Genomic DNA, 71,750 nt, shown 5'->3' on the forward strand with positions numbered 1-71,750 from the left:
ACACATCGGACTCAGAGTGGGTACTCCCTCTTTATATGCTAGTGATTTAACCAATTGAGTTAGCCATGGTAGGTATAATTAAGCTCTACAATGGTAAATTTTCTTTAATATAAAATTGTTGCATTTGATGTATATAAATGCACCGATAAAACTTAGTGAAAGTCAAAAGAACTAAGTTGTTGAGAATTTTCTTTTGGCTTGTAGAAGAGCTAGACACGGGATATCTGTAAATTAATTTCCTAATAACAAGCTTATTGAAGATGTTAATACGTACATAAATTTAATATTTCTTTGCCTAGCCATTCTAGAAAACTTTAAAGAAAAATAATCCTTTAAGTGATGGAAAAATACAAATGTACAATGCAAGAAAGCATCTACATTTTGTTTTGTTGAAAATTCACTTGACTTTGGCTGCTTTGCCTCACTCTTCTTAACCTGAAATTCAAAGAGTTAGTTAGAAAATGAAATTTGGTCATGTGGGAATTGGTATTCTAAGTCATTTAAAGGTTAAGCACATGGCAAATGTTTCTCTTTTATTAATTATTATATATGAAATAAGTTTGTATATGGGGCAAAAACTGTGAATTTTATGTCCATCCTGAAGTTTCTTTCAGGTTACATGTGCATAAACAAATTAAAGGTGTAATAATAAGTTTGTTTCGTTCTTTTATTTACCCTTTAAGGATATATATAAAAGAATTAATGGAAACTTGAAGTAAATAGAAATTGAGCAAATATATGAAAATTTAAGGATTTTCCAAAGTAATTTTAGAGAAATGTGGATTAAACATAAGAAAGATAATAACAACCGAAAGCAAACTTAGAAAGCTTTAAAGTAATTAATGAACTAAAATTACAATTTATATTGGTTTTCCAATATGAAAGGGGGAAACCATTAATAGTAAAATTCGAAAAAACTATATATTGCATAAGGTGTAGAGGCCTATGCTACATTATTGGTAATTGGTGAACCAAAAGTCTATGCTTATACATTTAGTCAGCTCAATTATATAATGTTGTTCACCAAGACATGTACCATGAAGACAAATATCACCTTGCCAAACTTGGGAAGAGGAAAAATTCATAGTTGATTTTAGGTTGTCCTACTAAAGACAGAAAAAGAAGAAACAAGATTTCCATCTAACAACATTGAAATCATACATGCACATAAATATGCTCAATTATTGGCAATTTAATTACTGATTTTGTTAAAGAGTATTATTACAAGATGAATCTAATTAAGCACCCAACTACTCCAGAGCTTTTAGAGATTTTATTTTTATTTTCCATATATTAAAGTTGAAGCCATGCTGGGCTATTTCTATGCATATTTAATTAATTTATACTCTTGCTGTCTAAAAGAATAGTATTTTTCTTTCTTTTTGGTCCGTCTTATAGTCCATTTTTATTTTTTAATTATCGATTTAATATGTAATTATTAAAATTATTTTTTATTAATTAACATTAACATTGTCATATATAATTAGTTTTTAGATTTTAAAATAATAGCTTTTATAAATCCAACAAGAATATTTTTAAAAGATAGTGATTAAAATTAGTTTTTAGTTCACATGTAACATGTAATAAATACTATAGCCATTAAATAATAATAATTATCCTAAAATTAGTTAGTAATTAATTAATGCATATTAATTAGGATTTAATTCTCCTGGAGAGTCTGATAATCTAGTCCTGAATAAACTAAATCGATATGGATGAATGCACACTTTTAAAATCACCAAAGAGAGAAATTCATCAAATACCAATACTTTGAATGAGTGTTAAAACTTAGATATTTATACTTCATAACAATAACAAAAAATCAAAAGTTTCTCCATGTGGGTACATAAGGAAACCTGATATGCAAGGATTGACCAACACTGCTGGAGCATTAGATGAGGAAAAAGAACAGAGAAAAAATTGCATTACAGAATAAAAAGAAAGTACCAAAAAGGAAAATGTTGATCACCTCCTGTTTATAATACAAAAATAACCAGGCTATCCTGTTAGTGCCTTCCAATATCACCACCAACTCCCACCCACCCTTATAAGTTATATAGCAAAACTATGTGCTGATACATCCCATTTTTAGGGCAATAACTATTTCAAATCAAGAATAAACTATGTATTAAAATAATTGAAATTTGGACCACGGGAGATAAACATTGTAATTATTTATTTTTTAATCTATAAAGTATTATAAAGTAAGGAATAAATTATTTTATTTTGAAGAAGGGAGATTTCAAATTTAAAATCTCAATCTCCGACACTAAGTGTCTGATTATCGAACTAAAAAACTTTATGGTTATAAGGTATTATAGAATAAACGCTATATATAATAAAAGGTAGTAATTTCTTATTTATGATATAAAAATAATAATGTATATAATGTTAGAAGAAGAGGAGATTTTTCAAAAATAATGTGGTTTGTTACCGTCTAAACTGGACTTCCAAGTGCCATAGATTTTATTTCTTTTCCAGAAAAGACAATTGTATTCGGATTGAAGTCTTGATTCCGTACTGTTGCAACTCAACATCATGTCTGCGTTTAAAAAAATAAAAACATTAAAAATAAGTAGAAAATCCAACGACCATCTGAAATTTCTTCCAAATTTATGACTACTCATAAGCAAAGCAAAAGAAATGGTTGACTAGTAACTCTCCTCTTACCTTCCTATGTTCAGACTTGCTAGCCTAAATCCACATCAGAAGATCATTAAAATAATAATAATTAAAACAAAAGAAACAGAAATTCACTTATTTCCATAGTCAACTAATCTCTTTTCTGTATTCATATGTATAAGAACACAAAGCCTCCTCCATTCTTGGATGCCATAGAAATATATATACAAAGCTATAAGAACCCTCTTTTCATCCTCGAGTACTTAACAAATCTAATTGCGAGAACAAAGTTATGGGAAAGCTCGCAATTCAATGGTTTTGTTTCACTTTATTCATATTTCTTCTCCTCCTCCATAGCATCTTAACATCATCTCAAGAAGTTGGTAAGGCTTTATTTTTAGCACGTCAAGTATTTGTTTTCTTGTATATTTGGATGTAACAAGCAATTAAACTGTGTAAATCTATTGTCCAGAGGATGAGCATGAGTTCGATTACAGAAACAGTGAAAAGGGGCCAAATAGATGGGGAGAGCTTCATCACGAATGGGGTGCATGCAGCAATGGGTCGATGCAGTCGCCTATCGATCTTTTTAACGAGAGAGTTGAAATTGTTTCTTATTTAGGGAGACTTATCAGAAGCTACAAGCCTTCAAATGCCACCCTTAAGAATAGAGGCCATGATATGATGGTAAGGAAAGAAAGGTTTTCTGCAAAAAGAAAGAAATTTATAAAGAAAAAAAGAATCGAGTTTCTCAAGATCAGTTTGCCCATTTAGCCATGATTTTGATATAGCTATTGCAGTAGTTCAGAAGTGGTGTTTGTTGAGATGTATTAAGTAAACCTAAAAGCAATTCTTTTGCCTTTTTGGTCTACTTGACACATCCACATCAGAAAGTCCTCATTTAAAACAAGATTTTTTTTCGTCCTCTCTCATCTAGATTTCTTATATTCAATTAAGCAAAGAAAATTCTGTCCCTTCATATCTTCTTTTGTTTCTTTTTTTTTTTTTTTCTGACCCTTTCATCTGTTATGGATTGCAGTTGCAGTGGGAAACTGGAGCAGGAACTCTCCGAATTAATGGAACTGAATATATTCTCAAACAATGTCATTGGCACTCCCCTTCTGAACACACCGTAAATGGCAAGAGGTAACCTAATTAACCTTCTAATCTGACTGCAATTTTCTTCTTCTTCTTTTTCTTTATAATTTTCTTCTTCTTCTTTTTTTTCCGGTTTAACTGGGCTTCAGTACCGATCAGTTCAAACTCGTAACCTCAGAGCCCTGAATACACGGAACTCTAATCTCATTGAGCCAAAGTCAATCAAAACAAAGGATTAACCCTTCAATCTCATGTAATTGCAGTTATGCTCTAGAGTTGCACATGGTACATGAAAGCCTAGATGGAAAGATCGCTGTGGTTGGTATTATGTACACAATAGGCAGGCCGGACTCTTTCTTGTCATCTGTAAGTACAAACATGTTATAAAGTTATGAACATCATCATCACCTGTCTTGCTGTCTCTCTGTGTCTACTTAATTAAATTATGATCTTTTGTTTCCATCTTCCATTAGTTGACAGACAGGTTACAGTTGGTGGCTGGCACTAGAGAATATGAGACTGCAGCGGGTACAGTAAACCCGAAGGACATAAAGATAGGAAGTAGAAAGTATTACAGATACATGGGGTCTCTTACAGTTCCTCCATGCACTGAAAATGTTCTTTGGACTATTGTTAGAAAGGTTATTGCCCTAATCGATCTCAACATCAAAATTTTCTGCCTCTTGTTCATGTTAATCTTTTTCTTTTAAACGTTATTAATTAATTAATTAATTAATTAATAAAAACCTTATTTAAATTTCAGGTGAGAACTGTCACTAGAGAACAAGTTAGGCTGCTTCGTGTAGCTGTTCATGATGTAAGTCGCTAACAACTATTAATATAATCGGGTCTGTTTCCTTATTCTTAATTCACAAAAACACATAATTGTATGATGTTAGGTAATTATTTTTAATTAATTTTTCAGGAATCAAATTCAAATGCAAGACCAATACAAGGAATAAATGGACGATCAGTGCAGCTGTATAGACCAGAAGAAGAAGATTAAAATTCTTTAATTTTACTTATTAATTTATCACTATTTCATTTCCTGTGTTCCATGGTGGATATATAAATATATACATATATATATATATATATATATATATATATATATATATATATATAGAATAGAGTAGAAATAAAAGCAGTTCAGATCAGCAGCAGAGAGAGTTGTTTACTCTGCATCTTCCATGTATTTTTGTTCACACATACAGTGTATGGGGCATAAGTTCCTCTTGGCATTACTTCTTTTTACTTAATTATTCATTCTTTTTGGCAATTATATACTAGTGATTTATTTATTTTAATTCTTTTGATTAATCAAATAAAGGGTATAGGTCCCTCTTGCCATTACTATGTTTTATTGTATTCTATTTTATTTTTTATTTGTTATTAGAGGTAACAAATACATATTATATAATTAGTTACCAACTATGATAGGTGGCTGGAGGGGTAAATTGGCAGTGAATCTTTGGATTTAATATCTAATTAGTATTGATATTTTTGATTTTATTCTTTTTAATACCCGTATTTTATCTTATATTTTAATTAAAATATTAATACTAATTGAATATTAAATCTAAAAATTTGACACCAGACTCAATATATTTTTTAAATAGGTAAAATTTAAATTCTAATAGCCAATATTAAAAAATCTTATCATTATTTTAGATTATAGTACATGTTTTGTCTTTTTCCATAAATAAATAAGATAAATTTGCTTTCTTATTACTAGAGAAGCTTCTCGTCCAGCAGCCTCACCCAAATTAATGGCTGAAAGGAATATTCTTGAGCAGGACGAAGCAACAGCTACAACAAACCACCTAATATTATTGCCAAATCTAAGCTGATTATATGTGAATCGTTTTGAGAGAAGCTGATTATAAAATTAAGCACCATCAAGATTAAAGAAATTTAATATATTAATTATATTAAAAATCTAAATCTATATATTAGGTAATTATGAGTCATTTTAAATTCAAGCATAATCTGCTTCTCATGCCTACCGACATTGATCTTAAAAGGTTTAGATAAGGAGATAATCCCTCTAGAGATGGATGAAGGCAGAGGATGGGGAGCCTGACCCCGAAACTTAGATTTTTCTTTTGTTTTTCCCTCTAAAATTATTTAATAATTATCCACTGTACAATTGTTATTATTATATAATTATAAAATTAAAACTATAAATAAAATTTAATAAATATTTAATATTTTTATTATATTTTTAAATAGCAGTAAATTATATTTTAATATTTTTATTATATTTTTAAATAACAGCAAATTATATAATTTTTAATTGCCTTTAACTTTTTTAATATTTTGACATTTTATTGGTATATGCTAATATACAAATTATTTTAGAAATATTTATTAATTAATTGTAGTATTATATAAATTAATATTACATTATTATTTTTAAAAACTAGATATTATTTTATATTAAAAATTAATTTATTAGTGAATATAATATTTAAAAATATTATTTTTAAAATTAAAATTGTTATTTGATTAGAAAACTAATTTATTAGTTAATATAATATTAAAAAATAATTAATATGCTATTTTAAAATATTTATTATCTAATTAGATCGGATTAGAAAATTAATCTATTATTAATATATTATTATTTAGGATTAGAACTAGTGTTTAATTAAAAATGTAACTTATTAATTAGTAAATTAATAGAAAAAATTAAAAAAAATCTATATATATTAATTTATGAGACTTTGAATTCTTTTTGATAGGTGTGCATAATTTTTGACACATAAAGTTTTTATTTTGACATTTATTTTTAATTTTAACACATTTTAAATTCAAGGTCACGTGTAATTTTATAATTATTTTATTAATTATTGATTAATAAGTTACATTTTTAATTGAACACTGACTCTAATCCTAAAAAGATAAGATATTAATCATATTTTAATATTATATTAACTAATAAATAATTTTTTAATTAAATAATTGATAATAATTCTATTCTAAGAAACCAGATATTAATTAAATTTTAATTTTTATATTAACTAATAAATTAATTTTCTAATTAGATAATAATCTTACTTAAAAAATAACATCTTAAATTATATTATTAATATTATTTCAACAATAAATTAATTAATTTATATAATATAAAAAATAATTAATTAATACTTTTAAAATAATTTCTATTTTATTGCACTATTAAAAATTTTAAGTTTTAAAAAATAAAAAAATATTTAAAAAAGGTAGTTTGATATTATTTTTTAAAATTTTATAAATTAATATTAATATTAAAAATTTTATAAGATTACATCTATGAATTTGATTTTTATAATTGAAATAATAATAACGGTCGTGTAACTTACGGGTAAACGACTAATTATATATAAATTTGAATATCATATGTCACAAATTAATACACATATTAAAATAAAGATTTTATATATAAAAAAAAGACACATGTCAAAAAGATTTAAATCTCAAATAAAAGAAAAAGAATATATATATATATATATATATATGGTAACTCAAAAATCACGTTGGCCCTGGAGAAAAGAAAAGTATTAAGCCCTTATAATAATTCAAAATTTGACAATTGACCTCCTCTGAAATTGAATTTAATTTGTGCCCCTCACCCTCTTTTCAAGATATGGCTAAGTTGTTGTTATTTACAGTTAACAATTATATTTGATAAAATTAGTTATAGTTGTTTTTGTTTATTTGTTTAATAATAAAATATTAAATAGAATAATTAAAAGATATATATAATAACAGTTTATTTTAAAATATTTCAGAATTACTTTTTTATATTTTGAAAAATTCTTATGCTAAAAAGAAAGAGAGGAGACATGATTCTTTTAAAAAAATCAGCTTAGGATTTAACAAAAAAAAAAAAATGTAGTTATTATATTTAAATTAATAGAATTATTTATAAAAAAAGTTAACTTTTAGCTGATATAAACTGTAGTTATTAAAATACCTAAAAGCTATCAGTAACTACTAAAATAAATTACCAAATATATTAGCATAGCTGTTTAAAACCGAATAATTACCATCTCCAAAATATATTAGTATAGCTATTTAGAACTAAACAATTATCGGCTCTTTTTCAACAGCTATGTTAAAATCTTAAATTAAAAAATTGCATCATTTTTCTTTTTAATGATGTTTTTACTCCTCAATTGTTGGAGACTCGGTAACTCCAAGATAGAATCCATAAAGGGAAGTTGAAGTCATATCCTGCTACAAAATAATCTGAAGGAATCCCTTGGATGTATGTTTACTTTTGTTTCTGCCCACATACAAACATTAAGCTTTTGATGTAAATTTAACAACGAACAAACTGCAGGAAAAGATAATCTGAAATTTCAGAAATTCTGTACGCAGTTGGGGACGGATCTCTGAAGAAAATGGAGAATCCTCACCCGATTGCCATTCTTATAAAAACCTGTCGTATTCTCAATGGCAATGGCCCAATTTCCGACCAGAAGACAATGGGAAAAGTCTATAATGGTCCACACAATTTCTACAATTTGAAACAAGGTCAAACAAAGTGACATATCGGATTCTGTCATTAGATTTTATTTTGTCAATTACTGATCTTGACAACAATCCTGTATTTTTCCATTTAATATGTTCAAAACTGTCATGTCATTGCGTGGTACGACTGGCTTTCGGATTATTCATTAAGTGATGACCTATGCTTCGAAACGTGTATAATTAAGAACAATGGTTTTATGGTATGCCTCTTCTTCTGCTTCCAAAGTCAGAAATGACATGAGGATATATTTTTTAAAAGTTTCTTGGAATCATTTTTTTCCTTCCATATATTTTAGATTTTCAAAATCTTTATATTAGTTTATCACCAATGGTCATGATTCATGTCAATGGCATGTATATTTAATTATATTAATTTTCAAAAATGCATATATATGTCGAATAGAAAAAAGAAACACCAAGTTTTGCTATGTTTAATCTTTTCATTAACATCATTTAATTTAAATTAATAAATTAGCTTTTTTTACAATATAAATTTTAAATTTTTTTTATTTAATATGGAATATCTTTCTTTTCTTCAAATTACAAACTACATACTGATTAGACACGCAATTAAAATGTGGATGTAGAACTTTAAGGATATTATATTGTAACCATCTAAATGTTTCTTCTAAGGGAAAAAAAAGTCTAATTGTTCTTTTGAGAAAGTGTAGGAGAGGTGGAATTTAATCTTAATTACTTGGAAGTTATAGAGACTTAAATTAAAATTAATTAGTTACTTTGGGCAGAGAGATCAGACAGTTCATGAACCTGATACGCACATTTTCTTTGACAAAAAGCTACTTATATGTTTATTAATATTAGGACTATTTGATGGCAAAATTAACTCAACTGCCACATTTCATAAGGCAAGAATAGGCCAAAAGTATTAGAGGATTGAGTTAGGTCAAAATTAAAAATGAAGAAAAGAGGAAAAACATGGTTATAATAAATATTATATACATACGAAATGTCTTATTATCCCTTTAATTAGTACAAATATAATAATGATAGTCTGTTAATTTCCTTTATTACCAGCAGAAACTACCAACCCCCACCCACTATTACAGCAAAGCAAAATGGGGTTACATTCCATTTTCTAAGGAAATCAGCACATAATTCAAATAAAGAGATTTCATTATTGGATTCAGACTTCAAATTGAGTTTCAGACTTCAAATCTCATAAAAAGAAAAGGAAAAACTTATTGGATTCTAGAACCAAAAAAGATTAACATAGATTAATATAATTATCAAGAGAATCCATGATACCTTTTTTTCCTTCAATTTTTATTCATCTTATGAATTTTTTAATATGAAAATGACTGGATAATTCGTCTTTTAACTATATTTGAGATATGAAATTGAAGGTTCAATACAGCTTAGTATGTCAAAATTGTTACGTGAGAATATTTAGCCATAACAAAAATAAATTATTGAATGTTCTAGATCATCTCATTTTATAGAAACAAAGGTTGAAAAAGAAAAAAGAAGAAGAAGAAGAAGAAGAAGAAAAAATATGTTGTCCAAAGACCACCTGAATTTATTGTTTCAAGATGATATCAGAAAGCAATAGTATTGGTTAGCAAAACTTGACTGTATATATTGTTTTGTCCTTTTGCTTCCTATGTTCAAACTTGTATAGGGAAATGGAAACTTGATACTCATGTGAAAGAAACAAAGACCATGGCCGTTTTACCAGTCAATTAATTCAACATTTTTAGTTTCGTATTCATATTGGAGATGGATGCCTATATATATGAGCAGACACTTTAGCTCTATATTTTCATCATCACTTACATACATTAAAGGAAGAGAGCCTCTCAAAATCCTTAGAATCAAAGTCTAAGTACTGCTGCAAAGATGGGAAAACTAGCAATACAAATCTTGTTTCTCACTTTCTTCTTTGCATTTCTGTTGCATACCCTTCCAACGACATCTCAAGAAGTTGGTAATGCTTCATTTAGCATGGCATTATAAAATAATTCAAATTGAATACCATTTTACCAAATGCATTTGCAATTCTTATTTTGTTATGTTTACAGCTCAATTTTTCACTTACAGTTTTGTATTTTTGATGCTGTGATATTTACTATGTTTAATAGTTTCTGTCAAATTAAATGATAAAGTTTGTTTTTATTATTTTGTTTAGTATTCTCAGTTCTTTTAACCATCTTGAGTTATAGAATTCTATATTTTTGCCTCTTTATATATTTAAGATGGTGCAAGTCATAAGAGGATGTCAGCCTAGCTAAGATGTTTGAATTGATGTGCTAATCATAGCTTTTACCTAAAACCCAAAAAAAGAAAAAAAAAAAAATTATTCACTTAAATTATATAATATATTTGAATTGCTTAATGTGTGTCCTTAATTATCAATTATATCACTCATTCTCAATATATCATTTGCATCTTCATTAGATGCACTCATGAAAAAGGCATTTTACATGCAGTAAATAATAAATGAGTATCCTTTTCTTTAATTTGAAAGAAATCACTTTAATTTATTGTATTAACAATGGTGTTCTTATCGTAGTGTGTATTCCTTTTTTACAGAAAATGAAAGAGAATTTGATTATGAGAAAAATGGCGAAAGAGGGCCAGCTCGATGGGGAGAGCTTCATGAAGAATGGAGAGCATGTAGCAATGGATCAATGCAATCTCCAATCGATATGCTCAATGAAAGGGTTGAAGTAGTTTCTCATTTAGGGAGGCTTAACAGAAGCTACGAGCCCTCCAATGCCACTCTTAAGAATAGGGGTCATGATATGATGGTAAACGAAATAAACCTTCAAGTCTTAGTAACCAGGCTGTTTACCTACCTGAAAAACATAGAGATAAATAAGTTTCTAGGCCATTAAAATGCTTGGAAAAGTGTCAAATTTGTCTAGCTATAGTATTAATTTGGCATTTTTAATTATCAGATTAGCTCCAAACTAATTGACCATTACAAGATTGCACCTCAAAGTGGTGTGTTTGGTGAGATGTGTTTAGTACACCTAAAAGCACTCACTACAAGGATGAAATTAGATAATTGTAAAAAGCTTTTCTTTTGTCCTTTTCCTTTTCTCATCTTGACAATATTTGTTAAACTTCTTCTTCTTCTTCTTCTTCTTCTCCTTCTGCTTCTTCTTCTGCTTCTTCTTCTGCTTCTTACTATTATTATTCTGGTTGCAGTTGGAATGGGAAAACGGCGCTGGAACTATTGAAATAAATGGTACTGAATATATTCTCCGACAATGTCACTGGCACTCACCTTCTGAGCACACCCTCGATGGAAGAAGGTATACCTACTTAGTTAATCTCCTTCTTAATCTCATTTCGGATAAAATCTCAAAACAAGAACAATATAATCGCATTCATGTACAATAATTGATATTTAAATGTAATTACAGGTTTGCTCTGGAATTGCACATGGTTCATGAAAGCCCAGATGGAAAGGTCGCGGTGGTTGGGGTTATGTACACAATAGGAAGACCAGACTCTTTCTTGCTATCTGTAAGTTACCATCTATTTTCTCTGATCTTATGAGTGCTTGCTTCTTCATCACTTAAAATTGGTCTCCGACTAGGGGATTCAACTTGTAACCTACAAGTTCAAGCTCATCAGTTTCTAATATATGGGACCATTGTTCTATTTTTCATTAGCTGACAGACCATTTAAGATCGATTTCCGGCACTGAAGAAGAAGAGAGAGTGGTGGGCATAATTAATCCAAAGGACATAAAGATAGGAAGCAGAAAGTACTACAGATACATGGGATCCCTGACAGTTCCTCCTTGCACTGAGAATGTTATTTGGACTATTGTTAAAAAGGTTTGCAAAACATCTTTTTTTTCTTCTGCTATTGATCTTCTTCTTCTTCCTCTTCTGATTCGTACGTATTTTCTTATTTTCAATTATAATTTCAGGTGAGAACTGTTACTAGAGAACAAGTGAGTCTGCTTCGAGTAGCAGTTCATGATGTAAGTTGCCATAGCTCCAGCAATAGTTAACCCACAACCAAATGCACTCTAAGTTTCATATCTTGACAGCAGTTCTGTAAATTTCTTGCAGGAATCGGATACGAATGCAAGACCATTACAGCAAATAAATGGACGATCAGTGCATCTTTACAGACCAGAAGAAAATAATGATGACTAATTCCTATGCGTTTTAATTTGCATTCAACTGCTCATTTTATTATGAGGGAGATTAATTAGGCTAGAAATAAATAAATGATCTGAGTTAAGATCACCATAGATATTATACATGTACTTGTTCTTGTTGCTATTAGACCTTTCCTTCATTCTTCATTCTTTATTGCTAGCTATGAATAAAATGATCTGAGTTAAGATCACCCTGGTCTTCTTTTTGTTAACTATACAGTTGTCTCAAGAAAACTTGTTCTTTTGTCATTAGAAAAGATTCTAGCTCAAGAGGTCCAAATATATACGTATATATTGTGAAGTAAATGTACGTAATACAATTCTATATGACAAAGCAACGACCAACACTGACAGAAGATATCAACAGATTAAAGAGAAGAGAGAAAGAGAGGCATTAAGAAACCTGGAATCATATCAAAAATGCAAAAAGGCTTTCTAACACATAAAAGGTTCCAAGTGTTAAAATGTCAATCTTACAGGAGCCATGTTTCATTAAGGTCCCCTCCAAAAATTGGGCAAGCAAAACTTCTGATGGAGTTGTTCTATCAGGAAGCATGTATATAAGAGCCTCGTTAACTGTCAGGGCCATTAAAATGCAGCTGAAATTGAAGATTTATAGGACATTCTATGACTTACATCTTCATATCTACTATTAACAAATCTGCTTTAAAGCCTTCAGCTAGTGTCAACGAAAGTCCATCGTATAATTAAAATTAATATATTAAAAATTATTAGAGAATATTTCAACTGAAATAAAATTTAAAATACGCCCGAGTTAAATTAAATAATTGTTAAATTTTAAATTGAATGGTTGCTATTTTTTTAATAGAAAATTCTTATCTAAACTTAACGTGTCATAATACCGTTCAATATGGGTATCTATGACTCAGAGCATTCCATGAATTGCTAAAACATGATAATTGAACAAATAGAAAATATACATGTTTTTATTACAAGATTGACTCAGGCTGACTGCCATATCAGCACATACTAAAGGTGAACCAACATATGTAATTTCCAGTCAGATTTACATAGAGAATGTAACTAAATAATAAGAGGAACTGTTGCCTATATCACCAGTCCAATATATAATGTAATTATTTCAGTTAGTTTTTTTCTTTAAACGGAGTATGAATACTAATCCTGATCCACATGGGTCCATCTTCTTTATTTTTCTTTTGTAAAATATTTTAACATTAATGCTCTACCACTGCCGTTGATTTAAGCTCTATATGATTAATTCTACACCAACAAACCACAAGTCACAACCTATCAAATTATTCCAACAAATAGTTTTGTGAAAGTCTAAATGGTGGGTGTGTCGGGTAAAGCGTATCACCCATCATCAAATTTTGGGTAATTTTTTATTTCTAAACTTTAATTTTAATAATATCGATAAATTTTTTTAATAAATATAAAAATAAATTATATAAATTGTTATTAGATTTAATATTTTATAATAAAATATATTAAAATTCTAATTTTAAAATATGAGCTGTACTGTTTTAGAATGAAATAAAAATTTAGTATTTTTTATTATAAAGTGCAAAATTTGGTCACTGTCTATTAAATTTACTCTCTCAGTGTGTCGAGAATACTCATAAATAGTATTAAAATTAAAATTTAGTAGTTATTTAGTTATAAATTAAAAATTTAGTATTTTTTGCCACAAAACGTAAAATTCAATGAACACCAATATGATTTATTGCACGAATATCCTAGTTCTTGCCCTCTCGTAATGGCTAAACTCAAACTAGGTTTATATATGGATGTGCATATGAAAAAAAAATTTGAAAAACCCGTTAATGAATTGGGCTTTTATATATATATAATTCAGCTTGCAAACATGACTTAGTAGTTAATTTTAAATAAAAAATAATAATATACTGAATAAAGCTCAAATAATGTCAAGTTAAATAAGCTAAAAAAGACTAGGCTTATATACGAGAAATTTACTATAATTATTTGTATTTTTTGATCCTGAGGAAAGGGAGCACTCAACAGCACACAAGGAATCAAAACATAGCAACACCAACTAAATCTTCTGCAACAATCTGACGAACAGCATGAATATTCTACTATAGATTTTTTAAAACCAATCAATAACACTCTATTTGGCCAAAATGAGAATAAAGTAAGTTAAAGTTTTATAAAGTAATAAAAGTATATTTTCAGAGAGGTATGGTAGAGTTATTAATTTTATTTTATTTAAAAAAAATGATAGTAAATAAAGGTTTTAGAAGAGAATATAACATTTTTTAAACTATAATTTTCTCACTCCACCATGTGAAGGGTTTTGGAGATCTTTTAAAACCTTTAAAAACTTTACCTCCTAAATCGTAATTAATCTCAAACAAGATTTTATTATTATAAAATCATTAAAAAAAATCATAAAACTTTGCAAAAAGGGTTCATATAAATAAGCCGTTATTTAGTAGTTAATTTAGATAGAATTAATTTATTAAATAAAGGTCAAATATTTTTATTATACATTTTTTCATAAGCTAAAAAGATTTTTTTTTTCCACCTATATAGTTTGGGAATAAATACACTTAAGTGCATAAATACACTCAACTAAATTTAAGAAAATAGCTTCTTTACTTGTATGGTTTAAGAGCCATAAGTACATAATCCTCATTGTAATAGACATGCTTTAGAGTTCATGGACATGAAAATATTTAAGGCTTAAGCCACTAGCTAGTTATAGTTGTATGGTTTACTATACACTAACTTTTAATGACGAGATTTAATGTCGTTATAGACAAAGTTTCTCTTGTAGTGTAGAATTCTGCAATCAAAAGCATCAAATAAAGCTCTGTAGAACTTTCTCTAATATTATACTTAATATGACTTTAATGTTTTGTTGTTATTTGATATATCTTTGAGATTTTTTCCATTTATATTTGAGTTGCTTTAAGATATATTCGGGTTTAATAGAATTAATCTATAGGCGAAAGAGTTTTGACAGCCGGTTAATGAATTGGGCTTATATAATTCAGCTTGCAAATATTATTTAGTATTTAATTTTAAATAAAAAATAATTTACTAAATAAAGCTTAATGTCAAGTTAAATAAGCTAAAAAAGTCTAGTTTATATACGAAAATTTATTATAGATTTTTTAAAACTCATTAATAACACTGTATTGGGCCAAAATGAGAATAAAGTAAGTTAAAGTTTTATAAAGTAATGAAATTATATTTTTGGAGATAAGGTAGAATTATTAATTTTATTTTATTTAGAAACAATGGATGGTAAATAAAAGTTTAGAAGGGAATATAAAATTTTTTAAACTATAACTTTCTCAATCCATCATTTGAAGGGTTTTGAAGGTCTTTTAAAACCTTTAAAAAATTTATTCATATATAAACTTTTAAACGCAACATGAATTCAATTCGTCTTCTTTACCACATCAAAGAAAAACGTTTCTATTGATTCATAAGTCATTGCGTCTTAGTTAATGGAGAAAATAATCAAAGGATTTAACTTGTAAAATGTTTGTTCAAATTGAAACTAATTTTTAATAATCAGGTTATCTAATGAAAATTACAAAAGATGTTTAATCAATAATCAAGCCTCAGTTCAATTTTCCAATAACTAAAATTTTCTTTAGTTAAAGGGCCTAAAGAAGAAGGAAGGATTCAACAAGAAATTTTAAGAAAGACCTCAAGCATGGAATTTCTATAATTGAAAACGTGGTGAAGAAAATTATCTCATGAAAACTTTCCATCCATGTTTCCAATCACATGTGAATCAAGAAATTAAAAGGGTTCTAGAATTTAACCATTTGAATGCTTCTTCTGATGAAAAAATCTAATTAAAAGAGTGTCTATAATGTTGAAGATTTAATCTTGATTAGGTTGTGAAAAGAATTCCACAAGCAGGTAATGTATATATGATGTAAATTAGAAATTACAAGTATTAAGATTCATGAACTTCTTATATACGCGCATTGTGTTTGACAAGAAAACTCTTTTTATAGACTTATTTACTTGATATAATTAAAAATTTTGCATCATTAACCCAACTTTCTCATCAAGGATTAGAAAGTCAGCCAATTTGTGCTTTCCTTTTTACACAACCCACAAAAGTTAAGAAAACTCCCAACCGCCTTCCATTAGGAAATTAACACAATTTTATGATTCAACTCAATATTTTTCATTCTACAAGTTAAATTAATTAATGGACTTGTCTAATTTATATTATATATATATTTAAAGAATGTATTGAATTCGATGAAATTGAAAAGTTAAAATATATTTAATGATAATTTTAAAACATTCGGCTGGAGGTATTCAATACGAGCTTTTAAAGTTTTTAAAAAATCTAAATAAACAAAAATATTCAATTGCAACTTTTATAAAAGTTATTTAAGTAATTCGATGTTTCAAAAATTATCGACTTTTATATATTCTAAATAACTTCTTATCTAGTAGTGTATATATATATAAAATCTCAAGAAGTTTTTCACCTTTTCTAAAGAATTTAATGGGTTTTTTATTTTAATTCATCAGTCTTCTTTTTAAATTTTTAGATACTATTATAACCATTCTTGTTCACTTACTTTTTATCTTAAAAGAAGAAAAAGAAGAGATTATTGAGATTTATAATCTCAAATTATTCACTTACAATATTTAATCGAACCCAAAAATATAAAACAAATATTTGATCTAAAAGTTTTTAATTTAGTTCTACAGTGAGCCCTAATAAAAGAATTATGAATTTCAAGTTAAGAGTCTAATAGTGATTTTTGAATGATTGTATTGAGCAAAAACGTTATCATAGTGCTCCTAGGTTTTATAAGAAAAACTATTAAGATAATTGATTTTTATTGATAAGACATGATTATTGTTGGTTTAGATACTTTGTGAAATAAGCAGTGTACAATATATAACAAGTGTACAACATGAGCTTGGTTTCTTTCTTTTGAAAAAAATACTAGTTCTAACAAAAGATGATATTCATGTTATAAGGTATTCAATTTGTCTTATAATGAAATGAAGTCTGCTAATTATGTATAGAGTTGTGAACAACATTATGTATAATAATAGTTATGGTTAAAATAAAAATAGACACAACAATCAATTATGTGTAATAATAGTTAAAATAAAAATAGAAAAGAGAAGAAAAAAATGGTAAAAGCATAAAGTTTATTTTTTATGTTTAAATAGTAAAAAAGTAATAATTTTGTGAAAATAAATAAAATTTATAGATGTGTATAAAAAAATTTTAAAATGAAGTCTATAAATTTTTTTTATGAATTTACAAACTCAACAAGAAAAATTCATTATTTAAAAGTCATTTACTTAAAATATTTATTATTAAATATATTTTTATTAATACACTCGCTTTAATGGATTGTAGACTATACAAAATAATAATAATTTTCTTATATTCCTAATATGAAGATGAGGTTAAACTTAGAAACGCCTTATTTTGTTTCGTTCCCCTTCTTCATTTCCTTCTTCTCGAATCCAAGGGGGACTTCTCATATTTAGAATCTTTTTGCGGTGTGCTCTGTTTACTATTCTTTCGCACTTTCTTCATGTCTATAAAAGTTCATTTAATAAGACTTATTTAACTAAACGACCAAGCTCAAAATAGACAAGACTCAGTTTGTTAGCTTGTAAATCAACTCGTTAATATGCTCACTATAATTAATATTAGTGAATAATAAATGAAAAATTTAAACTCAAGATCTCTCTAATCTTTGCAAATAAAAATATTTATTAGATCTTTTTTTATTAACTTAGTAAAGAAAAGCCCGTCCATAATTCAAACTAAGATTTTTCATTCTACAAGTTAAATCAAGTTAATGGATTTTTTTTTGAACAACAAGTCAATACACTTTAAACCCTAAGAAGGTCAATTTTAGTATAATTGAAGGTAAGTTTATTTTCAATCACATTTAATGAGAATTTAAAATTTGAACAATAATCAATATTATTTAATTAGCTTTTTCATTCGAATATCCTAATATAATAATCAATGTGTATTTTTAACTGAATGAACAAAAGGAAAACTAACATCCAAAAACCATTGGGGATATTTTTGAAAAGAAATTCAGGAGTGTCATCATAAAGTACATGACCACAAAAGACACCTGGGAATCTATTTGACTTTGTCCTTAGCTTCCTAGACTCAAACTTGTAATCAAATCATATGAAAGAAACAAAAACCTTTTCGACCAGTCAAATTGAAATTCTTTTTCTTTAAAATAAAAATCTGTTTTCATACTGGTGACTGATGCTATATATAAACAGAAAGCAAAGCTCTTCCTTTGCATGTCCTCTCAGTTCTTATAATCGAAGTCTTATTGAGCTTAAGGGAAGAAAAGAAAAAGAATAAAAGTGTCTAATTCAGCTACAAAATGGAAAAACCAGCAACCCTATTCTTGTTGTTCATTTTCTTGTTTGCATTTCTTTTGCATGCCCTTCCAACAACATCTAAAGAAGTTGGTAAGGCTCCATGCATGTCTCATGGTTTTGTTATTCAATATTGTACAAATACAAATAGGCAACTCTTTACACACAAAATATGAAAAAGAAACTAAGTTAATAATATTTGTTTTCTGTATTACAGAAAGAGACCAATCTCTTTTTTCTTTTGACATGGATGGTCTATGTGCAGGTGATGAGAAAGAGTTTAGTTATGAAAAGAATGACGAAAAGGGGCCAGCTCGATGGGGAGAGCTTACTGAAGAATGGAAAACATGCAGCAGTGGATCCATGCAGTCTCCAATAGATTTGCCGATCAACCAAAGAGTTCAATTGGCTTCCTCTACAGAGGGACTTAACAGAAACTACAGTGCCTCTGATGCCATACTTAAGAATACGGGCCATGATATTGAGGTAACAAGAATTTGTCTTAACTTTAATATTATTATTATTATTATCTGTAAGTCTATTTTCATTCTTAAAATTGTTTTTTTTTTTTTCTTTCTTTTTTGTGGATACAGCTAGAATGGGAGGCTGGAGCAGGAACTATTGAAATAAACGGAACTGAATATACTCTAAAACAATTGCACTGGCACTCACCTTCTGAGCATACCATCAATGGCCGGAGGTATTTATACTCTTAAAGAATAAATATAAAAAAGTAACTGACATTTTTCAATATTTAAGGTTGTTTTAAATAAAAAAATATATATGATTAGAAATCGTGACAAAACAAAGTCTTTCACTATTAAAAAATGTCAATTCACAAATTTAATTATTTTTTCTCCGATCAGCTATCATTATTATATTTTTCGTATCTAATAATATGAATTTTTCTTGAGTTCTCTATTTAGTTCCTTTCAAGCGTTGATCTTGCAACGGCCTTCCAGCACGTCTTCATAGAGCTTAATCAATTTCATCGGATCAGTGACTTTTTAAATGTAATTTAACTATTAAACAACGAAACTAAGAGTTGTTAAACTATAAACTCATGTTATTATACATGAGTAATATGATAATGATAACTGATCAAAATAAAAATGATTGAAATTTTTGTGAATCGATATTTTTAACAGTGAGATATTTTTTTGTCACGATTTATAATCAAAACATCTATTAAAAATTGTGAAACGATAAAATAATATCATACATTTTTTTGTATTTATTCCACTTAATTCTATCCTCATTTTAAACAGTAAACAAAAACATGCAATAGCATTTACTAATCCTTTGAAATGCCATTACAGATTTGCCATAGAGATGCATATGGTTCATGAAAGCAAAGATGGAAAGATTGCTGTGATTGCGTTCTTGTACACAATAGGAAGACCAGACTTTTTCTTGTCACATGTAAGTACTAAAATTACATAATCCACCCCACCAGTCTTTATCTTACATGCTTATATATTTTTCTATTTTTCATCAGCTGACAGACCATATTAGAAAGGTTGCTGGCTCCGAAGGAAAAGAGACAATGGTGGGAACCGTTGATCCAGAGGACTTCAAGATACAGAATATAATGTATTATTATAGATACATGGGATCTCTTACAACTCCGCCATGCCATGAGAGCGTCGTCTGGACTGTTCTGAAAAAGGTTTCTTGTCCTAATTATATAATCAACTAAACAGCATCACAGTCTTCTCCTATAGATGTTTCTTATTTTCATCGTCTCTTAATTAATGCATTCTCTTTTCCTTTAAACAATTTCAGGTGAGGACTGTTAGCATACAACAAGTGAGTTTGCTCCAAGAAGCAGTGGATGGGGTAAGTTTTTTCTAGTTCTAGCAATTGCTAATTTGACCCAAACCAAAACCACATCAATCCAGCTTTTCACATCGATCTTGATAACATGTTTGTATATTTCTGTTCAGGAGCCGGGTTGGAATGCAAGACCAACTCAACAAACAAATGGACGTCCAATTCATCTTTATGTATCAGAAGATAATGGTCATCACTAAATTAATTCTTTATGTTTTATACACTATCTGTACTTATTGTATGGGGATCTTAATAAAGCCTACAAATAAATTATCTGAATTCAGATCACCCCATATATAGAATTGTTCTTCTTGCTTTTTTTCTTTTCCCTTAGTTTTCATTCTTTGTTGTCAGATGCTGTTTTGTTTTGTTAGTTACAATTCGATTTTGTATGCATAAAGCACTTATTATTGCTCACTGATAATGATAGCATATGCCTTTTTCTTTTCTTTTGCTATGAATCTTGAATTTGTTGGTTTTTTTGTTGGAACGATAAGAAATATCCATCTTTCAGGATGTTTGGAATGTGATATATTTCAGGTTACAATACTTTTAATCTATTCCATTTTATTTTATTTTTTCTTTGTCGTTATTTGGTATGATGATAATTTTTCTTTTTCTATGATAATTTTACTTTTTCTAGAACGAAATTCATACCTAATAGGCATTAATAAGTTAATTCTCTAGGAATCTTCGACTCCAGCAACATAAATTTGATTATACGGAATTTTAAATTAATTTTAACTTCATTCAAAAGCACATAAACTTTGAATTTAGAAATTTTTTTATAAATATTATGAATTTTAACCGAACACAACATAAATTATGATAAAATAAAATGCTGAAATATTGTTTAATTTTCTTTCTTGAGTTGAAGATATATGCAATGACAAATGGCTTAAGAATATATATTTTTTTGAAATAATTATATAAATAATGACTGAATTTTGTATTTAATTTTATTTTAATCAAAAAAATTAATTTATTTTTATTTCAATCATCCAACTTTAATCTTGTTTTAATTTAGTTACTTCACAGATAAAAAATCGACATCTGACAAATATAATTTACTATTAACTCCTTCCTAGTACAACAATTGCAAACGAAATCGACGCCGGATTAAATAGTGTTTATAAAAATTGTATTTGCCCATCGTCTGCACTCATTACATTTGTGGAGACCACATCCCTTGACAAAGAAAATTACTATGCAGCCCTCTAAAAGACCAACCGAGCATTTAAAAAAGTTATCCACAATCTTAACTTTTATAGTTACCAATAGACAGATTTCTACAATGGTACAAGACGATTTCTTTTTTCCCTCAAGAATTACCGGTAAAAAGAAATGTATCAGATAATAATCATTTTTATTTAATATTATTTTTTAAAAAATTTCTTATTAATTTTTTATATTTTAAATAAAATTATATAATATTTATAATTAATTTTGTCCCTCATGATGTTCTACTCTAAAAAATAATTTAAAGCATTTCATCGTTGAAGCACATAAATTCTTAGTTAAAGTAGTTACAAGATTCATATTTCTTTTTCTTTTGACAACTTGCTCAAACAGAATATTTGTTTATCTTATTTTATGTGTTACTCTTATTCTGCTAAATAATATAGTATAAAGAAATTGTTGTAAAAGCATTTATATTTCAATAATTTCTGTGAAGGATATTTTTAAAATTGTTTTATATTATTAGTGTTTTATATTTTTAAGTTGAACTATATTTATAATTTATATAATGTTAATAGATTTGATCCGGTGATTTATCTAGTTTAAAAATATTTAGATATATGGGTGATGCATATGTAGTGTCGTTCTTTAAGAAAAAAGAATTGGAAAAGGAAAATGAAAATAAGTGAAACTGAAAAATCCAAATATAAAATTTGGGAAAACAAAATAAATTATATAATTTTACACATGAACTAGACATATGCCATAGATGTACGAATTAGTATTAAATACAATTATAATTAAAATTACAAGAACTGGATAATTATCTTTTCTAATTCTTTTGCAGTCAATCATACCAATCTGACAAGGACTTTTAATATGTTGTCCATAGATGGCCTATGCAAAGGGTCATCTGCAACACATGCCTTTGCTAAAACAGACAAACATAGTGCTTCAGAAAGAGGATAATCCTCCTTCAGACATGGATCAATGAAGCTCTGCAATTGTTCGAAACAGCCACCTTCACTGGCATCACCTCCTAAAAATCCAATGCACTCTTTGGATAATTTTCCATCAGTATCCTCTCTTCCTGACAAAAGCTCAAGCAAAACTACCCCAAATGCAAAAGTGTCTACTTTATCAGAAGCTGAGCCGTAAAGGATGGACTCTGGCACAGTCCATCCTTCAGCATTCTGTGTGTCCTGATTTCCTGTTGTCGATTCAGCAGTAGATTTTATATTTGCAAGCTTTGCCCTCCCATTTGCTGTTACAAAAATATTTCTGCTGTTGACACTCATGTGTGCATAAGAAGGAAATATGCAATAATGCAGGTAGTGAAGACCTGTAGCAATGTCGAAAGCTATCTGTGTTCGCCTATGCCAACGAAGAGAACTAGATGACTTAGACAAGCAATCTCTCAAGCTGCCATTGACGGGTAACTCAAACACAAGGTAAGACCAAGAGAAATCATTGTCTCCATAACACACACCAATTAACTTCACAATATTGATGTGATTTATTTTCGAATGTACATCGATAATTTGGCGAGTCTCTTCGAACTTCAATTGCTTCACCATCATTTCAACATTATTGATCAAGCCCTTGTAAGCTCGATCCCCAATCTTGTTTTCTTTACTGAAATCTTCTGTTGCTTTCCTGAGGTCATCTATGCTATAATTTTTCAAGGAGTATTTAATCCCAACAAGAAGATCAGGGGATATACAAGAAGTTCCAGAGCTTCCTATTTGACCTGATCTAGGAGAGCTTGGAGAGCTTCTAGTATTGAAGGATTGTAACTTATCAATTTTTCTTTTGCGGAAGACCTTTGCATAGCACCCACAAGCAACCAATGATATAATTATTAGACAAAACCCAACAACTGAAACTGAAACATACAAAGTCATCAACTTTGTACTGGTGGTATTTTCTACTGTAATTGTTGGAAGAAAACCAGGAATTGGAGGTGGAGAACTTGGGATATTGAAATTGATGACAGGAGGCTTCTTCAAGGGAACTAAAATTGTGGTGTTTGGATAAACTGTAGGCAAAGGTTCCAAGTGATTAGCTGCCCATAAATCTATAGTAGATATACCAAATTTCTGGCTGAGAACATTTAGTGCATCTCCTTCTAGTAAAGGATATGTGACAAGGTACTGAACTTCACTTCTAGTACTCAACTTATCAGGACATGCACATCTCAAAGGAATATCAAGTTCTGAATCAACCTTAATATCATTGTTTTCAGATGGGTTTTCCTCAATAAGGGTATGCAACTTAACTAAACCTTCAAAAAGAGAACAAGCAATTTCTGATAGAGTTGTTTTGTCAGGAACCTTGTAACTGATACTTACCTGAAAGAAAGTACCTATACAAGAGCAGGTTACAGGAACTAGAACTTCTCTGCCTTGTTCGAGTATTTCTGATGGAAACGAAAGATTATTCAAGCGAAGCAGCTCTTCGGAATCTCTTTGAAACAAGCGAGAAACATTTGAGATAGTATTGAAATGTTGATTGGCTCTGTAGACTAGAAACGTAGAGCATGATTTTGGGTTGGAATTGCAAATATATCTTGAACCTGGATTGTTGGTACCTTCTAAACAGTCTGACTTGTCATAATATTGTTGAGCTTGGATTGAACTGGGGTATACCAAGATCAGAAACCAGAGGAACGACATAGCTAATTTCTGGAATTAGATAACATGCATTTTGCTGGACGATCGAATCATGCTGAATAATTCCCGATCAGGTTCCATGAAGAATGTAACAAAGTGATAGGAGGAATAATCAATCATTTCTTATTAGATTCTAAACTGTTCCATATATCAGCAGCCCAATAAATAATTATTTCTAACTTCTAAAAGAAATAGTCCCCTTGAAAGCAACATCAGGAGCCGGCCGGCTAATGATGTTAGCTGCAACTGAGAATTAAGACATGAAAATGTTGTTTAGTTAAAATAATTTGGAAATTTTCTGTTTGTCTTTTCTCATGGACTAATAACTACTCCAGTCCACATTTGGTCCATTTTCCTTCTTTACCTTGGTTCTTTTGTTACAGATCTTCGACTGTAATGCTTTACAGCTCTTTGGAATTTGGATAACTTCAGCACTATTTAATAAGATACTGGACGACAACCATACAATAATTCAAGATTAGTCATAAAGTATATTCTCAATACGTGCAATCAACAATCCAAAAATGCTTAGATGATGCTTCCTTTTGAAGTAATGTTTTACTACCTATAAAAATCATATTCGACACATAAAAATCATATTCGACACGCTATAAATTAACTCTATATATATAATAAAAAGTAAATTTAAATTTCTTAATTTAATAAATTGATTTTTTAGGTTACTCTCTATTTTACTTTTAAAAGGAATATAAAAGAAGTATTTATAGTTTAATATTTTTCAGTATTGTATTATATATATATATATATATATATATATATATATATATATATATATATATATTTCCTTTTTTTCTATCTGTAATAATAATAATTATATATAAAAGTAGGAAGGAAAGAGAAATTCTCAAATTGACTAGAATACCATTTTAATTAATTAATAATTACTAATTTTATTATATTCTAATTGTATATGTAATTAATTTAATTTTCTAAACCTAATAGAATTAATTAATGATTAATCTCTTAATCCTAATATAATTAATTAGTAATTAATTATTTAATTCTAATAGAATTAATTAATAATTAATTTAATCAAATCTTATTATTATCATAATTTCATACATCTTTCCAATTTTATAAGAAATTAATGAATTACTCATATAACTCAAATTAAAATAACTCAATACAAATTTTTACAAAAATTAAAGATAAAAAGTCAAAAGATAAAAAGATATGATACTTTTAATTTAATTTTATTGATATATTAATTTAAGTGTTCATTATTATTATAATATTTTATTAGCAGAATTATTGCTCTTGAATTACTTCATGTGGTCAATATATTTTTATATATTTTCATTAGTTTTTACTATACAATAAAGAAAAATTCATAAAATAATTAAATATTTGTCATAAATATTATATTATATACTAATTTATCATATATTTTTATATTATGACTTTTATAATAATAATTTATGCATGTAACGCACATGTGAGCAATATTAGTATTTATAAAAGTACGAAAAAGGAAAAAATTTGAACTGAATAAAGCATTGTTATAATTAATCAGTTTTATTAATTTTATTCTTTTTTAATTCTATATGTAATTAATTTATTTATAATCCTAATAGAATTAACTAGTTATTAATTTTCTAACTCTAATAGAATTAATCAGTAATTAATCTCTTAAAATTAATTAATGACTAATTTATTTCAATTTTAATAGTATTATAATTTTATATATATTTCTAATAAAAAAATAATTAATTATAATAATAATATTATTAAAAGTATTATATTATAAAATCAAAAAATAAAAATTAATCTTTTTATATATTTCTTTTTTTACTAATATGAAATTTTTGTAATTATTTTTAATATAATAATTTATGTGCGTGACAAATAATATTAATACATATAATATATATACATATATTTATATAAATTTATATATATATATATATATAATAATGTTAAAGGTGATGATGTGGTCATTATATTATTGACCTGGCACTAACAAGTGTCGTTAATGTCATTTTCACATCAATAATATCAATTTCATGTCTCATAAATCATATATAATCTATAGATAAAAAACCAAACAAAAAAAAATATATATATATATATATATATATATATATAAGTATTTACAAATAAATAAATGAGAGTTATTGAGCGGCAACTACATTTTCACTCTCTTTAATTTTCATCATTTCTCATTATTAAAACCATTATCAACACTTTGTTACAACAAATTAACTTTTTATTTAGTATTTCACATTCAATTAAAGTATAAAATTTATCCAGAAACATAAGGCATGTAAAATTTAAATAAAAATTCTCTAGCTCCAAAGATGCATAACTTATCAAATGACAAATTTCTTGCAATATAATATTCATATATATATATATATATATATATTTATCTATATCGAGTTTTAATCTTTTCTTTTTTATATGTTAAGAATTTTAGCACATAAGTATTATCTTGTCGCATTAATGATTGTGTTTTTTTTTTTTTAATATTTCATTATATTCTTAATACTCATTTATAATCAATATATTAATAAAAGATGTTATAATTAAATGATAATTTTGATTTTAAAATGACATATTAGTTATCTTTATAATTAGTTTATAAATATAAACAATATAATAATTAATATATTAGAAAAATGAAAATGAAAATTCAATTAGATAAGAATCCTAACACATTGGATTTGATTTAATATCATCAATTATACTATTTATTAAATTTGATATATATTTAATTTATTGTTAGTTACAGTTTGTACATATAATTTTTTTGAATAAAATATAATTTTTACTTATAACTTAAAAATGTCTAAGAAACCAAATAATGACAATAACTTTATATCTAGTTTATAATTAGTAAGTCTTATACAGAAAAACCTTTCTATAGTCATACACTTTGGATTCAATAAAATTTATAATTATGAGGCAGTTATAACTTAATGGAGGCTTGAGTATTAATATTTTTTTTTTAGACTTTACATTTAATATTGTTGGTGAAATAGCAGAAACTATAGATAAAATATGTAAATATCTTGTCATACTATATAAATAAGATTTATGAGGCAAAACAATACTACAGTAAGACAAAACATAGCATAATATATATTTCTTAAAGTTATACATATAAATATTACTTTATAAAGAAATATTTTTTAAAGTAAGACTTAGGAAATGCATAATCTATTATTATGACTTAAATTGATATCATAATTTTTTAATCAATATATAGAGATTATTCATATATAGAGTATCTCTATAGAAAAATTTTACTGTATATATAAATATTTTGAAATATCAAAAAAAAAAATTAAAAAAATTAGAATCTATTAATATAATGGCAATAATTTGTTCAATGAGTATGTCTTTTTTTTTTGTATCAATAGATAGATTTTAAATTCCATAAAGGCTAAAACGACCAAAATTACAAGGAAAGTAAGAATTTATCAAATAACTTTTACGAACCAACTCAAAAAGGATAAATTTCCAAATGCGCTTTGTAGGCTAACTAAAAGGCCACCCCATCATAATTTACTATACAATTGAAAGACAAACATAAAACTAAAGCCCAAAGATTATATATAGTCCAAAAGACTATAAGCCCATTTATAGATTAAACAAGAAATTCTAATTTTTTATTTGATTTTTTTTATCTATAATATTTGTATAGCTGATCCAGCTGCCGTCGTCAGTCGTCGCTGTCGCTACTACTTTCAATTGCTAGTATATTTTGAACTTTATACCATATAATTATAGATTTTTTTTTGTCTTTTCAACATTAAAAATGTATTTTTTAGACTTTAAAATTGTCGCTCTTTATTAATTTTTAATAAATCTAAAAAAAATCTAGACTTTTCTTACTAAGTGAAAGGAAAAAAAAAATTACACAGAAAAACTCTTCAAAAAAGTTCATAGTGGCTAGATTAAGAAAAATAATATAATGGAAAGAATACTGCATAAAATAAGAAGAAAAAAAGTTGCCGCCGCCGGCTAGCATACGAGGCATCGGTGGTTATAAGAGAAAGAATTTTTTTTAAAATTTTTTTAGAGAAAAATAATTTTTTAGAAAGAGAAATTTTTAATTTACTAGGCGGATGTAGAATATTAGTTATTATTTAAATAATAATAAAAAACATTATGGTAAAATGTTTTAGGTATGATGTATGGATTGATGATGGGGCTAGATATTCTATTTAGTATCAAACACACTTTTTTCACTCTTGCTCCAAAAAAACAATTCTAATTAAAATATAGATATTTTATTATTATTTTTCATGAACAAAATATTTTACTATTCACTTTAATGTTTTGTTTCTTAAATAACTAAAAGCTGCCGCATATTTTTCACTTTCATAAGAAATTCTCTTTTCTCTAGTATAGAAGGGTTTAATTGTCAAAACGATAAGGATCTATCTGAAAATTATATCAAAGATTGGGTTTAGTAAATTAATTATAACGCCGGAGAAAAATAAAAATGGAGCGAAACAATATAAGCATCAACTTCCCTTACTCCAGGAAACATTTGTTGCAAGGAATCTGACAACACTCTGTTATTTTTGGTGATATCGAAAGTTTTTCCGATCAAATTTTTAGTCTCGTGCCATTTTCATATGTAGGTAATTCACAACTTTCTCGCATTAGCCTACATTTTTCACTATTGGTATGTAATTAATCTAAAAAGCCGTCATTTTTCATAAATTAGGGTTTATTTTATTCTGCATGTGAGCGATTAAGTGAATGTATGTTTATTTGGTGTTATTCTCGGTTACTATTGTTGTTTTTGTGGAGCGAATTAGGGTTTGTTTTGGGGTTTAAGACGTGACAATGTACTAGTGGTTGGAATCTAGTTTCTAACTTTTTCAGAGTTTTGTTTCTTTCACACATTGAATATGTGAAACTTGCTCTCGATTATTTCATGAGATATAATGCGACATTTCTTGTTTTATGGTTTTGTTTTGTCTTCAATTTTTGCATGATTGTAAGGTTGCTGTATAATTAGCATATTATCATGGTGATGTAGGCACAATGCATCAAAAGGGTGCATCTTTTTTGTCAATACTTCATTATTGTTAATACTTTCATTATATTAGTACAATTTTTTGGGGGAGGGCAAAGGATGCTTGGTCTAGTTGCAAACTTATGGATAATAAAATGAATTCTAAAGCGGTTGGTGGCAAACCTTCAACTATTTCAGGTAATCATCATCTACGTCTGGTATGAGAAGGTCAGCTAGGGAAACACCAACAAACAGAAGTATGAGTTCAAACCCTTCAGGCACTCGAAAGTCCGAGCGACTTGAGAAGCGGACTCCAACACCTCTGGTTAAGGGAAAAGATAAGAAGCAGAGTACTCAGAGTCCTTTGAGAAGGTCTGAGCGGGGTAAGAAGCAATTTTCTTCAAGTTCTTCTGGGTCAAAGAAGTCAAATAAAAACATTGGCATATCAGTTATGAAAAAAAAAGTAAAGAAAGAGAAGAGTGTGAAGCAGTTGACTTTTGAAACTGAAGAAGTTAGCAGAAGTAAGACACAGGTGGAAAAAAAGAGATTGAATGCTCGTGATTATAGGGCATTATTCAACCTGCAACGAAAGAAAGTTAGTGTGGCAGGTACATAACTGTTTTTGCTTCTTTTAGTTTGTTTCTATATCCTGAATTTATTTTCTTTCTTCTCCTTTAGAAATGTTACAAGTCTGAGGCATGAGCCAACTGAAAGCAACATCTTGAACTACTGGTCTTTTTGATTTTATTAGACAGGTGCTAGAGATATAATGTACTTGCATTATATCAAATGGATGCTGATCAAGTATTCTCTAATCACTCTATGTTTTTCTTGCTCAAATCTCTAGGTTGTGGCAAGGAACTGAACCTGGAGAATAAGTTATCTCAGGAATGTAGCAGCAGTGATGAAGGTGGTGCTTCCAAGAATGTTGGTAGGGGAAATGAATGTGGCCGAGGGAAGGTGGAGGAATTGAGAAAAATCCACACTGGGAGAGGCTCAGAAAGAACTAAGGAAGAATCCAATTGTAGTCTAAGCAAACCTGCTGATGAGATAGTGGAAAATAACATTGGACTGGACTCTTCCCTCTCAAGCCAAAATCATAAGTTTGTGGAGGGAGCTCATCTGTCTGAAGATGGAACCAGTTTGGAAAATTCTAAAGGTGGTGATTGTGTACTGCTGTCATCCCACAAAACAGTGTCCGGAAAACAAGATGATTGTGATGAGATGGCAAAGAAAATTGTGCAATCTGAGTTGGTAACACCTGCGTCGAGTGGCGGGCTACCAGATAGTGGTGGTGGATTGGATATTGGTTCCAAGGACATACCACCAAAAAGAAAAAGAAATACAGACAACATAGATTCAGATTCTACTGCATTGGCATCAAGTAAAGATGTTTGCCCCCCTCTTGCCAATGCCATCATTTCTTCTCCACATGGGAGCAATTTTGCAGAGTCTTGTGCTACATCTTTCAAGAAGCAAAGGTACTAACTTGGATATATAAATTCAGGATTCATTTTTTTAATGATAGTTTGCTAGATGGTTAAATGATCTATTGCATTCTTCTAATTTGGGCAAAAGAGGGAACGAATTATCAATTAAACTTGATGTAGTTGTAAGATGGTGTTTTCCATTAATTTGTCATCTTCATTTTGTTTGTTCTTGCTTGACTTATTCAAGTCATAGAGCTTGTGAGGTTCCTATATGTACACACAAACATACACATATATAAGAGAGGAGTACAAGGTGCATGATGTTTTTAGTTAACAGTCAGAACTGGCCGAAGCCAAAGTCCATTTGCAAATGTAAAGTAAACAAATTAAAAAGTAAATTAAAGTAAGTGGAGAAGTGACTAAATCAATAAACAGCACGGCATTAGTGGGAATTGAAAAATGGATCATTTTTGCATAGCCTAGCTAATGTTCTTGAGTAGTCCATCTGTGTAATAGAGGCACCCAAATTGCCAAATTAGAGCTGTTTATAGACCAATTGATACCAATATTTTAATATTTTATGCTGGATTTAGTTGAAAGTCTCGCTATATACATTGCAAACACTTAGCCATTTGGAAGTGATGTTTTGACACAGTTTCTATTCTTTTATTTTGTTGCTATGCAGGGTCAATCACGAGTTGCAAAATACAAAGGATATCTGTAATGCCTCTTTACCTAAGGTTGGGCTTACTTTCTTTCATTTTTCCTTATCTTAAATTATTTGATGTGCTTCAATTGCCTCGATGGGTTTAAAGTCTTCTCTTTCGATAGTAGGATGATGTAGAATCCAGTTCATTAATTATTTGGAGACTACGAGTTCCTAACATTTCACTTTAACTAGGCATTTCTTTGGCTTCATTCTCTCAATATGCATGTTGTTCTTGCAACATTTTCTTGTGAATTCTTTTTTTTTTTTCCATGAAACTCTATCTATATTAGGGCCTAATGATTGTTGCACCAGTTTTCTATCTCAAGATTGCCAAACGCCTCATTGTCTAGACTTTCCTACCACATCTATGTTTTGAAGGGACCCAAAACCTATAATGAGATAATATAATGTGAAAATGTTAGATCTCCTTTTCATTGAAGGATAACTTTGTACCCAAAAGTCTATCAGAAGTATCAGAATCTGGGGAGGAAATTAAGTGAAGTACGACATATACAAAGTGTGGAAAGGTGTCTATAACTTCCCCACCAGGGCCTACCCCTAAGCTAGAGTAGCTAGGTGGGGAAGTAAAATTAATCCATGTTCATACATTGGCTTTTCTGGTACGAAATGAGCCACTTCGAATAGGTCCATTGCTCCGGCCCAGAAGACGATTAATCTAGCATGGGCTACATGGGCTCCCAGTAGTTTAACGGATAAATTGATAAGTCAGGCATTCCCAGCCCACCAAGCGAAACCGGTGGTTTCTTGGTCACGACTGGCTCAATTCATTAAAGAGCGTTTCCACGTGGTAGAACCTCCTTAGGGAATATAAGGTTTTCATGAGGCTGATCTTGAGCCGCCATCCAAGCCCGAATACCTTCGTTTAAGAGAATATTTGGTCGCGAACAGTGATTCGGTTGATGATAAAGAAAGATAATTCTTGGTTCAGTTCTCCACCTTAACGAAAGACTAAAGGATTGATCAAATTCTAGTGAGTCTGACTCATAGTTATCATTTATCAAAGGATGACTTTGGTTATCGAGTGATTGAATCATTTATCAAAGCATGACAGGGTGTATTTACGATACGTAGTTGACATTCTAAAAAAGTATTAATGAATTATGAGTTCAATACACCCTGTTTAGCAGAAAGACGAATATTCCTTGCTTATTGTCAGACAACCACTTATTCACAAACCTCGTGTGAGCTGGATGAGAAGAAACTCTCATATCTGGTGCTGTAGTAGAGATGGAATTGAGAAACAACCATCAACGATAACCCAAAAAGAACTCGATTCCATAAACAACATAGAGGAAGAATGAAAGGAATAGCTTTTCGTGGCAGTCGTATTTGTTTCGGCAAATATGCTCTTCAGGCACTTGAACCCACTTAGATTACATCTAGACAAATAGAAGCGGGACGATGGGCAATGACACGAAATGCACGCCGCGGTGGAAAATTATGGGTACGCATATTTCCCGAAAAACCAGTTACTTTAAGACCTATGGAAACACGTATGGGTTCGGGGAAAGGATCTCCTAAATATTGGGTGACTGTTGTTAAACCAGGTAGAATACTTTATGAAATGAGTGGAGTAGCAGAAAATATAGCAAGAAGGGCTATTTCATTAGTAGCATAAAAAATGCCTATACGAACTCAATTCATTCTTTCGGGATAGGAATATAGAACTAAAGGAAAAATACTTTTGTTTTGGCAGATAGTATGCATGATTGGAATTTGTTCATATAGAATAAAAGAACCATCACTTATGTCCCATGTCCTTGTGGTCGTTATTGATGAAATTGCTTTTTTGACACCCTTTATCTAGAGTCACCACTGGTGTTTCTGTCTGTAAATTATTGCCTTTTCAATTTGTGGGCCTGCTGGATTACGCCTAACGTCATTGGTAGATTCTGGGTCGTAGACTGGTTATTGCTATGGGGAAAATAAAAAAACTTGATATGCACATTATGGGCTGAATTTGAAACCTCTTTGGGTTTGGAGCTTGTGAGGAATGAGATATTGGAGCCCTTGGAGTCGGACATTTATTTTGAGAATTAGTCAATAATTATGAGGAGTTTATTTGGCTTGTTTGTGAAAACTCTATTTTATTTTGGTCTTCAGTTCTCTTGTACTTTGTTTCTTTTGTGCTCTTTTGTCTATATGATAGGTCCAATGTGCTTCGTGCTGTTTTGGCCTTCTCTGATAGTCCATATAAAATCCTAGTTCATATGAGTAAATTTGATCAAGGGCAAGTTCAAATGTGTTTAAGCGCTGTTGAAAGGATAGGATCTTTTTGTTTTAGAACAGATGATTTATAGTTAAATGATCCAATCATTTAATTTTCATGAATGATGCTTTATTTGTTTCTGGATCATCAGTTTCTATCTCTCTCTCTCTCTCTCTCTCTCTCTCTCTCTCACACACACACACACTTTTTTCTTTGATTTTCTGTGATATTACTGGTGTTTGTTTATTCATGTGGAGGTGTTTGTTTATACATGCAGAGGAAGAGCAAGTTGTTTGTGAAATTGTGCTGCATCATATATCTTGAAAATGTATAATTTGTGAACATATATCTATTTCTCCCTTAGATGATTCAGTGGCTTGTTAAGGTTATTGTCATTGCTCTGATGTGTTGCATTAGGATAGAGGGGAAATTGGACGTGGTGTTACCACAGGGCTTGCTGAACAATGCATTACCAACTTGGAAAGTAAAAATTCTTCCGGAGATTTTCAACTAGATGGCAACCAAAATATCTGTCTCATCTGCAAGCTTGGTGGGAAGCTATTGTGGGTAACTCTTCTTTCTTATTGCGAGTATCTTTTAATAATAGATGAACATGGGAAGTTAAGTTACAAGTATACTGTGAAATTATGATATGGGATTCCATAATTGACAGTAGAAGGTATAGTTTTATGGTAATAATTGATGCTGTGATTGTGCATTGAATGATGTTCATAAAGAAAGACATACATGTAGGATGTGATGATTTTGTGGAATTTACTCTTGGTTTTAGGCAACCTGTCTCACCACTAAGTTTAATGCTCTTGAGCTATGTATTAATCGTAGATTGTTAGTGAATCTATTTTGGTAAAAATATGGACAGTCACAGGTCAGTTTCATGCTTCATTTGCAGCTTCTTGTGAGTCAGAAACTTAGGAAAGTATGAGATCATTCACGTTAATTAGGGATGCACAATGTTCTCATATTTCAAAGATGTGTCTTTTGTTTATCTTTGCATTGTGGATTATTATGGTGCTTAATTGTGTTTTTTTATTGCTGTGTTGAATGAGAGAAAAATGCTATTCACAAAAAGCTTAGGTGAATTTTAGGTTGCTAAACTAAATGATGCCTACAAACATTAACAAGTCATCAACATCGATAAATTTATGTAAGGCAAAGGAACTGATCTAAAGAAGGTGAATTGATTCATAGAATAGCATTTTCATAAAAAACGTTCCTTAAGACTAGCTTTATTGTTCCGAATGCTTTCTTTTCTGTTCGCTATATAAGTAGACTGCATCAAGCATGTTAGTCTTTGTTTCTGGTTAACTTTCCTATTCTTCCCATTTCAAGACAATCTCTAACCAATGTCTTTTTTTTTTGATTTTATACAAAGGGCGGTCTCTAACTACTTAACATCTTATGTGCTCAACTTGGTAAACCTAAGTTGTCTGAATAATGTGAAATTGGAGGCCAAATTTCTTTCATGGCAGGAATTGTGTACAAATTGGCCATCTCTTCTATAAGTAACAGCCATTCATACAAATCAAGTTAGATTTCTAGAAGGAAAATTAATTTAAACCTGATAAAGAAAGCTCTTATTTATGGGCTTACTAGCTTACTGCTCACTCTTCCATGGTATGGATTATACATTACTCTCCAAATTACGATAATAATTATGTTGTGGTTTTATATGTATTCAGCTATTTATAGGTTTAATTTAACAGCCTTTTCAGTGCATTCCCGAGAAAAGGAAAAATTGCACATTTTGAGAACACTCCCTCTACCCTTGCAATTTTCCTAGCTTCCACTTTTGCTTTTAGTTATATTATGTCCTAATTTTTCTCCTTTCCTTCCAGTGGTCATTTGATTTTTTTGGTTAGGAACCTCTTTTCAACATATATAGTTTATATAATCAATTGTATTTTTCTGTGGAGGGTGCTGGTAATTTTAACTAGTTCTTCTGTTGGAAGTTCAAGAAAAAATTGAAGGGATTTTTTTACTGTTCAGTGGACTCCATGTAGCTGCACTTGCAATTTTCTTAGCTTCTGAATTTAGTTATTTTATCTTTATGTTTTTCCTTTCCTTTTAGTGTGGACATTTGTCTTTTTTGTTTAGAGACCTCTTTCCAACATATATAGTTTACACAATCAGTTATATTTTTGGCGGAGGATGCTGCTAATTATAACTAATTCTTATGTTGGAAGTTCAAGAAAAAAAAACTTTTGAAGGGACTTGTTCTATCATTCATTGGACTTCAAATGTTGTTGATTGTAGTATAATATGCAAATCTTTTGATTAATTATTTGAAGCTCTTATTCCTATGCTTCTAAACTCATACTCTGTATATGTATCTACAATATATCTTATTTGTTTGCCTCTGCATTTCTATATATTTTTTACTGTGTGCAATTTTAGGTGTTGTGAAGGAAGGGGGTGTAAAAGAAGCTATCATCTTTCTTGTTTAGATCCTCTTTTGAAGGATGTTCCTCCTGGAGTTTGGTACTGTCTTGCTTGTGTTAGGAAGAAGATAAAGTTGGGCGTATATTCAGTTTCAGAGGGAATGGAATCAATCTGGGATGTTAAAGAAGTGGAGGTATCAGGTGAGAATGGTAGGCTCAAAATATTGTGTTTTACTTGGGTTCCTTTTCATGATCCAGTTATTAAGTTCATAATTTCCTTCAACTTTACTAGCAATTGTTTGAATTATTATTTGAGATTATTACCTATGCATGATTTCATTGTTCATGATGAAAATTTGGATATAATAATATTTTGTTAGGATTACAAAAGAAGCAATATTTAGTTAAATACAAAGGTCTTGCGCACGTTCACAATCAGTGGGTGCCAGAAAGTCAACTGCTTGTTGAAGCTCCATCACTCATTGCGAAGTTCAACCGAAAAACCCAGGTTCAGAAAGTCAATGATTTTCTTTTGGTATCCCCTTCCTTCTGTTGTATGATTAAACGAAAATGATGAATGATAGCAAATTAGTAGTTTTTCTTTTTCTTTTTTTTTTTGCTTTATGAAATAGCTTTTCCTATTCTCAAGTTATTTGTTCTACAGGCAACAAAATGGAAGTCAGAGTGGACTGAACCACATCGTTTGCTACAAAAACGATTGATAGAGCCTCTCAAGCAACATGATGAGGTTCAGTTGGGTTGCCGTTATGAGTGGCTTGTAAAATGGCATGGTCTTGATTATGAGCAGGCAACATGGGAGTTGGAAAAAGCTTCTTTCATGGAATTGCCAAAAGTTCAAAGCCTTATGAAAGATTATGAGAATCGTCATGAGAAGGCAAAGAGAGGTCATTGTTTGTTTGGAATAGATAAGGTATGCATGGCTAAACATGATAAAATCTTACATCTTGATGAATTATTTTCTTTAAATGGTTTAAAAGTTCACAGTTAAGAGAATCATGTTTATTTGGTTAAGAAAGGATAGGAAATCTGAAATTTATTGAAGAGTCAGTGCTCTAATATCAAGTTGGAAATAGCAGACATAGAAAGAAAAAGAGAAAGAAATATAATATCAGAAAGGCTGGAGGCTATAAGTTTCTTTTAACTGCACCTGCACAGAAAGTAAGAGAATGTTACACAGATGCCCTGACACCTCACACTACTTAGGTATTTCTTCAACAGGTTCCAATTCTAAATTTAGTCTGATAACAAATAGCATTATGCATCATATGCCTCGAAACTATAGCTAACAGTTTTCACTTGCTTCTGCAAATTACGGCAGGGAGGGCAACTATATGGGATCTTGTCAAATGTGGATTTCTTTTCCAAGTTAAAGGAACCTATTAATGTAGGAGACATTTTAATGATCTTACTTATCAATTACATGAATGAAAAAATATAATAAATAATTGAAAGAGATGGTACATGATCAACATATTCTGGTTAATTTTGGCATTTATGGTGAACAAAAGTGTTCTAAATAATCAGTGAGCAAAAAATGCTGTTAGATTTGATGGTTGATCGTTATAGCTATATCTGGGTGATTGTTTGAAGAAAATAAGGTTGTTCGTTTTGCCAAATTTATGTGAAAAACTGCAATTTTATGTTTGAACTTTTATTTTCTTTTCCTGTTTTGAGAGAACATAAACATGATGCTTTAGAAAAGTTGGTTTTGGGACACTAATTTTTTGAAAATCTGTTTGCAAGCTCTTACTAAATGACTCTTATTCAGAATTGTTTCCTATCGCTAGTATATGATGAAATGATGATGTGTGTAATTATATCCAATTCCATTAAATTTCTTTTTGTGTTATGACAATTCCTTGCAGAAACTTGAGATAAAAAATGGTTTATTGGTTAAACTATCACAGTTATCGGCTGGAAGTTTGACAGGGATCGACAATAATCGTCTAGACTTTATCCGCTATCTTTTGGACTGCTGGCAAAAGGGGCAGAATGCTGTTATCATTGATGATCAGGTTAGCTTAATCAGTAGTACTTTGGTTCAGGCTTGCAGTAGGTTAGTTTTTAGTTTCTGTAACAAACGCATGATGCAAAACCTGAGTGCTACGGATGGAGGCGCTGCCCTGAATGGAATGAGTAATTCTTTCTTTCTTCCACTGTGTGATCCAGAAAGTATAGTACAGATTATATATGTGTGTGTGTGTGTATATAGTAAACATTTTTAATTATATTTATGTAATGCATTATTAGATACATTTTAATATGGTAAATTAGAGCAATTTTTTTTTATATAAAAATACAAAGTGGGGAATAGGGGAATGTTGGGCCTGTTTGGCTAAGCTGTACCCGGTGACCGGTAGCCAGTAGCTGGTTGCTGATTAATAATTGTGTTTGTCTATAGTTGTTGTTGTTGACATGTTTAATTACCAATGTAGGCATCAGCTAATTGTTTTTTAATTAAAGTGTCACATTTATTATTACTTTTAAAGAGTGTTATATACTAATAATAAGTAATAAGTAGTATAACACCTATTATTAGTATACAAAAACCATCATTTTAAATTTACTTTTATAGTAGTATAGCTGATTCAGCAAAGAAATAAAAACAAAAAAAAATCATTAATGAGAAAATATTGAGTGGAATTATTAGAAGATATATACAATAATAATTTATTTTAAAATATCTCAGGATTAACTTTTTTTTTCTTGTATTTTAAAAATTCTTATGCTAAAAAGAAAGTTAAGAGCTGTAATAAAGAGAGAAGGCGTGATTTTTTAAGTTTTTAGTTTAGGGTTTTAAAAATAAAGAGCGATAATTTGGCATTGTATTTAAATTAATAGAGATGCTAAAAAAGGCTCCAATTTTGGAGTTGATATGAACTGTAGCTATTAGGAGTTCCAAAAGCTATCAACAACCACTCAATAAAATTACCAAACATTCGGCTTAGCTATTTGGAACTGAGCAACTGCCAGCTCCTCTCAACAGGTTTACCAAACACCCCCTTTATTCTTGTTAGGGAGGCGTGAGAATGGGAAGGGCTCCCCATCCTTGCCTTGCCCCATTGCTTTTCCTGCTTAGGGTGATTTAATCGGATAAGCTCTTAACTGAAAGTCCAGAATTTGATGCTTTAAACTTTAATAGGCTAGTCTGTTTGCATTTGGGCGTATGAATGGTACAATACAGATAATTAATTATCTGGTTTAGCCATGTAGAGCATTATCTCATATTCCAGATTGCTGCTTCTGACGAGGGATGAAATTTTTCCTCTTATAAAATGAAGGCTGTCTTGTTATAGGTCTTTGTTGGCCTGTTGAAACAAGTTCTGCTTGTTGTAAATTTGTGCACTCTTCCTGTTAGTTTTTTAATGTTTGGTGTCTCTTTACAGCTGTTTGGCTGTAGCCTTTTAATACTTGTTCCTTAAAGTATCTATATTGGGCTTTCATATGAATATGAGCAGTTACTATGTCTGCAGGAACGAATTGTGAAGGTGATTAAATTTATTTCATCTTTGTCCTCCTATGTCTCTCGGCCTTTTCTTGTAATCTCTACTGCGCTTTCTTTGTGGGATGAAGAGTTCTGTCGTCTGACTCCATCTCTTGATGCTGTGTTTTACCATGGAGACAAAGATTTACGAAGAAGTATTAGGGCAGTGGAGTTTGTTGGAGGAGAAGGCATAATGTTTGAAGTACTTGTAACCTCTCCAGAAATTATTGCAGAGGTATATCTTTCCGCATGCATGGTTTATAGTATATAAATTCTGATATTTTAGACTCCTAGCTTGTCCTTATGATGAGTTTCCTTCTTAATATATGGATGCTAAGTTATCAGAATATGTTCTGCATCCATAGTCTTACATTTTTAAGGATGTTGGGATCAGTAAAAGGGAACAGTGGGAGAGTTCTTTTTTATTTTATTTTTTCTCATCCAGAAGGGAAAAGAAAAGAATAATCATTTGCCACACTTACAGTTGCTTCTTGGTTCAGTTATCTTGACATTTATTGTTTGAGCTTGATGTATGGTTTACAGGATCTAAATGTGCTTGGATCAGTAAAATGGGAAGCAATAATTGTTGATGACTGCCAGCGGTATAAAGTACAGTCATCTGTTGAACAAATTAAGGGTTTAAGCACAGAGATGAGGCTTCTGCTTTTCAATGGTCAACTAAAGGTGTGTTGCACATGAGCATGGCATATCTTGTCTTTCTCAGCCACCCCCATTATACCTAACAAAGGACGGCTTTTGTGCGATTAATTTTGCAGGATTGCTGCATTGAACATTTGCTGGCTCTGCTTGATTGTCAAAGTGATATGAATGGCTTTGCGAGCTTATCAACTAAATCTAGTCATAAGATGGGTAATTTGAAGGAGAGGTTGTCAAAATATATTGTCAATGGTTCCAAGTCAGACTCTTTGAAATTTGTGGAGTACTGGGTTCCTGTTCAGATATCCAATATACAGCTTGAACAGTATTGTGCTACTCTATTTTCAAATTCTTTATTTCTTTGCTCATCCTCAAAGAATGATCTTGTTGGTGCACTTAGCGATATTCTTGTCTCAATCCGGAAGGTTAGGCTGATTGCTTTGATGAGGTTTATATATATATAATCGTGCTCTAGTATTCATATTTTCACCTTTTGATTGTAGCCATTCACGCATGGTCATCTTTTATGGTCCCAGGACTCAGATTAATTATGGGGTGATTCAACTGAAAATTATAGGATGATGTAAGGGCTCAATAAGAGAGCACCCAACTATCTCATTAATATTTTCATTGGAGAGAGCTCTTCGATTTCTTGAGTTTTAGGATGTCCTTGAAATTCTTCTTCCTTCTTTAAACATAACTGATTAAACACAAGTTAGTAGGAGAGTAATTCAGTAACTATCCACTAACTCTTGAAAGAAAATACAATATCTGAAAACTGAACATGAACTGCTGAAAACTAAACATGATTACTGACACTCTTGTTGGTCAACATGACCTGAGAATGGCTGAACTAATTACTGGAATCTAACTGAATCCATAACATCATCTACTTAGTCAAATTTATAAATATTATGGAAGCTTTTGGTTTAAGTCATTTGAAAATGTGGACAATTAATATGATTTCAACTTGTTTGGATTACTAACAAACTGGAAGTGTGACAATATCTTTAATCATGTATTTTTCCTTTTTCTTTGAGCTTTCTTCTTTCTTTTGCATCTATCAGAGCTTTGAGTTATTTATCATTACCTGCAATTGTTAATGAGCAAAATCGGGCTTTAAGGCTAATATGTTTCCAATGGCAAGTCATGTCTATGGTAATTTTGACAGTGTTGTGATCATCCCTATCTCATGGATCCATCACCAGAAGATATTTTGACAAAAGATGCAAAAGTGGTTGACATTTTAGATATTGGAATAAAAGCAAGCGGCAAGCTACAACTTCTTCAGGCAATGCTTATTGAGATAAGAAACAGAGGTTCAAGAGTGATTGTTCTTTTCCAGGTATATGCTTTACACAGAAACTCATGTATATTCTTTTAATTGTGCTGTTTGTTGATTTTCTGCATATATCTTGCTTTTATCTGTTTTTAAATGTGGCATGCTCAAATTGATGGATGTTCTGATCCTATACTGTTTCTGATGTTCTTTTATGATAATAATATACATGGGTTGCATTCTAGTACTATGATCTGGACCAAAATGAGGCATAAATTTGATTTTCCTCTGAGAAACGAACTTTTGATTTATAAGTTGTGTTCTCTGAATATCTGATCACCTAAAGAAAAATGTTTGTACAGTTAAAATGATTATGTTCTAGAAATGACACAGCACTATTCATCAAGTTAGATTTCAACGAATAGATGGAAATGGAATTTTCATATTTGCGAATAGTCAAGTTTTTTGCAAAATGGTTTTGCTTGGATATTGAGAAATAGTTTTTCTTTTCTTCTATTATGGATCATAGAATCACTACGGTTACTCGCAAATGCAAATTATTTCATACTTTTTTTTGACAGCTCTATTGCCTTTGGCTTCTAACTCTATGGGCTCAGCTTTTTACTTACCTCCCGTCCCCAACCCATAACCCCCCACACCCAGTCCCTTTTATCCTCTTATATGTGATGCTCTATGGTGTGCAGCATTTTACTTTGTATGCTGTTACAAGGCTATTTTACTTATTTTAGATATTTTTCATTGACAGTCTAGTGGTCCAGGGAAGGATAAGATTGGAGATATTTTGGATGACTTTGTGCGTCAAAGATTTGGTCAGGATTCTTATGAGCGTATCGATGGCTGTGTTAACCAGAAAAGGAAGCAAGCTGCTCTAAACAACTTCAACAACCAAAAAACGAGATTTGTCTTTCTATTAGAAAGCTGTGCTTGTTTACCGAGCATCAAACTGTCATCAGTCGATACTGTTATCATATTTGGTAGTGATTGGATCCCAGCAAATGATTTAAGGAACCTACGCAAGATAACACTTGATTCACAGTTTGAACAGTTAAAAGTATTTCGCCTATATTCATCTTTCACTGTGGAAGAGAATGTTTTGATCCTTGCAAAGCATGATAAGATCCTTGATAGCAATGTACAGAGCATAAGCCGTGCTACTACTCAGAGTCTGCTTATGCGGGGAGCTTCATATCTATTCCGTAAGTTGGATGAGTTTCAAAATAGCAGTATCCTGAACACCAACAGAAGTTCATCATTTGATGAGTCGTCTGAAAAAGATGTTATCCGAGATTTTTTGACCATACTTTCTCAAGATGCCAAAGATAACAATTCAAGCACCTTCTCTGTAATCGTGAAAGCTAAATTAAATCAAGGAACTTATGTTTCTGATCCACCATTGCCTGGTGAGCGAAAATCTCAAGTGAGGGATGAAGAGTTTCCCCATAGATTTTGGAAAAAATTGTTAGAGGGAAAACAACCAGAGTGGACATTTACATCTGGTTTGTCTCAAAGGAACCGGAAAAGGGTTCAAAACTCTGAGGATATTCTCAAGAAACCAGAAGGTGAGCATGGGGAAGTTGTGAAGAAGCACAAGAAAGCAGCCAACAATGATGTTGGCCAAAACCATTTCGAATCTGCTCCATTTGAAGGAAATACTGATACTGGGAACAATGAAGGTAAGTGATTGACATCATTGTTGATTAACATTGTTTTTCTGTTCTTCACTGTACTCAAGATGATCCCTTGTTGCATTGTATCTTGAGAGTAAGTAGGGAAATATGCTAGTTTTGATGATGCTTGCATTTAACTTTCTCATCCTATTTTCTTCAGGAAATCTTGGAGGTCCATCTCATAATGTGCATCAATTGATGTCTGGATCAAGTGACCATCTTAATGCAAGTTATGCAAATCATGCTCCGAGTCTCCAAAGTTTGACTAATGTTATATTAGATGAACCATCAAGTAACATGGCTAAGTCAAATGAAAGAATTAATGTGCATGATTCACAAAAGAGTCTCCATCTCCTTTTGAAACCAGACATGGCAAAACTCTGTGAAATTCTAAAACTCCCAGTATGTTTCTCATTTCCTTCCTGAAAAAGTTAAGTTGTAATTTATGTTTATACACAGTGCTAGAGCCTTTTCCTTGAGTTAATGATGTGTTACATGGGCCATGCTGTTATTCTGCTACTTTTTGAGGTACATAGTCTGAGAATTGATAAGTAAACAAAGGATTATCTAGTGAACACAAAGCCAGTCCTTCAATTAATCAAGCATTAGTCCTTCAATAGTGGAATAGTAGGCTTAACAAGGTATTAGGGACTTTTAGCCCATAAGATTATTATCCAGGAAACTCAGGTTTCAGATTTAGATTGTAAATACTAATAGAAAATGGACCTCATTAACATGGGAAGTTTCTTTTTTATTCTATTGATTATGTTCTTTGATGCCTGCCTAGTGGCATGAAGTTTTTCCATTTTCTTATTTGAAGCATTAAATTTGAATTCTGTTCTTGCGCTGATACATATAAGCATGCTATCTAGTGGGCTATCTTTGGACCTCATGAAGATGTTCTAGGATTGATAGTGATATATAATTGAGGCATGCTTTAATAGTCATATTTATTAGAAGTTGTATTTATCCCACATCGCTTGGTTACTAGGCTATTACGGTGTATATAAGTGGATTGGGCACTCTCTTCCTTTGAGCTAGCTTTTGGAAATGAGTTCTACCCAAGCCTATTTATCATGATTTCAGAGCCGACCTTTTGTCTGCGATGGTGGGTTTGGTCCCGGCCCGTTTGCATGTCACGCTAAGCATAAGGGAGGGTGTTAGAAGTTGTATTTATCCCACATCGCTTGGTTACTTGGCTGTTATAGTGTATATAAGTGGATTGGGCACCCTCTTCCTTTGAGCTAGCTTTTGGTAATGAGTTCTACCCAAGCCCATTTATCAATATTCTAATGATTGGCTATTTTAGTCCATATCTTGGTATGTAATTCTGCCTTGTTGTGTAATACTCTTCCTGGTAGAAAATACATTTTGGTAAAATGTTCTTGGGAAATTATGCAAGTTGAAGTTAGAGAGTTTTTCCATTGTGGGGTTATGTTTATTTTTTTTTTTATATTTTAATTCATACTTTGGGTTGAGAGAGGCATATCTCACTAGCCTGGTGCAAAGTTGCTTTCTCCTTGTGCTTTTTTCAAAGTTAATATTACAGAGGACACAGCTGTGCTTATCCCACATGATATGACACTTGTTTTTCAGTTTTAGCTTTGTGTTTTTCTGTGTATGATATCTTACCCCTCAGTGTTAGTGAACTCAATTTGATTAAGAAGCAGTCCTAATTTAGGATGCAGTTACATCGATTCTTTTTCTTTATTTAACTATATGTAGTGTCAGAGTTTCTATTAATTTCAATCATTTTATACTACTTTAATTCATTTTATCCTTTTGTCTTTCTCCCATTCTTATCATCTCCTACTTGATCATGCTCTTCCACGTTGGTGAATCCATACTTACAGTTCTTTTTTTTTCTTTTCTTTCTCCCAATTTTATTTGCCTTTAAATCTGCTTACTTTTATGCACTCTTGCGTCCATATTTTAGTTAAGACGGAGGTCTATATTTTACTTATTTTTGCCTCTTGCAATTCGTACAATTATACTTTTTTCTTATCTTGTTCATTGTCATGTTCTGCATATTCTTTCATTCTATTTTCTTATCTTAATTATGCTCAGTGTCTATCCTCAGCCATGCTAGAGTTGTTAAACGTAGACTTTTCTATTGGCTTAATTTCATTAACATTCCCTGAACTTATAACTTAATTTTGTGTTGCCAGCTTCAATATGTAACATAAAAGCACTTAACTAGTCATTGCATCGCAATAAACGTCATTGTATATAGAATCCATTCTAGCCTTGATGTGGCAGCCACATCTCCATTTTTGTATGTAAAGTACAAAAAAAAAAAAGAAGAGATATGGGCTGCAATCGAAAAAGAAAAATAAATATATCTCTCTCCATCTTTCTCCTCGTGCAAGTCATGCCTTTTTCTCTATCGTCTTTAAACTTGTATGCTTGGTAAAAATGAGGGGACCATACAAATAGAAAATGGAAAGATAAATAAGAAAGAGGAGAAACAAGCGAACCCATGAGAGAGAGAGTGAATGCTTGGATCTGAGAGGGATATGAAACTGATCCTAGTAGATGTGGGGCAAGTATGTATGGGTAATGGCATATCCACCTGTGTCTGAGATACACATTTTTCACATACTTAGAAACACTTGTCCCCTCTTTTGCTGCTATTAAATCGTATAAAGGAGGTCGACAATTGGCTACATGCTGAATGCTCAAAAAAACTGTCTACATTCTGCAGTCTGTTGTGAAAGTTTCTAATGTCCAATTTAAATCTCCTGGTCATCCAGTATGTATGCTATAATAAATATGTAAAAACGCATTATATTTTCCATATTATAACATTTGAGTATAATTTTTTTGCTTTTTATTTTTAAGATGGTTAATTGCCTAGAGGTATAATTTATTTTTCTTGCATGTAATGGATCTGCAAATGGCAGTTGGTCCAGAACTGTTATTGCTTCTGTGAACATAGTAGCCAAACAAACCCAGTGTGTCTCATATGAATAACTGTTGATCCTGAGAGCATTAATTGTTGATTCAAGTATATCGAGTAGTCTTTGTTTTATAATATTTATATGCCTCTGTCTCGCATTGCAGGATAATGTCAAGGCCATGGTTCAAAGTTTCCTTGAATATGTGATGAATAATCATCATGTTATCAGAGAACCAGCAACCATACTGCAGGCATTTCAGATATCCCTGGTTAGAAGCTTTTTCTTTTTCCTTGTGCTGTTTGATCTTTGTTATCTAATGATAAATCTTTCGCATTACAATCACTTTGATGTTTCATTAAGAACTAAAACTTGTACAGAAATCGACCAAAATGCGAAGGAATGCATGGATTTTGTTGGCTGCTTTATTGATTTTGCTTTTCTTTACCTGCTTTCATTGGACTAATTTGTTATTTCGTGGTCAATTTAATGACTTATCCACTAAATAAAATAGGATATTAAGATTTTTCCTTACTTTGGTGACTTGGTGAAAATACTAACCGCATGTTGGTTTATGGAGGTTTGTTTTCTATATGTAGTCATTCTAAGCAAATATAAAGACATAGGGATTCCAAATTTTAGAGGTGGGCTCGTAGCATTCTGTCCTCCTATGAGGACAACTATAAACATCAGAAGTAAAACCACAGTATGTGACAATCTAAAAAGGAGAAAATGAAAGGAATCCAAATTTTAGAGGTGGGCTATAGCATTCTGTGCCCCTTTGAGGACAGCTATAAACCTCAGAAGTAAAATCACAGTTTATAGGAATGTGAAAAGGAGAAAACAAAAGGAACAAAAGAATGACAGCCACAGAATCAGAACTTTAGAAGCCATAGGAGATATATCTTTAAATGGAACGGAGGTCAATTGCCCCTTGCATTATTGATCAATGTCCAAAATTGATCCAGTATTTTAAATTTGGACCAATTGAATCAAGTTTTTTATTTTTCAGCCATTAAGCCCAATTCCTGACGGCAATTATATAGGAGATTTCTGTGCCCTTGAGATCAAGTAAATCAGAAATACAAAATTAAGTACACAAAATTGATTGGAAAAAGGATAGTGAAGGTGATAATATTGCATCCATTACACCTACATTAGTCACTGAATAATACCCACAATTCATCATCTTCAGCAAAGAAGTTTGGAGATTTTCTCAAGTAGGCAAATACCCTCCTTTAGGCCCATCCCTAATTTTCTCCTCCTTGTTCGAGCGAAAAAATTGTAAGTCAATAGCATAAGGGTTAACTTCACCCTTTTTTTCTTCTTAAATTTTCAAAATTTAATCTACCAAGTATCACACTTCTATAAATGCACCTTTTAGCATTGCTATGAATGGAAAACTTCGATATTATTCAGTGGAGGCTGAACATGACTTATGAAAGGTGGTTGTTAATTTATTTATAGTAGTATTATACCATGGAGTTGGTTTTCCTTTTACTTTTGTGATTGAATTTACTACACTTGGTGTTACGAGAAAAGGGCTAAATCACCTAAGAATCCTTAATTTATTCCAGATTGCTAGATGATTTACAAATATAGCCAATTACAGGCAGATGTTAATTGTGAGGTACATTTCACACCTTCTCAGCAGCCATTCGGTCTCAATTGCAACTATTAATTTATGATCAGGCTACTCTGATCTATTTCTGAATCCAAGTATATGAGTATAAAATCTGACAAAAACTTTTTTAGTGATTAATTTTTTCTTAGTATTTCCTATATTCTGGTATATCTCTATTTTTAGTTAAGAATAGAAAAGGGAAATCATCAGTGCTCATGGATCAACTTTGTATCATCTATTTCATTAGGAAAGGAGGAAAATAGTTGATCAATTGATTTTTACTTGTGGAAAACAGGCATAAGAGAACTGAAACTACACATGCATACAGGTGAAGATTAAATTAGACAACCTAATAACACGATGTGTTGATGGTGGAGAGAATCAACCTCTCTATTGCTCTTCTTTTCTTCCTTTTCTTTTTCTAGAAACAAGGTTTTAAAAGAATCAGCTGCTATCCCTTTAAGTTGTTTGTGCATCCATGGCATGTCTATGCTTATAAGTACTGAACATCTCTGCTTTTGACCTCACTTGGATTTTGGGCTTGTGGGTGCATGAACCTCAGATGGTTTTTGTTTAATAATCCTAACAATGTAATCAACTACTTTGCTGTTTGAATTTCAGTGCTGGACTGCAGCTTCTTTGCTAAAGCACAAAATTGATCACAAAGAATCTCTTGCACTTGCAAAACAGCATTTAAATTTTGGCTGCAAGAAAGAAGAGGCAGATTATGTGTATTCTAAGTTCCGATGTTTGAAGAAAGTATTTTTATACCATACAGGGAATGTTATGCTAACCTGCTCTTCAGAAAATTCTCAATCAGTGACTAGAGTTGTTAACAAGGAGTATTTACAAGCAAGGTCGGGTCAGGAACTTTTGCAGCTAGGATTGGCAAAACAAGATTTTTCAAAAAGTATCAAAGATATTGAGAGGAAATGCGATAAACAGATGAGAAAAGTCTCACAGAAGCAACAGGAAGAAATAGTGGAATTTAACAAAAAGTACAACGAAGAGAAGGCACAACTTGAGTATAAGCAGAAAACAGAGGCAGCGGTTATTCGTTTACATAGTAATAGTTCAATGAGAAAAAATAAACTCAAGTTACTGGATATTGAATACAAAAAAAAGTTTGAAGAACTTGAACAGCAGATGGTTATACGTCGTAAAGATCTTGAGGAAATGCACATGGCTGCTAGGGACAAGTTGAAAAAGAGAAAAGCTTGTTGGTTGGAAGGAGTGAAGTCTTGGGCTCAGGTGGAATTAATAAATAAGCCGCCTTCAAATAAAATTGGACATAATCAAGAAAATGCTGCCTCAGTGAACTCTTATTTGAAGAAACAGAATCCTGAAGTAATTCAAGGCATGCAAAACAAGAAAGTTCCACTAGAAGTTCCTGAAACAGTAAGTTCAGATGATGATGATGACTATCTACTCCCTGGGGTACAGTCTACAAATGAACAGATATTTGATGGGGTAAGATCAGACTTGCCTGATGGAGAGGCTCCACTAAGAATTTCCACAGCTATAAGCTTGAGGGATGGATTGGAAGTAAATGTACCTTCATCTAGAGAACAATTTTCTAATGCAGAAGTTCCATTAGGAGTATCTGAGGCTGTTAGTTCCAGTGATGGTGCAGAGCACACTAATAAATTCACATGTAATGAACATAATAATGGACCTACGGTAATGAGGCCTCAAAACCTTTCGATGGGAGGGTCTGAGATTGCCAATTCGGTTGGCAGCCAGGAGAACATCCAAGGGCTTGAAAGTTCTCCTGAAGCCGTTATTGGGGAGAGAGATGGTGTTCAGGCTCTGAATTTAGAAAATGCTACTGAAGTTGATGAGGAGGATGTAGTTTGTATTGCTAATAAAGATCCTAATTCCAGAATGATTGCTGGATACCAGCATAATGAAAAGGTTTCTTCAGGAGCAATAGAAAGTGCTTCCAATAAAGCAGCGAGTGATAATAGTTGTAAGCAGCAGAATGAAAAGGCTCTGATGGAGAGGACTATAAGCAACGATTCTTCAGATAAAACTGCTGGACTTGGCCAACAGGATACGGGGGCTGCATCAGGGGTGCCTGAAACTGCTCTAATTGAAGAAATTCAGGGTGGTGAAACTAGTAAAGAGCAGGATGGGATGATTGAAGCAATTGAGACTGTCAATAATGAGGACTCTCAATCTTTGGGTAAGACTGCTGGACTTGGCCAGCAGGATACAGAGCTTCTGTCAGGAGTGATTGAAACAGCTCCTAGTGACGTAGGGGATGGTGGTAGCAGTGATACACGGATTGGAGGATGTGCTGTGGCCTCATGTGCTAGTACTAGAGTTGTTCAGCAGGACTTAGTTGTTCCAGTTACTAATGAAGACAATCATCTCCAAGAACCGTCTCTGGTAAATTCCCATGCTCTAGGCGTTCAAGTGCCAGTGAATCAGATTTTTTTTTTTGCTATCTTGTGGCTGCCATCTTGTCTGTGTCCTTACATCACAGTTGCAATATCAATGCTTTTTCTGCAGACCATAAATTTGTATATCCTTCACTGTAATGTTTGTTGTAATAATTGCAGAACGAATATTGAACATGCATTTGTACTTTTACTGGGACATTGAAGAATGGTTCCTGAATTTTTAGTGAATACATACTGACTTTGTTAGTTTCTATTCTCTTTTTTTCCCCATAGGCACTGCAAGTTGAATGCCTTTTGCCAACTGGATCAACCAGATTGCAAGATGGAGTTGCATCAGTGAGCATGAATCCTGATAATTTGCAACAAGTTGATGCTTCAGTGCAGCGTCAAAATGATATTGCTGCTAGTCCAGAAAATGTTGATGCACATGTCGCAGAGCATGTGCTGCAAATGCCACCCACAGAGTCTGCTATAAGTGTTAATGCCATGGATTTACCTTCAACTAGTGAAACCCAACATCAGTCAAACCATGAAGATTTTATCACTTGTAACATTGCTGGGACCTCAATGCCAATGGTAGAGGACCAGGTGCAATGCTCAGATTTAGCAATTTCACAGCATGGGACACATACTACTCAGCATCTGCCTGCTGACATTCCTGTTCATGGATCAGGGACACATGTATCAGATACAAGGACCCTACCTATTTCTTCAGGAGTTAATAATTATACTGTGCAAACTGTACCCCCTGTTCGAGTCCCCCCTCTGCCTTTCTATCACGACCCACTTCAAGTTGAATTGGAGAGATTGCGCAAAGAAGCAGAGCAAATTGTCAATGCCCATGAGAACACGGTTACTTTCTTGTTTACTTAACTGTCTTTATGTTAACAAAATCCTAGTGTTATTTGTTTGGACTAAAACTCTTGTATTTCGCAGAAGCTGCAGTTGAAATCCGATTGTGAACAGGAAGTTGCCCAGATTCGCAAAAAGTATGAGGTCAAACTTCAGGAGCTGGAATCTGAATTCCTCATGAAGAAGAAAGAAATGGATATGAATGAGAAAAAAGTTCTTATGAACAAGATCTTAGCAGAGGCATTCAGGTCGAAGTGCATGGATGTCAAGGCATCTAGTGCACCTGGCATACATCAAGGTGCGTAACATTTTAGGATTAGCAAACAAGTTATGATTCACGGTAATATAAATAGAAATCATTGCAACCTACTTTTTATAATCTGTTGATATCAATCAATTAATTTAGAAACCTCAGTTAATAATATGTGAATTAGACCAAAGGGTGGATTTCATGATCCATCTTCGTTAGTAATATCTGCATGTAGATGGAAGAGTGGCTATGGATAGGGCTTGCGATCTAGTGTGGGTGTCCACCAAGGTAAGATAGGCATGATACCCCAGCATTGTCCGAGTCAAATATGGTCACGGTTTTGAGATGGAGTTCATAATGTTGAAAAATGAGTCCCGTCTTTTGTCTTACCTTATTATTTCATTGATATATAGTTGTCTTAACCTCGATTTTGTATAACACTTTCATGCTTTCTTTGTTGGAGAACTCTATTTTGAAATAAAATTGGTTTTTGGTGGTTACGTTGGAAGTGTTTTGTTTAGTTTGGTCACTTCCATCTCAAGTGTTGGGTCAAATTCCCAATTTTATTTCTCGTTCAAAGCGAAGAATTTGATTTAAATTAGTTTTATCAAGTGTCCATTTGGCAGTGAGTTTGCACCCTACAAAATTGCTTTTAAAGTTTAACATGAATTTGAAACCATTAATTTAAACTTTCGAAATTGCTTTTGATTGATTTGGACTCTTCAAACCTGTGTTTTAAAGAATTATGTTCTTTTATGCTCCACCCATAGCACTTCTATCTAATCTAACGCTAACACATAAATTCACCCCAATTCCTAATTTACTCTAAATATCAGAACTTGGCTTTTTAATGCTGTCAGAAGCTGCTTTTATTGCTATGGACCTCCTGACTCTTTTTCTTTTGGCAGAGGTGCCCTCGGGTTTCGTGCAGCAGCTGCTTCAGCGATCATCACAGCCTGCCATTGTCACTGGTCTGTCTTCAGCTGGTCAACCTACAAGCGGCCAACAGATTGCAATTCCCAGCGCACATAGTACTTCATCTCTGCATGCTGCGCATCATTCTCCGGGACATCTCTCAGGAAATTTAACGAGACCACCTCATATCAACAACATTTCCCCTGCCACTGGCAATCTTCAAATTGGAAGTGAAATTCGTTGTCCGGCCCCACATTTACAACCTTTTAGACCTTCAGCATCCACAACTCCGTCCCTTGCAGTTGGGACCTCGAGTCAACAGGTGCCCAGCAACCCCCCTACAACTTCTTCCCCACCCTTCCAGCCTGCATTTCGGCCACAGCCATCCACACAGCAATCTCATCCCCATAACAATGCACATGGTCCTGAAACTACAAGATTTTTGCCACCTCTTAGTAGGTCCTCTCTATCTGAAATCGAGTTGCTTATGGAGGTAGATAATCAAACAAATACAAATACAAATACAAATCCTTCCAGCAATTTGCGCCCACTCCCAAGTTTGGGTTCTGACTCGGATCCTGTGGTCCGGCCTGAGCTTGTACTGCTAAATAATACAAGAGCAAGCGAGGCATGTCCAAGTGAGGTGGTTTGTTTATCAGATGATGACTGACATGTTATGCTTCTGCTATTTCATGGGGCACGAGGATCCTCTGAGCTTTAGTTTCTAGATCCCATTTTTTTTGACGTTACGTGCATTCATGCGGTGTTAGGGAAAGTTCATGGAAGAATGTGCTGCTGTATATGGTTTAACAGTTCCTTGATCTCTCATAATGTACATTAAGTTCAGTATTTTGTTTCCATATTGTAAATTTCACATCTGCTTGGAATCTTATAGAGTAGGAAAGCCCAGAGCTCATCTCTCATTTTACATGCAGTTTCGTAGGACAGATCCCTGTGCAGTGGCTCGATCTGTTCCTATGTAATCCAAGTTACATTTTTGCATCAAGACTGCTATAGAGTCTATTGCAAGAACTCCATGAGGAACAGTACCGATGCTTTACAGCCGCCTTATAGTCTTATGAATCCTTGTATAGTTATGTCTTGCGCTGCAACCATTTTTTTCTTTCAATTCAGATGAATCAGCAGGATTTGGGTTTCACTAGTGAATTGTTCTTACAATCAGTCACTTAGGAAATAAAATAATAATAATAAGGACAAATTATCAAAAGAAATTTTTACTTTGAGAAATTAGTTGCCTATAACTGGTTTATTTTTGAAAGAGAACAATAGGAAATAATAATACAGAGTATACGTAATATCGAGAATTACACTCCTAGCTATACATTAATTGATTGGCACACAGACTTCAAATTACGTGTGAAAAGTGAAAGGCGATGGAACAAAAGGACTGCTATTAGAATACAGTACACAAACTAATAATCCCTTCTCGGTTAGAATGCAGGCCTTTAACAAATTGGCAGAGGCATACCATCCCAATTTTTGAGACACTCAAGAAGAGGGTCAACTATCTTTCCTTCACACATTGCTCTAAACAACTTATCAAATTCCTCACCTGGTGATTTGATCTTCTCCCCTGTTAAGATTTCAGTCCCTAAATCTTCTCTTACAAACTTATACAGCGGATAAGACCTGCTCTCCCTGATTCTATTTGGAATTTCCGGATTTCCACTTTCAAAAGCATTTCTTGCAGCTTCAACCTCTTTTGGCAATACGGCTTTCAATTCCTCCTCGAAAGCACCTATCTTCAGGAATATTGAAGCATTTACGTTGTTCGTATCATCATTGTTTATCAATGCATGATCAACAAGTACTTGCCTCAGCTTTTGCATTAGAGGATAAGTTGAACTACATGGCTCGTCAATGTATGCAAACACATGCTCGCGATTGACTACTCTTAGCAGATCCTTCTCACAGAATCTTGAAGGATGAAGCTCACCATTTATTCCTATTGTCAGAACTGTCCTAGCCACTTGGCTCACTGTGTTCTTAACTGCACTCTTCAAATTCTCTTCTAAATGCCTTAAATCTATAGCTTGGCAAAGTGCAACCAAGAAAGTTGAGGACATTAGCTTTAAGATATCAACTGCTTCTGCTGTTTTTCTTGAAGATATCAGACCTAATGAGTTGACATCTTGATTGTGCTGCTCAGCACTCTGGACATGGTTTGTGACGGGATTGGCAAGGTATTGGAGCTCAGAGCAATAAGCTGCCATAGCTATCTCAGCACCCTTAAAACCATAATCCAAGCTTGGATTTCTTCCTCCTGTTAGATTCGAAGGCAACCCATTATTGTAGAAATCATTAACCAATTCTGAGAATTGTGCAAACATGAGTTTTCCTATGGAAGCTAATGCCAATCTGGTGTTGTCCATTGATACACCAATTGGGGTGCCCTGAAAGTTCCCACCATGTAAGGCTTTATTTCTTGAAACATCAATCAATGGATTATCGTTCACTGAGTTTATTTCTCTCTCTATAGACTTAGTCGATGATCGAATCACTTCGATTTGAGGACCTAACCATTGTGGTGAAGTTCGAAGAGCATACCGGTCCTGTTTAGGCTTTTGTAAGGGATCCATTTCATGTAACTTCTTTGCTTGCTTAACATATGAACTTCCATCCAAAATATGTTCCATTATAGCTGCAGCCTCAATCTGCCCAGGATGATGCTTCAACTTATGCGTCAAATGATCCGTAAACTCAGGTTTTCCTTGCATAACTTCAGCAAAAATAGCAGATACAACTTCTGATAGAAGTGCCAATATGTTGGCCTCAAAAAGGACTATTGATGCCAAGCCAGCACCAACTCCTGTGCCATTAACAAGTGCAAGACCTTCCTTAGGCTGCAACTCGAAAAACCCTGCATCAATACCCGCCAGCCGAAAGGCTTCTCCAGCATCAAGGGAACCTCCATTAGGCCCTAAAGCAATGGAATTCGGTCTGCCTGTCAGGAATCCAGCAATGTAGGAAAAGGGTAATAAATCGCCTGAAGCAGTTATGGAGCCACGCAGAGGCAGGCATGGAGTGATGTTGTGGTTAATTAGCTTAGTAATGGCTTCTAATATCTCAAACCTGATGCCTGAGTATCCTTGGAGGAGGGTGTTTATCCTTACTAGCATAGCAGCCCTTGTTGCTGATTGTGGCAATATGTGGGATGATTCCGTTCCATGGCCAAGAATTCCAGCATTTAAAAACCTGAAGCACCAACATTCAAGTATAGTGAGTAGATATTAATTAGAATAGCAGATAGTGATAATCAAAAGGTATTAGTTCATAAAAATTTATGCGAAGATCAAATTCTAGTTCATTCAAGTACAATAAAAATTATTAAATCAAAAGATTTCTTGTTAAGTATGTGTTTTCGTTCTAATTAGTTAGAGATGATCACGAAAAATAAATAAATAAAAATCATTGCATATAATTTCTATTTTTGTCATTTGAATAATGTATGAGTTACTAATTATATAATTAGATGATCAAATGCATTGTCAAGCCTAGTGAAATTTCTCTGGCGAGAAAGCATTTGCTTTCTGTATTGCTAAGGGGAGAGATTTTAGATTCAATTTGTTTCCTCTAGCACTAACTTTGTTATATTTTATTAGTATAGAAGATATCACATTGGAATCTTATGAATTAGAAAATAATTAATTAAATAAAAAGATATTCTTACCAAATAAGAAATACAACATAAATTCATATAAAACTTTTGGAAACCCCACAATTACGGTTGTTTTATATAAAATTTTGTTTTGTACAAAAGCTTGAGTAATTGCTATCAATGTTTTTCTTGCTACGTTGCACATTAAAAAATTCTACTATTATGTATTACGGTGGGGGTTTGACATGATAAGCCTTTTTCAGAAAAAAAAAAATAAAAAAGAAAAAGAAAAAGAAAAGTTTTACCTACAGAAATTAAAATGAACGTTATCAGAGCCATCTAAATATATTAATTTCTGGGATTATTATATTTTTGTGAAAATATATAACTATTATTGTTTATAACTTTGTTAACTATTATAAATATATTAATCTACGGTTGCCCCATCCCACAAAGGAGGACCAAAAGAAAAAACAAAGCAAAAAAGTATTGACAACGTACCATATTTAATTTATTAACATCCGTCATCAAACACCTAAGCAAAGAAAAATGCACCTTACCCCCCCAAAAAATAGAATTTTACGGAGTTTATAATTCAGGTGCTTTATTTTATAATGCAAAAAATCAGAAATTGAACTAGAAATCACTTTTTTAAAAGGTTTTATATAAGAAAATAACTGAAAAACCTCTTCAATTTTGATTTAGAAGAATGAATAGAAATAACCCATAAAAAGAGAGAGAGAGAGAGAGAGAGAGAGAGAGAGAGAGAGAAAGCAAAATAAAGAAGAAGGAAAATAAGAAAACTGACCTAATAAGTTCTTTCTGTAGGGCAGCTCCTTGCTTAGTTCTTCTATGGGAAGTTGCACCAAATCCAGTGGTAACACCATAACTATCTGTCCCTTTCTCCATACTTTCCATAACCCAATCGCTACTTGCCTTGACTCCAGCCCTAGCCGACTCGCACAGCTCAACTGCCACTCTATTGCCTGCGGCCCCAGCACCAACGGCCACCGCAGCCACCTGCCCTATGGTCAGTGTCTCACCACCGAGCCTAACCACTGGATTCCTATATTCTCTAACCATTTTCTTCACCTCGTCTAGATGGCTACCTTTCAATGCTTCTGCCGCTATTCCCCACTTTAATGGATCTTTTGGACATAACCCACTACTGTATGCATCTTCATTTGTCTCTCCATCCGACATTTCCATTGGTTTCAATGCTATAAAACCAAAAAAAAAAAAGAAAAAAAAAAGAAACTAGTAAAGTGCTCCTGGTGTATTTTACTGTATATCTTTATGTAATATATAATTACCAAAGAAATAAATGTTCCAAAGCTTAAAACTTGGTGCAAGAGAACTAATCTGGTTGTTGGAGGAAGACAAAGGACAAGAGAAAAATATATCTATATATATATATATATATATATATATTCACAGGAACCAAACAGAATGTTTTGGCTGTTTGTTCCTATGAAGATTTATAGATATATATTCTGTTGGGGGGTTAGGTTTTGCTCACCAAGCATATGGAAGTGTTTGAATAGAAAAAAATTGGAACGTATTAAAAAGAGTGTTGGGTAGGATTTTGGAGGTGTTAGTTGTACGGATTTATTGGCCGTTTGATCTTCATGAGATCTAAGGGTTTGTGGTAGTGACAGGTAGGCGTATATATGTATGAACAAGTGAAAGATGCATAGTCACCATTATCAACCTCGTTAACTGATTTATTAAGTAGGAAAACAGAGAAATTATATCATGGATCTGGTTATCCATGTGAGCATCTTATATGGAATAATAATTTAGTAAAAAACTAATATATGGATAAAGACAGAAAAAAGACAATTACCCACTGACTTTTCATTAATAATAAATAATATTACGTATTTATTTTCTTCATATATTAATATTTTATCATATTGTCATTATACGTAGATGCTGACGCGAAAAATTGAAGACTATTTTATTATTTTTGTTATGAAATTGTGGATCAAAGTTGTCACATTCATGTATCTAAGATGAATCTTTCATAAAATATGAGTTTTCATAGTAATACGATCATGAGGAGGCAAATCATGATTGCATTGTTTTATTTGTTGTTATTGAAATCTCAAAAACAATCTTGAGAAGCTAATTATTGGGTATTTTTCTCTGATTTTTACATGTTAAGCATCTCTACTATTAGGACTTGATAACCTAATTATTGGACTCTCATAGTTAAATTTAGAAGTATCATCACTATGTTTATTTTGCCAGTATACAAAAATGTAGAGAATTTTATTATGAGGAGGGAAAATTGAGATTCGAATCTGAGTTCTTTAATTATGTTGCCTAACAAACTGTATGAAGTTCTTTTATTGTTTTTTTAAATAAATAAAAAAAAAAAAGAAATTTAGTTTGTTTTGGATTTTATCCTAAATACTCACTTTTCTCTCATGCATCTACTTCTTACATAAATTCATGTGAATTTGGAAATTCATGAACTGGCAATTTCAATGGCTTAAAAATTATGTGGCCCATTAATTCCAAATTTCTAAATAATTAATATTTTTCCATCTCTTAATTTCTCATGTGATTGCATGTGATTTAAGATTCAATTCATGTGTATGCATACGAATAAGATTTAATTATACACGATCTAATTATAGACGATCTACTGAAAGTAATTAAAATTAGATTACTGAAAGTAATATATAGCTATTTATGATGAAATATAATTTCTTAGACACCAATTGTTAATTTCAAATAATTATAGGCTACATAACCAATTTTGAGATATTTGATTCCAAAAGACTTATTCCTACCAACTTTTCATATGTAATGACATGCATGCATGTCTGCAGGCCTAAAAAAATTGGCTGTTTCAATTGGACTTGTTTCAAGAGAAAAAGCTAATAAATATACAAAAAGAAAATATCAATTGAATAATTAAGTAATACAAACCTCATCAAATTTAAAAAAATGAAATTAATTCGATGGTTAATTAACTTTGTTCAAAATATAGAAAACTTAATAAAGGGGAAGATTATAAATCTGAATTATATTATATAAAGAATATATACCAAATATGAAATAGCTGTTGAAATAAAGAATTTACCAAAAGTTTTACTTAATAATAAAATTATTTCAAGAATCGTAAGATAAACCAAATTAAATTTAAATCTTTCTTCATCATAGTTTACATCTAACTAATAAATAAATCACTACTCATCAATTGATTTTTTCATATTAAAAGTATGAAGCATTCGGCAAATAGTATACGATCAACATAAATAAATGTAAAATAAGTGGGTTAATGTATTTTAATTTAAACCATTGATTTTATATAATTAAATTTCTAGGTAAACACGATCTTGGTAACACATGTATTTACTTGTTGAATAAAAATATTCTATGTCAAAATTGAACACTTTTTTGTTCATATTCCATACTCCAAGCTTGATAATCACCGATCACAACTCATATTTTGGGTATCACTTGCAATTAATTGGTTGCTAGTACGAAAATAATTAAGCAGCTTCTGCAACAAATTACTTAATTGTGATCAGTCAAGGCGTACATATTTTTCCTTCAATGTGAAGCATAAATGGAATAACCCCCGATTAAGGAATGGGTATGTTGCTTAGAGAATAAGTTTCAAATTATCAACTTGTTGATCAAGGTTTTAAATATTTTCAATTTACTCTGAAATTTGTCAATTTGGATTTGCATGATCTGCTGTAACTAACATACATAAGAGCAGTCCTGCTGCGATAATTCAGTAATCAAATATTCATCTTATGCCCCTTGGAGAAATACCATGTGATAAATTCAGCTGAAACATGATGTTTGTAGCATAATAGATTTTTGTTAAAATGATTTTGAATCCAAGAGTGAATAGATGAGATGGTAAGAGTCTTTTCTAGCTTATCAAGATTTTGTGTTTGAATCTTGAATATACAGCTGAGTTAAAATTCTTAAGGGAGTGCTTTGCCACCCGTAAAGGTCCTATCCGACATATAATTTTAAATTTATATTTTTCAATTAATTAGTTAACCTATATTTTTTTTTTTTTGACGAATCTAAATATTTGAATGTCAAATTGAATTTTTTTTTTTCTGTTTACGACTCCTATAAAAGGAGAACTTAATATTCCCATAATAGAGAACCATAAAACTCATATAGAAGGAAAACTCAACACCCCGTAATGAAGAATTATAAAATTTTTGAAAAGACACTAATATTTATTTATTAAAATTAATTAATATAAAATAAAAAGAAAAATAAAACACTGCATATCTAAAGTAATCACGGTAAGCCATAACATAAAACTTCGATAAAGAATAAACTAATGAAAGAAAAAAAAAAAAAGAGAGAAGGGGTTAATTTAGTTAACCTATATAATTAATTATTGTTATTAAGTTGATTTAACTACATCGATCATTTTACTTGTTTTACCTCCTCCCAACCGGCAAAAATTGATAGAGAATTTTAGGGGTAAACAGCCCTGTTATCAAGATTTTAGTTTATATTTTTAATTGGTATTAATATATTAATTTTTTTATATCAAAATTTTAATTTTCCTTATAGGCAACGGTACCTATTTGGAATCCATTTAATTGTTGATGACGTAGAAGGTAGAGCTCTATACCAGCATTCCACTCACCATTCATGTCATATTTGACTTTGAGTAAATTACTCTGTTGGTATCAAAGTTTTTCCACTTATATCTAAACGGTACTAATTTTTCAACTTATTTCTTTTTAGTAACACAACTATTTTTTGCGTTTTAATTGATAGTACTTATTAGAATTCATGTGATTTTTTATTGATGTGTTAATTAGTATCATGCTTAGATGAACGTTTGGCTACCACGTTAGTAAAAAATATTGAAATCCCAATGGGACTAGTATCACCAAGAGTATAAAGTAACAACAGTGTGATTCAATTTAAGTAGGGGTTAAGGAACAATATATTAACATTAGTCTTTTATTGGTATTTTAGGTGAGTGTTTATATAAGTGCTAGTTATTTCCCTAAAGATCAAAAATTCTGATCTTTCAAAAGTAGTGCTTTGTGGCTGTGTGGAGTGGTAGTTCGCCTATTGAGTATGTATTGGTACCATAACTATTTTTTAAGCCCAAGCTACTAGAAAGCAGAATTTTGAGTCCAATTTAATAACTAGTGGGTCAACAGTTTATAAAAGAAGTCTGTAAAAGTGGAACACAAACTGACAGTTAGCACTAAGATCGGACTTACTTGACACTCTCTAGAAAATAACTATTCAAGTAGCTGAGATAATGGGGCTCCAATTGCAAAAAAACAAGACACACGACTCCAACAGTTAACTTGGAGTACTCTATAAATAGAAGAAGAGAGCATCAACAATGAGGGGCTCGATAACAACAATAACAAACAAATTCTACAACAAGTTCTTCAATTATTCAAGCTTTTTTAATTACTCAAGCTTTGTTTATTTCAATTCTAGTACTTTTTAAATACAAGCCTTGTTTCAATTCTAAATTGTTTTTTCAATTTCCAACAATATTAATATTATTTAATGCAATTCAATTTTCTTTCAATCAAAATCTTTAGCTTTTACTCTCAATTTAATTTCTTGCATCAAACACGTTCTTACCAATGGTATTCAATTAGGATCTAAGCAAATTGTGATAAAGGAGCTTAGAAATTCACAATTAGTCTGATTATAGAAGTCAAAGTCCAATTCAGTTTCAACGATTCGTGTATGTTACACACATGGCATGCTCGGCATTCGATTTTCCACCAAACAGTATGTCAGTGGTCTAGGTAGACTATCGAGTATTCACGAGTTCTTAACTCATATGGAAATTCACGTTTAGGCAATCTCCATCAGCTACCATCAATGGAAACAAAAAGAAACAAATTAAATAATTGGTACCATTTGAATATAAGTGATAAAATTTTGGTACCAACGGAATAATTTACCCAAAATCAAGCGTGATATGGACTATTAGTGAAATGCTGATGTGGAGCTCCGCCCTCTACGTCATCAAAATTTGAACTGATTCTCAATAAATATCATCATCTGTAATGGAAATTAAAATTTTGGTACCAAAAAAAAAATTAAAATGTTAATACCAATTGAAAACATAAACTAAAATTTTGGTACTAATACAACTATTACCCCAAATTTTTAGATATAATGTTTAATCTTAAAAATAAAAGAATAAAATAGCACAAAACAACTAGCCATAGATTCGAGTATACGAATAGATTGGATCCCTAATTATCTACATTATGATGGATAATTATGATTATATAATTTATTAGATATCTGATTTTATTAGAAATTATTCTTAAAATTTCATCTAAATTTTAAATTTTTTAATTTTAACATCTAAACTTTTATTTTTAATCATCTTTATATTATTAATTAAGAATTTTAATATATAAAATAAAACCGACATAAATTGAATAACTTTTTAAATTAAATGACTATATTGTTTTACAAAAACCAATTGTGGGTTAATTGAATCAGGATTTGATATTTTTATCAGGCATGACATAATTTAAGCAGTATTTTACTTGAAACTCAACATATACAATTTTCAGTCACCAAAGATGTCTTTGCGAAAGAATTATTGGAAACATCCAAAAGAAAAAAGTATGAACATAAAATGGCCTGCGAAGATGCACTTTTCTATCAACTGTTTTGAGAAAGAAAAAGAGAAAGAAAAATATATTAATTTTAAATGGGAAAATAACATTTTGATTGATGTATAAGTGCAAGAGAAGACACATTCTGAATCACCGGATGGAGGAATGAAGCAAGGCAGCACTTTGGTGTTGAAAACCTGCCACCAACACACAAGCACCAAAACCTGCACAGCTTCTTCACAAATTGCACTACTTTTCAATCCTGAGATGTCTTCTTTTCCCCACATATAATTCACATAAATATTCCTTCCAACTCATTGCCAGTCCAAACATCATCTTCATCGTCATTATTATTATTCCTTCAAATTTTTTGTTTTTCCAAATATTTTATGCATAATCACTTGTTTTGCTCACCTCTCTTGTGAGGGATTCAATATACAAATTTTATAGATTTTCTGTCAACAATCATATTAAAATTAATAAAAGAGTATGGCATGATTGAAATTCTCACTGACAGAAATTGAAGAAAAGTTTAAAATCCAATTCTCTTTATTCACCACATTGTAGAAGTTTATCATCTTTGCAGCCAACCAACGAGAAAGAATCTCTCTGAAGACAAGCAAAAACAACATTTCTAGGCTTTAGATTTAGAAGTCTCTACCCTTACTTGGTCAAATATCATTACGATGATCCATCTCCTAAGAAGTATCAAAATTATGGACAAAGATGTTAGCAAATTTTTACTATTAGAAATAAAGAAAAATTTGTTACAAAAAATCATCTCGTATGCTTGTTACTTTTTAAATATTATGAATGTTGTATGAGAAATATTTTATAAAGAATATAGTGTAAAAATTATGTAATAATTTGTTATATCATATATAAATACCATCAAAATGAACAACCATATACAAAATTCAGTCTTTGACTCATTTATGATATTATGTGATTTAGTGAAGTTATTTAGCACTCTTTTTGTTTTGGTATTTAAGATAAAAATTGTATAATTATTTAAAAAATAAAAATATTTTTTATAGAGTGATAAGATATTAAATTTTTTTTATTTTTATAAAATATATTAAAATTTTCTAATAATACATAAAAAAAATAAAAGAAGATTATATGAACTATTATTATGATTACATATGAAGTTTTTAGTTGTATAGATTTGAAGCCTAATTTATCTCTTTATTCATTTAGCACTAATAAAGAAAATTGGTATCCAAAAACTTTAAACGGCAAAGCCAAATAAAAAGAAAAGATATTAGGAAGTCTGTCAGACAACCATGCGATCATCCCAGTCAGCTAGGCAGCCTAGGTACGATCCTCTACAGCCCTGAGAACCCAGAAAGATCCTCCAGCCGTTAATCACGCTCTGATCACACGGTCATGATTCATCCACCAGACTTGAGTTCCTGTCTCCTTTGTGATAAAGGATACAGAGGTACGAGCCTATAGAACAGATCCTGTTCAAGTAAGGTCGTATCCGTCCACTAGGACGTCGTAGTTTAAAAAGTAGGTAATGTATTCTCTAGCAGTCGATGTGGGATGGCTGCAGCAGCCGTGTTCGTTCCAAGCTTAGCAATGGAAAATTTGGGTAAAAATGATGAATGCTGCTGGCATTAAAATAATAGCTTACGCTCTTATGAGAGATTGATTTCAGCTATTTTTAGTATATTGGACTGAGGTATTTGATGAATAAGTTGTATTATAAGAGCATTAGGATACTAACAGATACATATTTTAAAATTTATAATTATTTATATTTATTCATTTATACTCTTTATTTCTCTTTTTATTCTATCTCATATATATTTCTTTAAATTATATAGATATATTCCACTTTCAAGGAAAAAAAAAAGTTCAGTCAATAGAATTCGTTAATAAATAGAATAATTTTTAATGGATTATAAAAATTGATTTTTTAAATTAGATTTTATGTACTTTAATATATCCACACATCTAAAGTAAAAAAAAAAAAATTATAAAATTATTTACTTGAAAAATACAAAATACTAAATCAACTAAAAAGTTTTGAAAGATAAATGAAAGAACTAAATGTTAACCAAACTAAAAATAGAAATTAAAATCTTTTGAGATTATGGGACAAATTATATCTACAATCCTTTTGAACCTTTTGAAATTTGGCGTGTAAACCTATGAATAAATATCTGATGTAAATTATGAAGATATAATTGATAACAAGTAAGAAAAATTTTCAACTTCATGTATATCTGGACATCTAATTCTTCTTTTTTTATTATGATTATTACTTTCACAACTCAAATTTTAAATGATAAAAATAAAAATTGAAGTGTGTGAGTGACAAATAAGAAAAAAAAAATAGGTCTGATTGATGGGCATTAAGCCAATTCATGCGGGCATTTCCATACATTAATTGAAAATCCTTTATCGCTTAATTAAATGATAGTATATTATATAAAGATATTTAAAAATATTTTACAGTTTTAAAAAGATATATTTCTATATATAATATGGTAAAAGTATATGCTTTTACCTCACTTAAGTTTGATTGTCTATTTCCAGGTAGTATTAGTAGAGTTAAATACTTAAAAACAAGCTTAATTGCATATGTTTGTGTCAAGATCCAAGTTTAAGACACGTAGACTACTAATTACAAGTTCCAAGGGATATTTTAGTCATTTTGTATAATTATTAAGATTTATATTAAAAGTTATTTATGGGATATTTTAGTCATTTAAAGACTTATCTATTAGATAGACTTATATGAGGCATACATCTCTAGAGAAACTTATTTGGAGAGTGACTATTCTCTATATATATCTTTGCAAAATCTAATTCTAGGAAAATGAGAGTTTTCTCCTATCTACTCTCTACACCCACCCACCATTATTCTCTTCATAATTCTCTATAATTCTTTATAAATATTTAGTCTTAGTTTTCATTACTCTTTTTAAGAAATGAAAAGTGATGACCAATCATCTTCCTACTTGAAGAAATTCAGGATGAACTTTAATTTTTAATATTGTTTTATGTCTTTCTATTTAATACCATGATCATTGGGTTAAATATGCTATGCTAGTTTTTCATAAGTGTTTAGTTTATCATTTTTACTTTTGCATGAACCTTGATATTTATTTATTTAATGAATAATTTCTTTACCTTCATATATTGTATTAGTTTCATCTATTATTATTGGTCGACTATCATATCAATTTAGTGGTAATATTTATTATAAAAATTTTTAGGTTAAAAATATTAAAAACATCATCTTTACTTTAATCTATGTTGATATAAGAAACTTAAGTTGCATCATTAGCTTGAGTGACTTAAAGAAAAAGCACATCACCATCTCATTCATTTGAACTAGGCTTAAAGTAAAACAAAGAGATTACTAAATAAATGGCTAGACTAGATACTATTTTTAGCATATAATTTTAAACCATAAACATTTGCGTTTACATTATATATTTATTTATTATTTGGTTATTTTACTTTATGAATATTATTCCTCTCAAAAATATTGATTTAGAGTGTTTAGATTTACTTCTATTGTTTTGTGTTGATAATTAATCTTTTTAATAAATGGTCTTATAGTTCCTTGAGAGGTCGATTTTATAGTAAACTTACTCTTACTATATGAATGGTTCGTGCTATTACGAGTACTAAATGAGACACATCAGACAACATATCAGATAATTCACTTTTCTTATAGAATAATAAGAAAAAGATAATTAACTTTTAAATTCCTAAATATTTTTTTTATTAAATCTAAATAGGAACGACAATAAGATAAAGTGGGACAAATTTTGAATCTTTCTATTAGATGATAGCATATGAGATAATTGACTTTTCTCATAGAATAATAAGAAAAATATAATTAACTTTTTAAATTCCTAAATATTTTTTTTTTATTTCAATCTAAATAGGAACGGCAACGAGATAAAGTGAGATAAATTTTGAGTATTTTTATTTCAATTCCATGCAAAACGGGCCAGGAATCTCCATTTGTATTTTTACAATTTTATTAATGTTAAAACCTTATTATTTATATATTTTAATAAAAATTATCATAATCTAGACTAAAGTTTACATATATTTATAACTTTTTATAGCTAAGTAATATAAAATTAAAATAACAAATACAATATATATTAATCATATGAAATCGATCTATTGCCATAGGTGGAGCAGGAATTTTTTACTAGGTTCAGAGCAGAAATTTTTTTATTCAAACGAATCGAATTTGTCACATGACATCGATTAAAAATAAAATAATATTACTTTAACGTATCTAATATTTCTTTTAAATCTAAAAAATATATGCCCTGTTTAAATTATCAAGTAGTGAAAGAATCTATTATAAGGTGATAATATTATTAAAAATATTTAATTTATAGGAAAGAAAAGAAAAGGTCATTATTAGTGATACTAAATCAATCACGTAATTATAAAAAATATTTAGAAAAAAGGAAAAGAACATAAAAAAATTATTGGAGTCTGTCAGACAACCATGTGACCATCCCAGTCAACTAAGCTGGCTAGGAACGATCCTCTACAGCCCTGAGAAACCCGAAGGAGCCTCCAGCCGTTAATCACGCTCTGATCACACGGTCATGATTCATCCACCAGACTTGAGTTCCTGTCTCCTTTGTGATAAAGGACACAGAGGTACGAGCCTATAGAACAGATCCTGTTCAAGTAAGGTCGTACCACAAGAAGCTCTTCTGCGTCCTTAAAAAGTCTTTATTGAAATGTCAAGTAATCAATGTGGGATTCTGGCATAAGTTCCTCTGTGCAAAGGATAGATGGGTATAAAGACGATGCTGCCACATTAAAATACCTGCACAAGCATTAAAGAAGATTTGCTAAATCTAAAATGTGAATTCAAATTTACATGGGAAGTTAAAAAAAAATTGAAGTTTATATCTATTTACAAGAATTATATGGGCTTGAACTATAGAAGTTTAGCATGAGCTAAAAGAAATTCTCTTATCTGTTGAATGATTTTAAGATCATTTTTCGCACATATAGCAATTAACAAATGAAGTGAAACCTTATGATATTTATATTATATTATTATACATTATTCTGATCTCTCAATTATATACATATAAAATTAAAAATCAAATGTAAATGCATATAAAAAGAAAAAACTCCCAACTAGTAGTTTCTGGGTCTTTTGCTAGTCTCAATCCATTTCCAATGAGCTAAGATAAGAGATAATATATTTCATTATTGGGTTGACGGTGGGTTAGTTGGAGATTTTCTCAAGTCTAATTACGAATTGATTTTAAAATTCTAAGTCTGAACCTTACTTATTTGAAAATTCTGGCTTTTTAATTTCCCTAATCAGGAAAGATATTGGCCACAAATTAATAAATGGAAAAAGGTTGCTTAAAATATATAGTAAGAGAATGACATATGTATATATACAAGTTTACGAGAAATGACCCAACAATTTCCTTCTTGTTCTTGTTATATTGGCATTACTGAATGCAACAATAAGCAATCGAATAGGATAGATAGCTATCTTATAAGTCAAATCAATGTACCAAATGCCCTTGGCTGGTATAACCCAATAAGCTACAAGTTAATCTTTTGGTAGTCGAACAAGAAACATTGGGTCAATTACTAACCAACTATATATTGAGAGATGGATGCTTTTCTTTTAATTGCTTTAGAAGGGAGAGAAGGCGACTAGTAGTAATAATTTCTAGTGCAGAGTGGTCATACTACGGAATATTTATAGTAGTATAGTTAATCTGAATATGGGGTCAAGTTCGTCACTGTTACACTAATCTCGAAACTAAGTAGGAAGATTCAACTAAACTATAAACCTAGACATTTTTAAAAAAAAATTTAAAAAAAAAAATTTTTTTTTAAATTTAAATTTAAATCTTTAAACTGTTTCATGAAAGTCATTCAACCATCAGGCTATGATTTTATGTGGTAAAAGATGATGTTAAAACTATAGAGTTCCATTAATTTATATGTTAGTAATTAAATTGTAGACATCAATTTTGTATATTTGAATCTTTGATGCCGTATAATTTTTTTTTTTTAATTTTATAGAAAGTAATGTAAAATTTACTCTTGAACGTCATGTTTTTCATTTGAAAACAATAATTTGTAAAAGAAAAAGAAAAAGAAAAGGAATTGAAATGATAAGATTTGTTCAACTATCTTATAAATGATTTGGGAGAGGTAGAAAATCTAATTAATTCACTGTCACGGGTAGTATAAGGATATATATCCCACTTGGCATTAATGTTAAAAGATTATAGAGAGCTGTCATTTTTTCTCTTCCCCTTTATAATTTAAGGAGGAATATAACCAAACAAGGAGAGTGGTTGAATGTTGAAGCAATAGAAGTTGACAAAACCAGTAGTAGCACACATCTCTTAATTATAGATGTTTCCTCTGTAATTAGCTTAAGTTCTTTAATGCCTTCTTATTGGTTTGTTTTTGTGCTAAAGACGTTTTCTACCAATCCTAATCTCGCTTTTAATTCGAACTCTTATAAATAAATCTTTAGTCTGATGGTCAAGAAATTTAATATTGAAAATTAAATGCGATAATGTTTATTTTTCTATTTTATAAAAGAATTTTTCATATTTTAATATTATTTGCAATAGTACAGTTACAACATATTTATAATTTTAAAAAGAATTACTAACTTGATTAGTTTTAATTTAAAATAAGAAAGAAAAGGACCATACATTGAATACATTTGCATTCATTTTTGTCAAACTTTGTTCATGCTTTGACACCCTGTCACCTGGAAATCTCAACCGCTGAATATTGGTTGTTAGCATTCAAACTTTGTGGCTCTTTTTCGGTGTTTCTTTCTCATCCATAAATTTTCACTTTGCTGTGTTAGGTTTTCTTGCGTTCAAAAGAGTAGTTACTTGTCATCACCTCTGCATTCCATTTTGCTCCCTTCATAATTCAGCATTCCCTGCTACCACCCATTTTACTTTGATTCAATATTAATCTTCGCAACTTTAAATTCATTCGCACATTGCCATCATTTTATACATCATTTTGTTTGTTGAGATTTAAATTCTGACGCTTACTTCTAAAGCGGTCGGTCTTACTTTACCATTCTATTTACTATTCTTACACCTAAATCAAGCAACGCTCCTAGAGAAAGTTTTCATAAATTGAACTATAGATTCCTGGGGCTAGCTAATTAGAAAGTTTATGGAAATTTGATATAAAGTGAGAGATGATAATACGTTTATGAAAATGTAGTAAGGGAAGAAACTTATATACTAATGTTTTCCTGGAAAAGCTTCAATTTGAAGTTCATGACCAACTAATATTTAGTTTTACAATAGAGCTTTTGTGAGGCTTGCTATGATATGTCAAGATAGTGCATGATATGAAATATACCTTACTATTTATTGTCAAAAGAACAAGAAAAAAAGGACAATGACATTTTCCCCCATTGAGATGGCTCCTTTTAACTCATTTTGAAACCACAAACTCATAAATAAAAGGGTAAATTACTACGGCCTTAGAATATATACTTGGATATAATATCTACCCTTTTATTTCGATTAGAAGATATAGTCATAGATTTTTCTTTAAATCATACACTATAGAAGATATATTTAATAATACAATAACTTCTAAGAAATCATACAATAATGTTCATGAATTTGTTGATTAATAATAGATTTACTATAAATTAAAAATGAAACATCCTCCATTGACACAATTCTAATGAAAGATAATTTTATTTAACGGAATGACTCCAAAACTTAAAGAGTTATTTCCCCTATTATTTCTAAAAATAAAGGGTCAATTTATGTAGTCTAGTATACCTTAAGGATGACCCTGAATAAAATTATATTTCCAACTTTTGATTCTAATTATGCAATGGGTATTGTTTTGATTTAGTGGGAGAATCATCAGGTAAAAGAGTCATCATGATTCCTTGTGGGGTTTTATAGACCCAAATTGTGGCAGACTTTTTAGGGCAAGTCAAAATATAAAGGCAGAAAGCAGGCTTTTTACAGGGTAATGTTTGCCTCTAATTGTGTCTCAATATGGATAATTAGTGCTTAAACTTTTTCCAGTGCAATAGAATGATGATTTCAGACTTCCTAAATTTTCAAGTTCTCACCTTTTCACCTTTCACTATATCATTGCTGCTGCTCACCTTTTGTCTGGATTTAAACTCATAATCCTATGGTTTTAAATTCATTAATTTTGAAATAATAATTTTAATATTTACCGAAATAAAACTGATTCATATACTGAACTCAAATTCTTAATAAGAATGTTTTAAACTATTATTATTTCTTAAAAGACTTCCCTTATATTTGGTTTGGAATCTGAATTAGGTTACAATTATTTACTAATCAAATTGAGTCTAATTATATCATAAAATTAATTCGTGAACCTCACATTTATACATCTCAAAAAGGAATTTCACAGTAATATTCCTTTTCTTTCAAAAATATATTTACTTATGGAACTTTTCTTAAAGCATAAATGCATGCACATGAAGCCTCATCTCTATATTTATAATAAAGGGTACTAGACATTTTCTTTTACACGTACTTGTTCTTAAAGCTGGGAGTGTGTAAGCTAACTATTAGAGGATGAAGATAAAAAATATAATTTTTTTTTATTTTGATTTATTTAGAATTAATATACAGCATTGCCGGATCATAGTTACTTACTCAAAATCTGAAGTCGGAATCTTAATCAAATTTTTCTTTCTTTTAATACAGTAAGTGAGCTCAATGATTTATCAAGGATCTCTTTAAGTTCTATCTGGTTGTATTAAAGGTGAGCATATCTCTGGGTTTTAGGACAAGGGTTGTCTATCTGTGGGCTCACCACACATACATACAACCACTCTTTAAGATTTTCCAATGCTTGACAGAGGATTTCGACGGAAAACAAAGTAACCCAAATTTCTAAAACCCTAGGTTTCATTATTTGAAGAAATTCAAGAACTGTTTTATATATAAGTGTTACAAATGATAATATTACATATATATAAATGGGAATCTAATTATATGGTCGGTTCTGGGTCCAACAAGCCCCACTCACTGGGTGCTTAACCTAGGGTTAGTGAAAGGGGGTCTGTACGAAGGAGTTTCTTTCATAACCAAAATGGAGCAATAAGTGAATCGCATGGTCCATTGGCCATTATCTGGGAAGCACCCATTATCATCCATGTTCTCCATCATGACAATGACTTTAAATTTTGGCCAATGGTGATGATTCGTATACTACTTTTCTATTTAATCCTTA

At 30.9% G+C, this 71,750-nt stretch overlaps 6 protein-coding genes and 2 non-coding genes across 18 annotated transcripts; 4 read left to right on the forward strand and 4 right to left on the reverse strand.

Moving 5' to 3' along the window:
* Positions 1-2,495: 2,495 nt before the first annotated feature.
* Positions 2,496-5,027, forward strand: LOC8264855 (alpha carbonic anhydrase 7). Its single transcript, XM_002529373.4, has 8 exons — positions 2,496-3,005; positions 3,095-3,309; positions 3,662-3,768; positions 3,984-4,086; positions 4,194-4,361; positions 4,484-4,537; positions 4,646-4,784; positions 4,819-5,027. Exons 1-7 carry the CDS (start codon positions 2,915-2,917, stop codon positions 4,724-4,726), a joined length of 819 nt encoding a protein of 272 aa, XP_002529419.1. The 5' UTR covers positions 2,496-2,914; the 3' UTR covers positions 4,727-4,784; positions 4,819-5,027.
* Positions 5,028-10,010: 4,983 nt separating this feature from the next.
* LOC8264854 (alpha carbonic anhydrase 7) lies at positions 10,011-12,594 on the forward strand. The gene is made up of 7 exons (XM_002529372.4): positions 10,011-10,183; positions 10,789-11,006; positions 11,410-11,516; positions 11,628-11,730; positions 11,880-12,047; positions 12,143-12,196; positions 12,288-12,594. The coding sequence occupies exons 1-7, from the start codon at positions 10,096-10,098 to the stop codon at positions 12,372-12,374; spliced, it is 825 nt and encodes a 274-aa protein (XP_002529418.1). The 5' UTR covers positions 10,011-10,095; the 3' UTR covers positions 12,375-12,594.
* Positions 12,595-18,715: 6,121 nt separating this feature from the next.
* LOC8264853 (alpha carbonic anhydrase 7) lies at positions 18,716-21,329 on the forward strand. Its single transcript, XM_002529371.3, has 7 exons — positions 18,716-18,835; positions 19,008-19,228; positions 19,336-19,442; positions 20,062-20,164; positions 20,241-20,411; positions 20,528-20,581; positions 20,689-21,329. The coding sequence occupies exons 1-7, from the start codon at positions 18,748-18,750 to the stop codon at positions 20,773-20,775; spliced, it is 831 nt and encodes a 276-aa protein (XP_002529417.3). The 5' UTR covers positions 18,716-18,747; the 3' UTR covers positions 20,776-21,329.
* A 1,167-nt stretch (positions 21,330-22,496) lies between these two features.
* Positions 22,497-24,572, reverse strand: LOC8264880 (lysM domain receptor-like kinase 4). The gene has a single exon (XM_002529370.4). The coding sequence runs from the start codon at positions 24,427-24,429 to the stop codon at positions 22,606-22,608; it is 1,824 nt and encodes a 607-aa protein (XP_002529416.2). The 5' UTR covers positions 24,430-24,572; the 3' UTR covers positions 22,497-22,605.
* A 4,229-nt stretch (positions 24,573-28,801) lies between these two features.
* On the forward strand, positions 28,802-53,265 carry LOC8264852 (helicase protein MOM1). 11 transcript variants are annotated; one of them, XM_048378542.1, is made up of 20 exons: positions 28,802-29,039; positions 29,618-30,027; positions 30,267-30,900; positions 31,535-31,589; positions 34,206-34,351; positions 36,204-36,388; positions 36,568-36,722; positions 36,852-37,118; positions 38,116-38,223; positions 39,667-39,927; positions 40,236-40,376; positions 40,469-40,774; positions 41,521-41,694; positions 42,395-43,322; positions 43,477-43,718; positions 46,380-46,484; positions 48,459-50,228; positions 50,516-51,094; positions 51,179-51,392; positions 52,253-53,265. In XM_048378542.1, the coding sequence occupies exons 2-20, from the start codon at positions 29,640-29,642 to the stop codon at positions 52,927-52,929; spliced, it is 7,335 nt and encodes a 2,444-aa protein (XP_048234499.1). In that variant the 5' UTR covers positions 28,802-29,039; positions 29,618-29,639; the 3' UTR covers positions 52,930-53,265. The 11 variants fall into 11 exon arrangements, with proteins under 11 accessions (XP_048234499.1, XP_048234495.1, XP_048234497.1 ...); XM_048378538.1 differs by having other exon boundaries at positions 28,803-29,039; positions 38,074-38,223; XM_048378540.1 differs by having other exon boundaries at positions 28,803-29,039; positions 38,074-38,223; positions 39,682-39,927.
* A 246-nt stretch (positions 53,266-53,511) lies between these two features.
* LOC8264881 (phenylalanine ammonia-lyase) lies at positions 53,512-57,477 on the reverse strand. The gene is made up of 2 exons (XM_002529368.4): positions 56,687-57,477; positions 53,512-55,475 (listed from the first exon to the last, which is right to left on the reverse strand). Exons 1-2 carry the CDS (start codon positions 57,085-57,087, stop codon positions 53,726-53,728), a joined length of 2,151 nt encoding a protein of 716 aa, XP_002529414.1. The 5' UTR covers positions 57,088-57,477; the 3' UTR covers positions 53,512-53,725.
* A 6,285-nt stretch (positions 57,478-63,762) lies between these two features.
* LOC112536421 lies at positions 63,763-63,976 on the reverse strand. The gene has a single exon (XR_003080444.1). It is a non-coding gene; the product is annotated as a small nucleolar RNA U3 (small nucleolar RNA).
* Positions 63,977-66,971: 2,995 nt separating this feature from the next.
* On the reverse strand, positions 66,972-67,185 carry LOC112536420. The gene has a single exon (XR_003080443.1). It is a non-coding gene; the product is annotated as a small nucleolar RNA U3 (small nucleolar RNA).
* Positions 67,186-71,750: the final 4,565 nt, after the last annotated feature.

This window comes from Ricinus communis, chromosome 8 (assembly GCF_019578655.1).
Source record: "Ricinus communis isolate WT05 ecotype wild-type chromosome 8, ASM1957865v1, whole genome shotgun sequence".
Classification (NCBI taxonomy): domain Eukaryota; kingdom Viridiplantae; phylum Streptophyta; class Magnoliopsida; order Malpighiales; family Euphorbiaceae; genus Ricinus; species Ricinus communis.

What these genes read in the sequence shown, in the direction of transcription:
- LOC8264855 (XM_002529373.4), top strand. Translation starts at nt 2,915, where the DNA reads ATGGGAAAGCTCGCAATTCAATGGTTTTGTTTCACTTTATTCATATTT. An exon ending in CACACCGTAAATGGCAAGAG is followed by an intron (nt 3,769 to 3,983) that starts GTAACCTAATTA and finishes ATGTAATTGCAG; the next exon opens with TTATGCTCTAGAGTTGCACA. An exon ending in TTTGGACTATTGTTAGAAAG is followed by an intron (nt 4,362 to 4,483) that starts GTTATTGCCCTA and finishes TTTAAATTTCAG; the next exon opens with GTGAGAACTGTCACTAGAGA.
- LOC8264854 (XM_002529372.4), top strand. Translation starts at nt 10,096, where the DNA reads ATGGGAAAACTAGCAATACAAATCTTGTTTCTCACTTTCTTCTTTGCA. An exon ending in AACGACATCTCAAGAAGTTG is followed by an intron (nt 10,184 to 10,788) that starts GTAATGCTTCAT and finishes CCTTTTTTACAG; the next exon opens with AAAATGAAAGAGAATTTGAT. An exon ending in CACACCCTCGATGGAAGAAG is followed by an intron (nt 11,517 to 11,627) that starts GTATACCTACTT and finishes ATGTAATTACAG; the next exon opens with GTTTGCTCTGGAATTGCACA.
- LOC8264853 (XM_002529371.3), top strand. Translation starts at nt 18,748, where the DNA reads ATGGAAAAACCAGCAACCCTATTCTTGTTGTTCATTTTCTTGTTTGCA. An exon ending in ATACGGGCCATGATATTGAG is followed by an intron (nt 19,229 to 19,335) that starts GTAACAAGAATT and finishes TTGTGGATACAG; the next exon opens with CTAGAATGGGAGGCTGGAGC. An exon ending in TCTGGACTGTTCTGAAAAAG is followed by an intron (nt 20,412 to 20,527) that starts GTTTCTTGTCCT and finishes AAACAATTTCAG; the next exon opens with GTGAGGACTGTTAGCATACA.
- LOC8264880 (XM_002529370.4), bottom strand. Translation starts at nt 24,429, where the DNA reads ATGTCGTTCCTCTGGTTTCTGATCTTGGTATACCCCAGTTCAATCCAA.
- LOC8264852 (XM_048378538.1), top strand. Translation starts at nt 29,640, where the DNA reads ATGAGAAGGTCAGCTAGGGAAACACCAACAAACAGAAGTATGAGTTCA. An exon ending in AAAGAAAGTTAGTGTGGCAG is followed by an intron (nt 30,028 to 30,266) that starts GTACATAACTGT and finishes TCAAATCTCTAG; the next exon opens with GTTGTGGCAAGGAACTGAAC. An exon ending in GTAATGCCTCTTTACCTAAG is followed by an intron (nt 31,590 to 34,205) that starts GTTGGGCTTACT and finishes GTGTTGCATTAG; the next exon opens with GATAGAGGGGAAATTGGACG.
- LOC8264881 (XM_002529368.4), bottom strand. Translation starts at nt 57,087, where the DNA reads ATGGAAATGTCGGATGGAGAGACAAATGAAGATGCATACAGTAGTGGG. An exon ending in CTACAGAAAGAACTTATTAG is followed by an intron (nt 55,476 to 56,686) that starts GTCAGTTTTCTT and finishes TTGGTGCTTCAG; the next exon opens with GTTTTTAAATGCTGGAATTC.